Here is a 72,089-nt window from a genome sequence, read left to right on the forward strand (position 1 = left end):
AGAAGCTTCTTTGTCTAAAATAGTATAAAAAGAGCCATTTTGTATTTTTCTGGGTCTCAGATTTTTGGAACTTTGAATTCCAATGAGTTCTTTTTTCCTTTGTCGACAAATTGGAAATAAATTTATGGATTTTCAATTTACAGTGCTTCCTCGGGTTACGAAATTAATTCATTCCGCGGCCGCTTTCGTAACCCGAAAAGCCTTCGTAAGCCGAAATGCCATAGGCGCTAATGGGGAAAAGCCGCGATTCCGTGTGAAATAGCGCCGAAAAGCACCAAAAAATTTTTCGTAACCCGAAAAAACCTTCGTAACCCGGAACAATTATTTCCTATGGGATTTTTTCGTATCCCGGAAATTTCGTAACCTGGGTATTTCGTATCCCGAGGTACCACTGTACTAGGTCCTCTTGTCAATTCTTTGCTCTGCCAGGCCTAGAACTTTAAGTTTCCTGAAATTTCTATTACATTGGGGCCTCTCCTTTCTCTTCCCACTGACCCTCACCCCACTCACACCATCTCTTCAGCATTTTAAAGAGATACAGGCAAATGCCACAGACTGTTTCTGCCAAAATATAGATGTTTCAGGAGCAGTGGTGTCACCCCACTGTAGGTTGTTACCTGGTGCGGTCTACACATCCCTAGTAACTGCTTAGTGCCATTCCCTTAGGACCTCAATAAGAGATGGTATATTTGTTAATCCATAAATTTTGTTGAAGACTGAGACGGGAGAAGGGAGGGGAAGCTGATGCAAATTACCCATTTCCACTATATTTCTACGAACCAGAAGCATATAATAGGTTTAAATAATTTACTTTATTTGATTATGTGATTGCTACAGCAGAAACATTCTGACAAGCAACAAATTATTATTTTCCCTTCATGGGAGAAAAAAAAATGCCATACAAATAAATCATAGCTCAATTACTGTGGTTAATACAGAATCTATTTATTTTTCCTGTACAAATCCAGTATTTACAGGTTATACATGCTATTAAAATAATATGTCTGTTATTGGTCAAGCTTAATATTTAATATGTGAGGTGTCTAGATGCATATGAGGGAGTCTGGGACATTACTTTTCTGGATTACAACTCCCAGAATCTGATGGAAAGCATGGCCACTGAAATTCTGGGAGTTGCCACCCATGTTCAAATCTCCATGAGGCAGTTTTGGTCCTTGAGAGCACCCTTCCCCATGGGATCTTTATGGGAGAAAATGCAGCATCTCTCTCTCCAGGGCCTCTCATGTGGAGAGCAGCAATTTTTGTGAAGGCTTCAGCTGCAACAAGTAGAAACCATGCAGTTTAGAAAATGTATTTGTGATGGATTCAGTACTTATATTACTCCTGTAATAGAAGACTCTTCACTTAGACCCACCTTGTGCACAATCTGGCCTTCACCTCTTCTTAGAATGCCAGTCATGGACATTGACAAATGCTTCTCCCATCCATGCTTCTGTGCTCCATGAGGAATGGCTGTAGGTGGCTGCAGTAGCTCAATTGTGAGTTGGGAAAGGGGGCATTGATCATTATGTTGGGTGGAAGAGAATATCAATTTCTATAATGACCCTCCCAAAAAGACATAAACAGGCATATGTTGGATTTACACATGTGTCTGCCATTAACAGGATGCCAGCCTATGTGGACTAGCTTCATAACATCTCCACCTAAAAACCTATCCAGAAGTCCCAGATGTTGTATCTCAATAGTGAGGCCAAGCCCAACCATTTGGTAGAGTGAAGGAACTATCTCAACCATCAGATGCTGTGTGATAGACTCCTGGCTATTTTCATGAACTCTCTGGCTATTATTTTGTGATAGAGGACACAGCCATGGTGTGCATGTCACATCGTCTATCCTGGTATTTTGAACGGGGCTTAGTGCATCATGTAGGGTGGAAATAGATGGTGGATTCCATCCTCAAAGGTAAGTTAAGTTTCATTTCTCAGTCCAATTGCCTTCTGAGAAGGGGAGTCATCTTGTCTTTTGTTTCAGATAGTAAAATGTCTCGAATGAGGCCCACAAAATAGCTCTCAGTTCAGTAATCAGACGAAATAAATTATTTCAGTGTTTCAAACGCAGATAACAATGTGTACAACCTAATAGTGCAAGCCAGGCATGTTTTATCTTTACAGCTTGCTTTCTGAACTCATCAGGGCTCAGGGACATTTCTCAATGGGAAAAATAGGTGGTTCTCTTTCCTCAAGACCCTTCCCAGTGAATGCTATGGTGCTAAAGGGAGAAATAATCTCAACGAGCCTGCAATGTTAGGCTGGAAGGAGGCCTATAATCCAGGGAGTTTTAGCTCAGGCAGCAATCTCATAATTATGAATGAAAAAAAATCCATCTGATTTTAGGTCGCTAAAATGAGTACCCAGACTGTTGGGGGCAAATTAGCTTAGTTGCTAATTAGCTTACTTGCTGTTCACCGCTATGATCTTTGGAATAGCGGTATATAAATAAAACAAATTATTATTATTATTAATTTATGTTTGAGGATGTTTATGGAAATTGTCCATATCTTGGGAGATTTGCAGAAGCAGAGTACCCCCCCCCCAGTCATCTTTTTAAATGAGGACCAATATCCTATATCAGGAGACATATCACACACACATAACGATGATACATCTTCTGTCCAAACCCCCTTCCCTCCACTGCTCACATTTTCTCTCTTGTATGCTACACAACATGACTGTTGCCTGGCTTGTATTGAGTAGAGAGAGTGTCAGAAAAGTGTCCAGCAACTTTCTTATAGCTTGATAAAGAGCAATGACATTATCCTCAGAGACCTCTCAGAGGACTTCCAGGTGGTCCAGGAAAATGTTTGTCACTGTTTAATATAAGGGACACCATTTTACTACTATTTAATATATTTAATATATGGGACATTTAATATAAGGAACACCATTTTATTATGTTACTACATATAATGGGACTTGAGCATCCATGGATTTTGATATCTGCAGGGGATCCTGGAACCAAATGCCAGCAGATACCACAGGCCCACTGTACTTGTTTTTGTCTATTAAGTGTGAACTTGCAAGGTGGGAGAAAGACTTCATGATTTTGTGATAAGGAAAGGTAGAAAAAATAAATCCTGAAATTGAATTGGACTTTTTCATATCATGCTTACAGTCACATTGGTCTTTGTGGCTTTAAAAAACAAAGCAAAATGACCAGGATAATATCTTTATTAGGACCAAACAAAAAGTTACAAAATAGTCTTGTTCACTCTGGATCTTATGTTCAACCAAAATGGGGGTTGGGTGGGGTGTGTATTAGGGTCTATAAATGGAAGCCCCCAAAATACTAGGATATGACTTCAAAAATACACAAAATGTAATTTCAGAATTAAAATAGAAACATTTATGATTTCATGACTTGTACAATTTTATGTAGGGAGTAGGATCCTATCTGAACGGGTGTTTATCTTGACACACACACATGACCATGATACAGCCATTCCTCTTCCTTAGAACAAATGAATGAACTAATGGTTCCTTCTCCTTAGTAGATAACTAATATACAATTTATATTATACATATACAATTTTCTACATTTTAAACAATGTATGTACACACACATACACACACAAATGCACCCTCTCTCACAAATATACAGGAGTAGTCTTGAAAACAAACTTTAAGTGTAAGAATATTACTATGAATTACATATAAGTAAAAGGAAGATGAGTTAAATATTCTACAGAGAGGAAAAATGGTTTTTCTGTGGAAGTAATGTAAAAGGGCTAGAAAGTGGGGGGGAAACTGAAGCAAATCTGTTCTATTGCAGTCTTGAAAGATCAGGAGAACACTGGATGGTAGAGAGATGATGATCCTTGGGAGGACCTCAGATAAGAGTTATTTCTTATTTAGTTCTAGTTACTGGAATAATATATACTCAAGTGTCTTCCTTTCTTAATATATGTGCAAATGTATTGCTCCATCTGCTATAATATAGCAGAGCTTGATGGTTCTGCCTACAGTGGGCCAGTGTTGTTGCCGACTATTGCCCAATCTGGAAACTTATTTAGCTGGAAGAGTTTAATTCCCCAAGTATTTATTGCCAGTGTCACAACTACTAGACCAATCAGATTGACTCCAAAGCCAGCTTTAATCTATAAGTAAAAAAAAAGAAAAGAAAACAGACCTCAGTATATAACATCAGTTGGGGCAGTTCATCAGCCAGTTGTTAAGAATATCAGGCTATAGGTAGACATGGGTTCAATAAAGTTATAAGGTTATCAGTTTTATTTTCTTAAAGTTAAATCAGAAGTCACAATTTTGTGAAATTTGGGAACGGAAGAAGGTCATAGTTTAAACCTTACTTCCAAACAACTACAATGTCAAATTATTACTGTATTAAGTTGGAGATTGCCACATCTAACTGATTCAATCATAATTCTTGTCACATTGCTCTTAGTACTTACCATATCTTTTATCCGACAGTGGCCATAATTGAAGACAATGGCATTTGGGGGATTGCCCACTGGTAACATCACTGCAAAAGAGATGCACATAGTGACAGGGATCAGGGTGTACAGAGGGTTGATTTGCAGGGTTTCTGACTAGAGAGAGAGGGGGGAGAGAGAAAGAAATTTGTGTTAATAGCTGAAGAAGGAAATTCCCTAACAGAACTGTGATTTCTTCAATTACAAAGCATGGGTGAGGAAACCTCCAGCATCCCTCCATCCTTTATTATATCTTGCCTTTCTCCCAGGACTCAAGGTGACTTGCAAAAAGACAGAACACAATGAAACACATATAGTTGAAAACATGCAAACTCAAGATTAAAACAGTATTAAAAACAATTGAATGAAAACCAATTAAAATCTTACTTTAAAACAGATTAAAAACAGTATAGCACCATAAAAATCAGTTTTGTCCAAATCAGTTTTCAGAAGCTTGCTGGAAAAGAAAGGTCTTAATCTGTCACTGAAAGGAAATCAAAGAAAGAGCTACCTTAACTTCCATAGAGAGGGAGTTCCGAAGTGTGGGAGCACCCACAAAGAAGGCCTTCTCCTATGTTCCCACCAGCCATGCCTGTGTAGGTGGCGAGATATAGAGAAGCACCTCTCTTTAGAGCTTGGGTTGGCTCATATGGGAAGATATAGATCTTCAAATAGTCTGGGCCTGGACTGTATAGTGCTTTATAGATCAAAACCAACAGCGTTGCAGCCAGGGAAACTGCTGCAATAAGGGGGTCAGCCAAATGCAACCTATGGGGATTCCCCCATTGGCTAAAATGGGATTGAGTGGGGACCCAGCACCTCTCCCTTGTATGAGGAAATTCTCCTGCACAGCACTACTCTTCTTAGATCCTCGAAAGGGAATGGCAGGATATAAATAAATACATCATCATCATCATCATCTAGGAAGGTGAATGTTGTGCAGGTTATCTCAGACTACGGATCAGAGACAAGAATGGAATATTCTCCCTATGACACTCAGGCTGGCCTTCTGTTAGTGATATGTGCCAGCCTAACACTGATATATGTATTTTATTGGTCATAGCACAAGGAGAGATTCAGTATCTCTGTTGTGCAATGATGACCACAAAATTCACCTGACTTTTGCAGGACCCCCTGATGTGGCCATTTATTGGTGGTAGAAAGTAGGGGCAGCAGGAAAAGAGCATCTGGCTATGTTCCTGATGCTGACACCATCCTCTGGGACCTCCAGAAGGCTGCTTTGATGTTGTGAATTCAGCTGCAGGAACATACCTGGACACATCTCCTTCATCTCAGCAAGGTGACCCAGAAGGATACCATGCTTGAGGGTATGGAAAGCCACTGAGAGGTCCAGCAGAACCAACAAACACATTCCTCCTGCCTAGTTCCCATGTAGATCATCCAACAAGGTGAGTTTAGTTATCTCTGACCCTTAGGTAGGCCTGAAACTGGACTAGATAATCACTGTTATCTATAAACGGCTGAAGCTGGGAGGCCACCACATAATTCAGTACTTTGCTCAAAAATGGAATGTAGGAAACTGGCTGATAGTTGTCTATCACAGGTAGGTTCTGCATCGCAAAATAACTATACCCCACTAAGTAGTGATCTGTCCATGGCAATGGGGCTATAGACAGTTCCTCCACTGCACCACCCCATCCAGTACAGAAAACACTGCTCAGAGTGTACCCAGCAGCATGACTGGGCCAAGATCACACCTGAGGCAGATCTATGGTTGTCATGGCAAGCAAGAAGTTCTGAGCCACTCCCAAGAGGACAGTTTCAGCATGGATGTTGAAACTGATCAATACAACAACTCCAAAACCAACCCCAAGACCAACCCAGATTGCTCAGGAAGGGAGATGGTTGAGCAGCTGCATAGGTGGTACACCTACCAAACTCTCATCTGTCCTGGTCAACCACCTTCAGGTACACAAACATGAACCCAGAAGATTTTAGAATGGAATCCCAAATTACCACTGCAATTCTACCTCTCTCCCCCACCCCAAGTCTCGCCTGCTTCTGTGCAGAGAATCTCAGCATTAAAGCTGAGGGAGATTGACCCCCCCACCTCATCTGGCCAGGTTTCTCTAATACACACAAGTCTCTGTTCATCCAGGATCACATCCTGAATGGCAGTTGTTTTACCATCCTCTAAGCTGGCATTCCCTGGCAGAATTTTCAACTCAGGAGGGTTAGCCAAGGCTATTCAAGTGATTTCAGCTGGAGACAGTTAGCGAGCAACAAATACCCTGTTTCTTTCCCCACAGCATGTTACTTTCTGGCCTAGTGCAGACATAGGAAGAACAAGGAGGAGGCCATTCTGGCTATCCTGAGAAGGGAGTTCCAGGGACAGCCACCAATAAATCTCTCTTTTATGTCTTCACCAACTGTGCTTGCGATGGTGGTGGGACTGAGACAAGGGTCTCTCTTGGTGGTCTCAGAGCCCAGGCTGGCTCACACAGAGAGATATGGTCTGTCACATAGCCTAGACCTTAGCCATATAGGGCTTTAAAAGTCAACAAGTAATATTAATTCCACAGTGTTGTTTTTAGGTGGGCACTTGGAAGAAATTTTGCCTTTCTCCCTATTTTTGGAAAGTATGTTTTTGTAAAAGAATAATAACAAACAATGAAACAGTAATATGTTAGTAATGCAATGCCAACATGTTAGTCTTAAAGTAACAAGCAACAGAATATGTGTTTTCAAAAAGTAACAACTAATGTTGAAGGGTTCCTTTTTCCCAAGTAATTTTCTAAGCTCTATTCTACCTTTGGTTGTGAATCACTTGGGTTTCAGAGAAGAGTTTTTTCCAGCCCACATGCATAAGCCTCTTGGCTGAACCTAGGACCTTTTTTTATACATAAAGCATGCCCTTTACAACTGAGCCCTTTCCCCCAAACCAAGAATCTCAAGTCTATTCAGGAGGGCTACAACAGCTGTGGTACTAGCAAAATGTCCAATACAATATTTATGGAATACTGTTGGAATACTAGGACAATATTGGCAGTGGCAATAGGCAAGTGTAGAGCTATAAGGGAAGTAAGACACTGAAGAAAAATGCTCAGAGCTGGCAGATTTTGGCTCCTTTCACACAACACAATTGTAGTTGTTTGATATTATTTTAATTCCCATGGTTGTACCCTATAGAATTCTGAGATCCGTAATTTGGCGAGACACTAGAAATCTCTGGCACAGAATTCTAAATATAGTACCTCACAAAACTATCAATTCCACGATTCCATAGGATGAAACTACGGCACTTAAAGTGGTGTCCAAGTGCTATAATTATGTAATGTGAAAGGAGTCTCAGTCTGCCTTTCCTCACTGCCACTGTGTGACCCTGGAAAAGTACAACCACTAGCACAGTATACTAATATGATTCTGGCCATTGCACATGAAGGTCTTCAAGTGTGCAAGAGACTGATGGCTGCCCTAGCACCAGGGCTGGGAGTACTGAGTCCTCTCCTATGCTGTGCGAACCATATATTTTGGACACCTACTCAAGAAATCACTCTTAGTTATACTTAGAATTATATAATCCCCAAACTGTACTCACCATACTGCATAAAATAGGCAAGAAGATTGTTATGGTGGCTGGATTGCTAACAAACTCTGTTACTACAGAAACCAAGAGGCAGGCCAGCAGGCTGACAGCCCAAGAAGGAAGGCTACTCAGAGATAACATTTGCCGCCCAATCCATGTGGAAAGACCTGATGTCTGAAGGAAAAAAGACATTGGTGAGAGAGAAAAAAAGTTGGGATTTTCTTGCCCCTAGAACATCTTTTCCAGGCATGAATCCTCCCATTTGGTAAGATACAATGGAATGCAGCCAGAAATTCTGAGTTGGGCTGCACTATAATGATGGTGACCAGCACTGAAAGGTAATATTTTGTCAACACATTATCAATTAGGCTCCCAGAAAGTTATATGTTTACACAGAGAAGAAGCACAGCCCTGTAGGATCAATGGCTGATCTAGCCCTGCTCTGGGAGGCAAGTTGAGATGGACCCAAGGGTTGACCTAGCCTCTATGTACCTTCATGGGTGTAAACTCAGCCACATAATTGACTTGATCACAGAATTAATGTTTCGGCAAGCTGGTTGCACTGCTATATGCAAAATGATTACAGCAGTGCTGAAATCTACCAGCTCTGCTGTGATCATTTCATGTCTGGCTACAGAGTCATAGCCAGACACTTCTCCAGTCCTGCCCATTCTCCATGAGACATGGAATAGCCATGCAGAGGGGCTTCAGGGACTGGATTGCAAAGGCTTTGAACACTATGTGGGAAACACCAATCTCTTCAGTGCTTTGAAAATGACATATGTAGGCAGAAGGGAAACTTGTACATGCATATGTCACTGACAGTATGCTAGTGAATACCTCCAGTTCTAAAGTTCACCCCAACACTAAGTGTAACCAGGATACTCTTTACAGTGAAAGCCATGAAAGGATAAGCTGCAGAGCATAATTTCAGCTCATCACTAGGGCATAGGGAGAATATAAAGGCAGAGGGAAGCAATTCAATTGAGAATATATAGAAAAGGTGAGGCAATATCACCCATGCTTAATTAGCATTGTGGTATAGTGGGGTTGGAGAGAGGAGCAGCCTGGGGTCCCTTTCAAATGGACTGTCATGTTAACCTTTCAATATAAAAAGGAGAGGAACACAAAGGAATCAAACAGCACATATCTGGTTTATTCTCACATAAACTTTTGTGATATCAATCCATATGGAGGAGTGGAGTAATGTCCATAGACACTCATGCTAAAAGAAATCAGTTAATCTCAAAGGTTCCTTCATCATTCCCTCCCTTTCCATTTTCCATTTTTGTTTTTGGCAATTTTTAGCATCACCCACTTCTTGCCAATAGCTCCAGACAGCTTACCCCTGAGGGAATGTGGTGCTTGTGAAGAAAAATCTCTCCTATTTTATAGAAAGAGACATTTTTGCCTGGAAGACAGACATTTCAGTGTGTGGTCTCCATTTAATCACAGAAGATTGTCTCAGATTTGGGGATAATTCTCTTACCTTGCATCCAGCTGCTAAAGCATAACCTCCCCCCCACCAGGACTACAATCTCCCATGGCATTGTTTTCTCAAAGTCTTTCCAGGTGATGATTGGCTCCCCTGGGTTAATGTCGGTAGAATTTGTAACATCTCCTGTAACAAAGTAAAATACATCTAGAACAGGTCTGCCCCTATTACTGGACCTCAAAGAGCTCTGCTCCAACCCTTAAAATATATAATTTAAAAAAAATTTAAAACCTTAAGTCCTTACTCAAAGTGTCCTTCCCCCAATAAACTTCTAGATTGCTTCATGGGTTTTAAAAAGGCCTGTAAGGCTTCATCCACAGTGCAGAAATAATCCAGTCTGACACTACTTTAACTGCCATGGCTCAATGCTATGAAATTCTGGGAAGTGTAGCTTGTTGTGGCACCAGAACTCTCTGATAGAGAAAGCTAAATGTCTCACAAAACTAAAATCCCCAGAACTCCATAGCACTGAGCCATAGCAGTTTAGTTGGTGTCAAACTGAATTATTTCTGCAGAGTGGATGCAGCATAAAACAGCTGGTTGTGAAAACATGGTGACATTGTCCCCACCTACTTTATAATAGGTGGCATGAAATTCTAAGTTTAAAAATATCCAAAAAATGTGGGGGAAGCCTGTGGGCTTGTGAGGCTGGAGACCAATAGCTGTTAATAAGGTTATGTCAATTGCAACTATATATATAAATCCTTTATACCTTTGTTTTTCTTTCCAAAGCATGGCTTCCTTGATGGAATCATGAAGAGGAGAAAACCAAGGAAAACAGAGACTGTGGCATCAGTCCGGTATCCTTTCCTAGAAAAGAGACATTGGCATCTTTTACTGTAGGCAGGAAAAATAAGCAACACAGGGATGCTGGACTTATATTGTTTCCTCTCAGTAAGGTAACCTCATATTTTAGTGTTTCATCTTACTTCCTCCCAATGCTATGGCATATGTTACAGGAATGATGATGATGATGATGATGATGATGATGATGATGATGATGATGATGACAATTATATCCGCAACACACTTATACGTAATGCTTTTGTGTGTTCAAAGCACTTCACATCCATAATCTAGTTATAATCCATAGAGCAACCAAGTAAACTAAGTTGGAGACTTCCACTTCATCACAGCTCATTGGATGGTAGACACAGGCTTATAAAATCATAGAGTTAGAAGAGACCTCAAGGACCATCAAGTGAAACCTCCTGCCATAATTTGCAAATCTGATTCTTGAAGCATGTATCATTGAGGAAATCCTGTGGTCATGCTATGAATGGTGATGGGTGGAAGTCTTCAAAGAGGCTGGAGGGCCATCTTGCTCCAGCCTGTGGCAGCTGGTGTCTTTCATGTCAGTGGGCCATGGGTCTTAGCCCAAACTGGGTCTTAGCCCAAACTCAATAGGTGTAAACTGGCATGCTGAATCTATTTGGGGGATAGGGATCATCACCTTGGCTACCTCCTATAAAGTTTGAACTACAAGCAGAAATTTAGGAATGTAATTTTTTGTATACTTCATTCCTACATGGAAGAACATATAATTTCCCCATAGAAAACAATAAGTAATCTTGTTTCTGTTCAATATACCCAGCATTCATATGGATAAAATACTGTTTTCTACACTAAAAACCATAAAATTAAATTTTATTAGTTTAAAAAGAAAAATACAGTGTATTAATTGACATATATACATCTTTCTATATTACAGTTATATGTTCATTTTGTATAAATCAACTATTCCAAATAAATATATTTAGCATTTATGTTGACAATATTAACCTTCCAATAGGGAAAAAAAACTATAAAGGGTGATCATCATTTTCTTTCTTCTGTTTCTATATTATTCTACACAACTTCTTTTTAACTTAGTCATATTAATTATTTTGATTGCCTCAAAAAATACAAAGCTTGAACTCAATACAAACGCTCATGAAAATAAAACTGTGAGTACAAATGTCTCTTAGCCAGTCATTTTCAAGTAATTATTCTAATTCATGTAGTTCCACTTTTTATCACAGTAAGAGTGGAGGCTTATCCATCGTTCTTCAGATTTTGTATCTGGTTCTCCCACCAAAGATTCTGAGATTTTATCTATTTCAGCAATCTCTTAACATTCCCAGTAGCCAATTATCTATTGAGGGCATCCTCAAACTGTTGTGATTCTTCATTTTGGGGGTTTCCCAACACTCATAAACCCCCCTTTTTTGATATGTTTATCAAATATTTTCAAATATTCTTTCCACCTAGAACAGATTCATCCACTGACACAGAAGCCATCATCCACCACTGCTTCTAGCACTGGCTTTCTGCATAAAACAATTGATTTCACTAGAAACCCTACAAGGCTCCCTTTCATGCTTTGATCCTATGAATCTTATGTTTTGTTGTACAACTTACTTTTCAAAGAAAGATGACCAGCCTGGTACAAATCCGGGCTCTCTTGTAAACCAGAGCAAAGTCATCAAGATGAAAAAGAATGCTGTCACCATCTCAGGATAACTGGAAGAGGCATTTAGAAAAGAAAGCATTTAATACTCCCTAGAACCAAAACTTTTGCTGCTTTATTCTATTCAGACTGTAACATTCAGCTCCTCTGTGATCTTTCTGGCCTTGCTGCTTGTTGGTTCCTTTGTCCACAGTCATACACAGGAAGGATAATCTGGAAGCTTCTTTTACCTTATATTTCCTAGTTTCTCGTATTCTTCTTGGATTCTCTTCTCGGACATCTCTTCGCGTTTGGTCTTCTTCTTCTTACTTATTGAACAAGTCTCTTTAAAACTGAGAATAATATGAGAGGTGGAAATAGAAAGCATTAGATTATGGAACTAAAGCTTTATTTGCACCAGATAATCTCTATTTTCAGTATGTACTTTGTAGTTCACATACTGGAGGCAGCTGAACCACGTAATTAATGAGAAAACACATTGGCAAATGTTTGTATGTCTCAATGTACATCAAACAAAAAGAAATATATCCTTTTGCATATGCTCCAATGAAATCAGTGACTTTACTTCAAAGTACAGGGTACAATCTCTTGGATGTACCCTGTTGAAATGAATGGGATTTATTTGCAGAATAGTATGGGCTCCTTTTAGGCACTGAAGTTTTTCTTTACACCCAAACAAAAAGATAAGAGTCCTGATAGAACAGACTAAGGGCCTATCTAGTCTATCGTCCTGTTTCTCCAAGTGGTCCTAAAGATGTTTTGTGGAGAGTCTGCAGGTTAGTCATGAATGAAGTAGTTTCCTCCTACTTCTCTTTCTTAGCAGCTTTGGACCAAAACACACTGCAGAAATAATCCAGTTTGAGACCACATTAACTGCTCTGGCTCAGTGCTAGGGAATCCTGGGAATTATAGTTTGTTGTAGCACCAGTGCTCTCTGACAGAGAAGGCTAAATGTTTCACAAAAATACAGTTCCCAGAATTCTCTAGCATTTTGCCAGGACAATTACAGTGGTCTCAAGCTGGACTATTTCTTCAGTGTGTTTTGGACCTAAGATCCTTTCACACCACACAGTTCTACCACGGTGATGCCACATTAACTTGTATGGCTCCATCCTATGAAATTCTGGGATTTGCAGTTTAGGGCAAAGTATTTAGAATTCTCATCCAGAGAGCTCTAGTGTCTCACTAAAATAAAAAAAACTCCAGGGTTTCATAGGTTGCACTGATGGCAGTTAAAGTGGAATCAGAGTGCAAAATTGTGTAGTGCAAAAGGACCCTAGTATTTAGAAGGATGTTAGCTCTTATCTTGGAGATAGCACATAGCCATTATGATTAGTAACCATATATAGTCTTAGCCTCTATAAATTTCTCCAGTCTCTGCTCTATTTCATACACTTTAAATAAATGATATTGATACAGATTGATTTTCATATAATCAGTTCATTGCTTTGGCTTCTAGAAACCTTGGATTAATGCCTACTAAAGTTTGCAATTTAACACTGACATACATTTTCCTGTGATCAATTGCATCTCATTGTTGCAACTGATTTTACTGTTTATTGTTTCTCTAGTTGTTGTGAGATATCTTAGGAGACTTAATGTTGATGGGGAAGGATGATTTTTAAGTAAATAAATTTTTAAAAAACCCACTCTCCCAATATTTTTAGATAAACTAATAAGCCTCTTTATAATTCAGGGATAAGTGCAGCTGGTGGATTGCATATAGCGCCCGCAGCCTTGGCCCATTTGTTCTCAAAAGTAATTTGGAATATTTTTGTGTGAAAAATTGTCCCCCAGTGTTCAAGATTTGCTATGTTCCCCTGGCACATTTTAGGTCTGAGTGGGACCTTTTTTCAAACAGAAAGACACCCAGAAATTGACCTTCTGGTCACTTTCTGTTGAAACAAAGGCCTACCCTAGCCCTAAAATGGCTTAGGATATCCATAATGTGTCAAAATTGCTTCTTTAAATAGCATCTGAGTGGGGGAAAGGGGAAATTTTGTTTTGGGGAGTTGGAGGACAGCAGAGAGGGCATTTACTCTAATATTTTCTTATTTATCTGTTCACAGAAAGGTCTTTTCCAATTCTGCTATTTAAGATGCTGTAGAATCCAAGAATTGAAAATGGAGGACCAATGCACCCCACAAGAACCCCTCAAGGGGCAGTGCAGTCCCTGAACTCCAGCAACTGCCTATCTCTACTCTTATTGTAGTTGAGGACTTTGGCCATGATAAATTATTTGGAAGGAAGTCACCATCCTAAAAGTTATTAGACATGCAATCATTGTGTAGCTCAGCCAAATGTAATCTAAGATTGTCTTGTCTAGCCTAAATAATTTACAGACATGTCTACATTAAAGTTCCACCCCACTGTAACTGAGGGTTAAAAGTCAAAGCCAAACAACTTTGCTTTCCGTGTCGGTGAGTAAATTTTATGCTTCTCTGTAAGAAAGGCAATCACAAGTACATTACATGGTTGACCAGATTTAAATCTCATTTCCTTCTCTATGCAAATCAGGAGCATGACCTGGGATCAAGATTATCATCTTCATAATATCACAGGACTGGACTTCCTAATTTAATTGAAGTAGTTCCAAATATTCTTGCATTACAATTTTCCTTTTCTGTAGTATTGCTTTTATGCTGAGAGCTTGGAGAAAGTATTTTTTTTGGACAACAATTTCCAGAATCTTCAGACAGCATGGGCACTGGCCATTCTAATGGGGAAATTCTGGGAGATTTAGACCCCCAAAATAACTTTTCCATGATGTGATCATATGTGATGACTTAGTGGTGCAATGCGTCAAATTCTTGCTCATTCTTTAAACTCAGTTGATGCCCTTGGGCCAGTCACAGTCCTTCAGCTTGACATTCATCACAGGGTTTCTGTGACAATACAGCAAGAAAAGAACTAAACAAGAACCATGCATGTCACTCTGAGAACCCTGGAGGAAGTTGTAGGCATGAGGGTAAAAATAAAATTAATAATAAGTTGAGTTATAAAAACTGCTTCAGCATTACAGAGGCTATGTTGGCATTTGCTGGTATGTAATAATAACTCAATAATATATCTTTGACCCTTGACTGATGGCTTTGCATGCCATGTGTCCCTGGCTCAGCCCTTCAGCAAACAAAGAGACAAGCTCCATGAGCTCTAAGATGGTCAACTGTTTATTTAGTGTTTTAAAAGCCCAAAGCATTTTGGCCACCCTAGGCCTTACTCAAGGGCTAAAAACAAATATAAAGACATTTAAGATACAGTATTTTTAAAATACTCTATATTCAAAATGTTATACATGAATGAAATGTTAAAATGAATTAATGTTAAAATGAAATACAGTATTTTAAAAATGTTTAAGAACCCTCATCAAACTGTGATTCAAAAATATTCATATAGTTCTAAACAAGTTATACATAAACAAGTTATACAAAATAAATCACTGGCGTTGTGAACATTCTCCAACATACATAGAGATAAAGGGAACAGACACTGCAGTAGACCATCCTAGAGCACATGGAGCTTGTCTCCTCTTTGTTTGCTGCTTGGCTACATACTTTCAGTTCCTTACCTATCTTGGCTCAGTCCTTGACATTTGCAATATCTTGGATATCAGGAGGAAGAAATTGCTTTCTTGGCCTGTGAGTGTCTTCTGGCCAAATAAGGAGTAGATGGCTATTGTTTTAACTCTGTATTTGTTTGAGCTTCCAGAATAGGTGGTAAAAAGACTTCTGCTGGAGAATCTGAAGAATCATGGGGTTAATGGTCCTATGATCTAAGTCAGATATATCATGTCCTTTTTATTTGCTGCTAAGTGGAAAAACCACACAAAAATATGGCATTCTACAATAATGTAGGATGTGAACTCCCCCTCCCCGTGTTCAGGTTTTTCATTCCTAAAGAGGCTTAGAGATGGTTAAACAGATCTATGTATCTCCTTGAGTTTAGGGGCCTGGAGAATAAAGTCCTTGATAGCTCAAGATCAGTTGAATACAACAATGGCCCTCCACATATTTTTAGATGGTGATTCCATAACCAATGTGAGGTTGAAGGCTTTCATGACCAGCATCCATAGGTTTTTTTGTGGGTTTTTTTGGGCTATGTGGCCATGTTCTATAAGAATTTGTTCCTGATGTTTCGCCAGCATCTGTGGCTGGCCTCTAGAAGATGCCAGCCACAGATGCTGGTGAAACATCAGGAAGATACTCTTCTAAAACATGGCCACATAGCCCAAAAAACCCACAAAAAAAACAAAAACAACAACAAAAAAACTATGGATGCTGGTCATGAAAGCCTTCGACTTCACACTAGAAGAGTTTGTTCCTGATGTTTCGCTAGCAGCCGTGGCTAGCATCTGAAGAAAACCCCCACAAAAAACAATAAACTCTTCTAGCACGTGGCCACATAGCCTGAAAAACTCACCAAAAAAACCTATAAAAAGATTCCAAGATTCCATTACCCTTTACCATTGGGTATGTTGGTCAGAGCTGGTGGGAGTTGTAAGGCCACAGTTTCCAGCTCCCACTCTATATTTGTGTAGCCTCCTTTGCAGAGTACTCCACAAGGTTGGTGAACTGCAATTGTTGCTGGAGTATCTCTTTTCTCTGGTGCTTATTTATGTTTCTCACATTGTATTCCTGCTTGGCTTGATCACAAATCCCTTTACTCTTGAAAATGGCAGCTGGGGCCTAGGGATAACATCTTGGAACACAGTATTGTGCACAAAACTAGTTGAGGTTGTGTGGTTTGTGGAACCAAGCAGTGATCAGTTCCTAATGTAGGAGTGACCAAGTGCAGAGGAGCAGTGGCCAATTTTCACCTCCCAGTCCCATTCCCACATGCACACTGCACCCAATTAGATATAGCCCAAGTTACCTCTGTTTTTTGTTATATCCCAGCCAAAATAGTGAACAAATACATTTTCAAGACTTATTTTAAATTTAAAAAAAATGAGTTGGAGTAGACTTTTCAAAATTGGTGAGACTTCAAGGGCCACAAAAATGTGGCTCAGGAGCTACATCCAGCTCCTCTCTAACTGAACAGTATCTGGGCAGAATAGTAGGCTTTTGACATGATGACCAATCTGTCTCATCAAGAATTCCTGCAATCTCCATTCAAGGCGCAGTTCTTTCTAGTCTCTAGATGTTTAATGTGCTATGCCAGATTATTTTCCCGCTAACTCATTTTCTACAGTTTCCTGCCCTCCCACAACTTTCTGCCTTGTGCATTCCTTGTATTCATCTCCTTCACTTTTCCTACCTACTTTAGGAATTATAGCCCCATCTCTAGCTCTGTGATGGGCTTACCTAAGGGGCTGTGTCCAGAGACTCCTATCAACTTCTAGGTAGGTCCGTGGTTGCTCATTGCCTACATACAATGTCATTCATGGACAAAGGTGTTCACTGCTACTTTAGATCAATACTACAAATGCTGGGGCATACGAGAGAGAGAAGCCTACTGGTCCCCAGTACTCTCCCAAAATACATATGAGGCTTCTACTTGAATTCTGTTCCATAGGCTTTCTTCTTCCCATTTTCTGTTTTTACATGCCCTTCCCCATCAGCCGTGTTTGACAAAATATCTGCGGTATATATATATATATATATATATACACAGTGGTACCCGGGATACGAATGCGCCGCCTTACGAAATGGGTTAGGAAAAAAATCAATTGAAAAAAACTGTTCCGGGTTACGAAGGTTATTTCGGGTTACGAAAGAAATTTTGGTGCTTTTCGGCGCTTTTTCGCACCAAATCGCGGCTTTTCCCCATTAGCGCCTATGGGTTTTCGGCTTGCGAAAGCCTTTCGGGTTATGAAAGCGGCGGCGGAACGAATTAAATTCGTAACCCGGGGTACCCCTGTATAGTTCTTGGACTATTGCAGCACCAAGGTTCCAGTGTAATATATCCGTGAATGAACTGCAGTAAATAGGAGTCAGAGATTAATGAGCCTCAGAATCTGTTAAAGTTTCATAAAAGCTTTAATTCTGTTATGCATTTTTTTAAAGAGAACTTTGTTAGTGGAAACTCTTGGAACTACAACCTGGAATGTGAATGCTCTTTGTGAAAGAACTGTGGATCATGTCGGGACTTGCTGTGGGATTATACATGATTTCTGATTTATTAGAGCCCATTTTTATTGGGAAATAGAAAAGCTCAGGCAACGGAATGGAGCAATTGCATGTTCTAAGCCAGACATTGACAGGGTCAATGTCAATGAGAGGTCATTGCCATCATCTAGCTATTTCTGTACTAGCACAACAACCATTTCTTCTTTTAAAATAGTTCAAAAGGTGACTTACAAAACAGAAGAGCATCATTAATGAGCCAGTAGTGTGGACTGTCTTCACCAATGCAGCAGATGGCTGGTAGGTTAGGGGCAGTGTGAGTTATGATCATGGCAATAGTGTCAAAACCATGATTAGTGATCAAGAATATTTAACAGTTACCTAACTGTAGCTGTTTTATATTCACACTATTGCCACAATCATAACTCACCCCCCCAATCTACTTTACTGGACATCTGCTGCATGGGAGGAAGGAAATCCTTTCTTCTGATGATGAGAGCATGGTTGATTGATGTTTTTATCAGGTTTGTAGGGATGGGCCCAGAGAAGTTATTTGGTTAAGTACTTAGTTAAGTATAAACTGGATACAGGATTCTGGCCAATATTTCAATGCAGAAATATTTCCTATGGGGAAAAGGCAGTTTCCAAGGCAGAAAATGCTGTAATTGGGGACTTGTTCTGCACAAACTTTGTACGATGGTTGATCTGCCTATAAAACAGCATTTTCTGCACAGGATACAGCTTTTCTGCATATAAAATAATATTTCTGCATATTTTCTAAGCAGAAAACACTGTTTTCTCTCTAAAATCACCATGTGTGAATTTTTTGCATAGACTAAGCGGCTGTAAAGATGGGTTGAAATTCCGGCGTGGAGGTAGCATGGGGGTGTGGAGTTTGGCTGATGCATGCCCCAATGCCACCCCCACACTGGCATCACACTGCCTGCCCAACCACCCAGCGGGCGGCATCACAGCACTTCTTTGGCACGGTGTTTATACAACGCATGTTGAATGGAGTGCCGAAAAGTGCTGTGGTGGCAGCAGGGGCACCTTTTTGCTGGCTCTAAGAGAAGCGGCATTTTGCCATTTCTTTTAAAGCTGGCAAAACACTGGATCAGAACCACAGCATGTGGTTGCTGCAGCCCCAATCTGGTGTTCAAAGGGCCGGCAGCAAGCTGCTCCTATGGGGCCATCTGTTTTGCCCCTAAGTCCTGAATTGTGAATGGGCTGTGAAAACTGTATGATTGCTAAAGACTTTCTTGAACTGGGAAGAAAATGGATAAAATTGTTCATTTCTTCATTCGTGAAATTTTTTAGCAAAGAATTGTATCCTTAATAAAAAAATAGACCATTAACTTAATATAAGGAAGGGAATACTTAATAGGCAAATTTGCCCATACACTGTCTGCATACAGAAACTTAGTGCAGCTAAGAAAACCAATTCTTTCCCAATCTTTTATCTCAAGAAAAAACACTGATGTCTTCAAGTTCAACTAGTACAAGGTTATATTTCTGTTCTGAAAAATTTTCTGAAAGAAAAAGGGCAGAAAAAGAGGAAACAAACTCATTTCATTCTGCACTCTCCTGTAAAACAGTGATTCAAAGATCACTACTTTTTAGATGATGTTAGATACGTTAAGACATGGGGAACCCTGGCTCTAATTGAGCCTTGGTGCTTGTATGTTAACAGGATCAAAGTACTGTATTTGAATGATAAGTGTCAGAATGTTGGATTGTTAAATAGAAATGAACATATCTGTCTGTTCTTAATCCCCATCAATTTCACATGTTTATTCATAAATCCATTCTGCTCCGCTTTTACCTTTATGTGCAATTGTTTAAAAATCTGCATGAAAGTACGCATATAAACATTGTTTAAACACATATACAATATTTGCATGTACTTTCTCACAAAATACTCATTTCTAAATGTATTTATCCTAAAATATGTATTTTGATGCATTTGGGTACATTTTCTTTTGGACAATAACAGTTCTGTAAAAGTTGGAAAAATATGAAATCATCTACACATTCCTCCAGGAGGTGCAAATCATTTCTTAATACAAATTTCTCAAGAATGCCTAGTGTTAAAGGAACGATTCTAATCTTTGGGAAGATATGGTGTGGTCTTCTATTCCAAATAGGGGACTTTTGCACATATCCTGCATATTTCACTTACTTGCAACCCAGGAAAAGCCAGTGCATCCAGAACCAAGTTAGCACCAACATGATAAGGGAGATGGGTAAGCTGAATAAAAACCAGGTTCCAAAATTTACCACGTCAGCATTGGGGTAATGGCTGTAAAGAAATTTAAAAATATGCCTATTATAACCATTTCTTTGATGCTTTCTCAAGCATCACTGATGAGTCTTTTTGCTCTTACAGCCCACTTCAAGATACATTCATACTTATTGTGCGTGCCAAAAATATTCCAAAGATTATATGAAAGAAATATAGATAGAAGTATACAGAGGAAGGATGCAAAACTGCAAGTAGCAGCTTCTTACTGAGGTACATATTGCATAGTGTAATAGTGGTATCTATCTATCTGTCTTGGGGGTGAGTGAGTCGGTAGCATAAGTTTATTCTTGTTTTTAGTTTTGTTTGTTTTGTGATTGTTATTATTGTTTGTATTCTAGATATATTGATAAAATGTGTTTGTGTTTGTGAATATGTTTAATAGAATGATTTTTTAAAAAATATTCTCCCTGTCACCTCTTCTACATGGCTGCTCTTTAACAAGAACAGCATAAACAGAAATGTAAATTTTGATCATGTGCTTCATTGCCATAAGTTGGAAATGATTTGAAGGCAACAACAACAACAGCAACATGGAGGGTGCAGAAGTGATGAAGAATTGCACTGTGTCTTGACAGCCATTTGTGTCCAACAGGTTCTGATTTATCTACTCCAGACTGTGATGGATGGTTGCTTCCATATCAGTGTGGTGGTGAACCTGTCCTGGATTTTAGTCCAAATTTTAAAGAAGCTATTCAAGGTGCTGAACCATATCCTAAAATAGATTCAGAACCCTGAATGGCTCCTTAAAACCTGGTGTAAATTCATTACCTCACCGATTCAATGATGAAACTAGAAAGTATAAAGTGTAAGGTAGCCCTCCACAGAATTTGACCCCTGGCTTATATGAACACAAGTTGCAGATAAGACCTCTGTTCTATTTGGCAGAATGCGAGAGCTTTTGGACAAAGATTCTGACCATTGTCTTTAAATGTTGTTCTCCCTTTCATTTCCTCTCTTTCTTCATGAATCCTTAAAAGTACATTTGCATGCGAACATTCATAAAATCATCATTTTTCTTTTGAAGTAGCCTGGGCACGCCTTTGGCTTCGTTAATTTCCCCTCTATTGTTAACATAATTTGCTACATTAAAAAACATAATGAAAGATTATTACTTTGCAGGGGGAACAAATCACCCGAACAGATGGAGCTATCCTGGACACAAAAGGATCCTCCCTCCTTCCCACCCACCAACCCATTCCAGAGCCTGTAGTGATAAAGAATTAAGGAAGAGTGTGCACAGAAATGGAAAAGAAAGCTGTTCTGCCTACGTATTGTTCTGATATGTAACAGAAATCAGCCAATTTAAATCCCCATTTAGTAAAGGAACACTCTGAGTAGCTTTAAGAAGGTCATGATTTCTCAGCTTCAGCAAACCATCAACAACATGGAGGCAGTATTGCTTTCTCTTAAGGGTTGTAGTGAGGGGTTTGTACTATAATATATCAGAAATATATGGATCATTTAGGCTAAAGTCAACAGAATTATGTCTCCTTTCCATCTAACTCCAAGGAAGGTGCTTTGGTACTAAACCACTGTCTGCTATCAGAAAGGTGCTCCTGGCCAAATCGAGGAAAAGGGATATATTCATTGCTGGATAGCATTACACTCCACCCAAAATCTCAGACCTACAATTCGGTGTACTTCTGGACTTATGTGGATGCTCAGTTTTCAGCAGTGGCCAGGAGTGCATTTTTATAACTAAAATTAATGTACCTGATGCATCCATTCCTGGAAATGTCAGATCTGACTTGACACATGCCTCGGTTACATCCTGTTTGGATGACTGTAACATACTCTGTGTGGGCCTGTCTCTGGAAGCCATACAGAAAGGTCAGCAGGTTTAAAATGCTGCAGCCAGGCTGCTGACCAAGACTGGTTACAGGCTGGTAACTCCCCCACTGAAACTGCTTCAGTGCTTACTGGTCCATTCCCAGGCAGAATTTAAAAAGCTGGTTATGAACTTTAAAACCCTATGCCATCTGGGTTCAGATTTTCTGAAAGACTGTATCTTTTCCTACAGGTCTACCCACAGTTTAAGATCCTTGGGGGAGAGCTTTGTATTGGTCCCACCACCATCACAGGCACATTTGGTGAGGATATGGGAAAGATGGAGGGTGGGCTCCTTCTGGATGTTGTAGTCAGAGATGGGAGAGAGCCTTTTCATGGCAGCTTCATCCTCCTAGCTACATCAGGTGCTCCAGGCTTTATGGGAGCCACCTGTGTGTTAGATTACCTGTGTCAAAGACAGGGGTGTAGCTCCATCTAGCATTGCAGAAAGCAAGCCACCAAAAATCCTTTATACCTAGAACTCTAATATTTGTTGTATTTACATTCAGAGAGGTAATTTTACCTGTGCCTTTTCTTTGGATGACTAAACTGTATTTCTAATTGTTCAATTGAAGTTTTAAGTTACTGCAATGCTAGAAATTTGGGGACTGAAATTTTTACTTGGATGGACAATACCTTCATTTTCCCCCTCTTCCCCTTAATAACTGCACCCTCATTCGGCATCAAGAGCCGCTAAAGAACTGGGTTTAACACTAAGACCAGATTCCTCACACTTGCAGCAGACACCTCTGCCAAGGTCAACTCAACTTCAGGCACATAGGAAGCTATCTTATTCCAAGTGATGACACTGGTCCATGTAGTCCAGTATGGTCAACTTGCAGGGTTTCATCCAGCAGTTCATCCTGTCCTATCTGGAGTCGTTGAGGAATCATCCTGGGATGTTCTGCCTTCCAAGCAAGGTACCACTCCACTGAGCTATAGCCATTTCTCAAGTTCGGCTTCACTTTACTTACATTGCCCCTTCCAGTTTCTTTAGGCTGCTATAACAAGATTATAAGTGTGTTTGACAGGGGCTCTTGGAGTGAGCTAAACAGCACTATGTACATTATTACTTACTTGTTGAAATACTCCAGGAAGATGAGGTTAGTGGAAGTACCTATGATGGTTGTGAGCCCCCCAATGGTTGCTGCGTAGGAAATACTCAGTGAGAGGCACTTGCAGACCATATGATCATGCTTGGATGGGTACTGGTGTTTACTTCTTAGGTCCAAATTCTGAGGCTGAGGTGGCAGGACAAGGATCTGTGCCTGTAAATAAACCCAGATCATCTAGGTTAGCAGAAGACTTTTAGAATCTACAGAATCTACAGAATGCCAGACCTACAGGCCAATAGGTAGTGATACACAATTCCAAAATAATAAATGGCACCTTTGTGGTGCTTTAACAATGCTGCTATAGACACTGTACCTCAATTAATTATTTCAGTGTCAGCCATAACAAAAAGGTATACTGCTTCTCATGAGGAAATTAGAAATTAATCTAAAACACCACTTCAAGAATTGATTGTTACCAACAATGATTGATGGTGGCTTTATAAATTAAATTAACATGTTACATGGAATTGAAAGAAGATAATCTTTCAGCTATGTTTGTGGAGGAAAGGATTTATTTATATTGCACAGAATCAGTATATTTTCAAGATAATATTTACCCTTATACATGATATCTACTTTTTAAAACCATAATTCTTTTTGGTTTTTGTAGTATATTGCACCATTGTATTTGTTCTGAAAGGGAAGCTATAACTCACATACTTGGGAATATGCCCCATTGAAATAAGTGGGAATGACGCCTGAGAAGATGCATGTAAGATGGCTCTTTTAACACACCCACCTACTCACCCCGCTTCCACACCCTAATCTAGTTTGATATGCTAAATCTTTAGATTCAGCTATTCTTTCTCTTCTATGTCCCTATTCTACAAAAGCCATAATTCCTCCTGTCTCAGATGAGGAGTCTCTGGCCAAAATCCTACTTAAGGCAAGTGGAGTGGAAAGCTGGTGTACTTATTTGAAGACTGGAGGATGGATGCAGAGAATGAGGATGGTCATCTTGGTAGTCTCAGCTCATGGGGTGGAAACTGCCCCCAGCTAGGAAAGATCCTTATATAACAAGGTACCACTTACCTCCTTGCATGAGTGTTCAAATGGTGCAATCCTTTGTGCAACTGAAGGCTGAATAAGTGTAGGACCACTACTGTGTTTCCTTCCCCCCATCTTTTTGGCCTTCATTTCTCCACAGCACCCCAACTTCCAGCATAATGGAGAAGAGGGTGCTCTCTGCATTGGCCGGGATACTGTGGGGACAGCCTGGTTCCAGAGCTGCACTGACCTCCTTGTGTTAGCTCAGTCCTCCATTTCAAAGTAGGACAGTTATTCCCATACATGTACTGCTGTGCTGCCTCATTCCACCACTACATGTCACTCAGTTCTGCATGGTACCAGGGCTGGTGCTAAGTGGCACAGTGGGACATGTATGGAATGGAGGGCTCTAGATCTTCTGGGAAGATCTGGAGAAGAAGGTGAATTAACTTAATTTGTTTTCAGATGAATATATTCTGGGTTTGGCACCAAATGACTAAGACATCATCTGAACTGTTCACATCAGACTTGGGGATTGAACACTGTAAAGTCCAGATTCCTCATCAAGAAGAAGCAGGTAAGGCCACTTCATTTGTCCAGTGCAGACAGAGCCTATATGATCTATATCTTTCCACCCGTTTTGGAACAAAGGTGCTCATATCCTTAAACTGTGCAAAATTTTAACTTCTTGCCAAACAGACATTTCCATCTCCTTAAAAAATTCTCCCCAATCTCCCAGTTTTACGTTCTCTTAGAAACTGGAATGTTTGCGAGAGGAGAACAGACAACAGCAGACAATTATATGTTCAATCAGATCATAAACATTACTCTCTCTTATTTTTTTGTTGGCTAGGGATTCTGGGCTATGCAGGCTCCACAAAGTGACATTTCCAAGCTCTGGATTCTGAAGTAACCCCACAAGTATTAAAAAGAATTTTGTTCTCTCATTAGTCATGGGAAGTCAAACCAGAAAGACACTACAATAAGAAGTTTGCTGTAACTAGAAAGTAAATGCACTATAGAAAGTCTCAGACAACAATACATAATTTATTCACATAATTATGGGTTTCCATTAAGGGGTTGTTAGACGCTGAAGAGAACTTTGAAAAAAACCTGGGGAATCTTCTAACTGAAACCACTTACCAGGTTGCTTTAAAACTAGGTGATGGTGACTTAAAACAGCCATGCTTGATAAAATTTATAAAAGTTTAGTCTGCCCAGAAATAGAACCTTTTCATGTGCCAAGATGTCTGCATTCTGAAGGCAGCTTATTTTCCCTGGGAACAAATAGGAGCCCTCTCCAATTCCCTGAAAACTGTTTAGTCAATGACAGAAATGAAGGATCAACAGTAATCAGGCTTCTGATCTGCACGCAAGGTCTGAGCAAAGATTCGGTTCAGACAGGTTTGGCCAAGAACTTGAATAATCCTCGGGACACGTGACTAGAAGGCCAGGGCAAATTTGGCTGACATTTCACCAGCAATTAAGTATGTCTGGAATGGTCTTGGGTAAATTGTTCTGCATCAGCCAAGTCCCCTGCAAGAGACACCACCAATGCCTGCCATGGAGCTATGATTTAACATAATTGCTTTTCAGTGCTTCCAACAAAACCAGGTGATTGCATCTGGGTGGCATGTATCACAATTAAAGTATCATTCTAGGGTTTTGTGAGAGATTAAAAAATGATTTCAAGTCCAGTCAACCAGTGGTGACCACTAATTAGGACCACTGGTGGTGGTACTCCTGTCATCACTAGATAAGCTTCACTGGGGAGCATCAGTGAGGCAAAGGGAGACATGGAGCGCTTTGCTAAACCCAATGGAAAATATCAGTTTATATCAGCTATATTGTGAGAGAGGAAAACAGGTAACTCACATGGGCAGTCCTCTTCTCAAGTGTCCTGAAGTTTGGATGAACAGTGAATCACAAGGTAATAAATAAAGAATGGTGAACCTAGAGTTATCAGTTGCCTGTGTATGGAATGGTTTGAGTGTTGGACTATGACTCTGGAGACCAGGATTTGATTCAGCCATGAAATCCACTGGTTGATCTTGGGCAGTTCACATGCTCTCAGCCTCTGGGAAAGGCAATGGCAAATCTACTTGAACAGCTCTTGCCAAGAAATCCCCATGATAGTCTCACCTTAGGGTCATCTTAAGTCAGACATGACTTGAAGGAACACAGCAATAACAATGTGTCCCACACAGAAGCAGGTTTTCTCACCTGGGTCCGATGCTGCCCATTGGTTTTGGAAGTCACTGTTCCAATTGTGTTGGCTATCATATGTACACCATTCATATTCTATGGGAAGAGAAATGTCCATTCATTAGAAAGCATCACTTTCAGGGATATTCCAGGAGACCCATGGAGTACCAACCTTGAAATTCCTCAGGTTTTATGCATGGTCAAGCTTGCAGTAACTCTGTTACAGTTGCTGCCTGTTCTATCAAAAAAGTAAGTTAAGATAACAACAAACAATGAAATGTAATGTGACAATTTTCACATTTTGCTTGTCTCCCTGATTATAACTGAAGTACTCTGGGTGATGACATATAGTAAAGTAAGTGATTTCTGCAATAAAATGTTGCAACACAGAATAATTCTTCCTGTCCACTACTCCATATATCAGCTATATCCTCCTCCATAATGAACCATTCCATTTGTCCTCCCATCTTGTTTTCCATTGTTTTTCTTCTGTAGTGTTTAGAGGCCAAAAGTTCTCCCAAGTAAGAATGTAAGCTTCTCAGATACTAAAAAGATGCAGGCTGCATTAATCTATAGTTCCTTCCCTATTCAAGGCCACAGGTCAACTGTTCCAGCATTCCAGACACACAGTAGAAAAGCTGGATTTGACTATCTTTCCTTAGTCCAGGATACTGTAATGAACTTGGGCTGAATCAAGGGATGGATTTGTTGCAAATATTACATCTAGAACATTCAACAGTATAAACTACTGAACATGCACAGGGGAGTTCTGGAAGACTTTCTTTGTAAAGGCTCTCCCTGCACAAAGATTTTTTCTTGTGGGACTTCTGCAGAAATGAGGAACACAACTCTATTTTTTGTACAAACCATTAAAAAAAAGACAAAGAAGTTCCCAAATGCAAAAAAATCTCACAGTAGTTGACCATTTTCTTCATAGGGTATTGTTACGTGTCAAGCCACTTTTTACTGTCAGGGCTGAGAAAATGTATGAGAAATTCTTTACCATAATAATAATAATAATAATAATAATTACTCATACCCTGCTCTTCAGCCAAAAGGCTATCAGAGCAGTTTACAAATTGTTAATTGGACATTTCCCTGCCCTCAGGCTTACAATGCTGCTATAATTGATGCATGTTCTCACCACTTACTAAACTGAATGAGTTGCAGGCTCTTATCTCATATGCCATGTGGAAGAGCAGATTATAAAATGAAGCCTACAGAGTGTTTCACATGTAATTTCAACCCACCATTTGAAATAACATGCATGATCTTTGAGCTCCCATTAACTGCTTCTTCACTCCTTTCATTCCTTCCATGCTCCGTTGCTTAAAATTTGGCACTCAGAACTGAATAAGTATGAAAAAAGTCCTCTCCACTGTATGGACTTTATGCTTTTGTTAATGCAGCCTACATCTGCATTACAGTGGACTATTTCACTCCTTTGGAAATCTGGATACATCAGAACATTTTTGAAATAAATAAAAAAATGGAGAACAGCCATTCCCAACTGGTTATAGTCCAAATATATTGGACTCCATCCCCAACCATGGTGACTATGATGATGTCTGGTTCTACATAGTAGGAGGTCATCAGGTGGGAGCAAGCTTTGTTAGAAGGAGGGAGAAAGTCAAGTAATTACTATTACATTATCCTGTTCTGTTTTCTGTAACAAAGATGATTGCTTTATAAAGAACAATCTCCTCCTATGAAAATACCTTGGAATGCATCAGAGAGCTGAAGTCAGCAGTTGTAGCACTACAAGAAAAATGAAAAAAAGAGGAATCTTGTTATTATTAACCTTATGTACTATTTCTCTAGTCAATTTGGCTTCAATTTATGGTGACCTACAAATGAAAAGCCTTTAAGAGATCCTGTCATTAACATCCCTGCTCAAGTCTTGCAAACTTAGGCCTTTGGCTTCATTTATTGAGTCAGTTCATCTGTAATTCAGTCTTCCTTTCCTCCCTAGTGTCTTCAAGTTTCCCAAGCATTTTTTTAATTTGGACATTATTAATATCCTTCTTTCCTTTTCAAAAATGAGACTTAGGATGGCTTACAAATGAAAACAAGTACAATATAATATACATATACAAAAATTAACATCAGAAAGTAAAATATTTAACTACAGTGTTAAAAATGTAAAAGATACCATCAAAATTAATAATTAAATTTAGATTCAGTACAATTAAAACCTGTAACCTTTACAGCACTCTATTGAAAGACTTTTTTGATCTCTCCATAAAATCATTCAGAGTGATTCATGCAGACCTACTACTCAATACATTTACAGGCGATCATGGTGTTTAACACATGTTGGACAGTACTATCCTCACCATAAGACCCTATGAGAAAAATTAGGCTGACTAGGATTGGCCTCAAGTAATTTGTTGAGTTTCATTATTGTCCAAGCAGAAATCATGGTCTAGAACTGGGTAGGCTCCAGGCATGTGGAGGCTCTTTGTGTTTCAGTAGAATTTAGGACCCGCCAACCAAGGCCACAGGCAGAAGTGAATGTAGTGTTAAAGGATTCTGAACCCATCGATCAATCAATCAATCAATCAGACAATCAATCAACCAACCAACCAATCAGTCAATGAAATGAAATGAATGACATTCACAGTCCTTTCACATAAATATCCACTCTCTACTACCCCAAGCTTTCTTCATTTCAGTAATGTCTCTCTCTGTGTGTATGTGGGTATTGTTGTAGTTATTTTTGCTGTAGTAGAAGGGAAGGAGTCATTTCCATCAGGACTGTAGCTGGGAAGGGAAGGATTAAATTCATTGAAAATCATGGTGATGCGGGGGGCATATTATAGCATATTATATTGGAGCCCCTTGGATCGAACTCACAACCTTGTGGCTTGCAGTACAGGCATTTAACCACTGCGCCACGAGGGCTCCATCAACATCGACATCATCATATTTGCTGACCCTCAAATAAAAGCAGTATTCAAGTGCAGGCCTATGATTCATGGAATGGGATACCTTACCCTGATCAGACTGTGGGCTGTTGATCGTGTCTGGTTTAGCCATCAAATTAAGCAAAAAGTCCTATTTGATTCCCACCCTTCTTAATGCCCATTCTGTTTAAGTAATTTAATGTCTACTCTGAATCATGCAAAATGCCAGGTTTTTCCTCTTTCTCTGTGCCAACAAGGAAGAGAAAAAGACTGAACTTCTAACCAATCCTGCTTCATTTTACTTTTCTCAACATCCCCTCTTTTGAACCTATGTAAAGCAGCCTTTGTGATCTATCATTTGCTCTTCCTGCTTTTACATTTTATCTCATTGTGATCTGAAAGGGTTCAAATGCCCATTAGAGCTGGACAGGCTTCATTCTTACTCCTCGTTGATGAAAATGAGCTCCAGTGATGCTTGCCCACATTTGTCACTGAGACCTGTAGCAAAAGAAAGGGAGGTTGATGAATATGTGTTCATTTCATCATCCATGTAAGCAGTAAGGCAAGATCATATTTTTGATTGGTTCTAACAAAGTTTTGATCTAATGTGATTTTTTTCTGAATCTCCCTGATATAAAGCTTCCTTATGTGAGGCTTTTAAAATTAATTTTAAAGCCCCCTATGCTTAGCAAAATATCCTAGAGGCTTTAAATTTAATTTTTTATTTATGTGCATTGTCTGTCTGTCTGTCTGTCTGTCTGTCTGTCTGTCTGTCTGTCCACTCACCCACCCATGCACAAATCTTGGAAGCAAGTGAAGTGAAATCAAATCTAAAGTATTCCTGGTCTTGCTGAATTTTGGGTGTGAAACCAGTGGCTGAAATCTTGCATCATCAGATGTAGCTATGATTGTGAAACTATTTCTGCTGATGCCATCCCTCCAAAACCTACCTCTTAAGCCAGGCAATGTACCATTAGTACAATGGTTCTGGGAACTGATTGCTGCAGTAATCTCCTAGTCATGGGGCATGCTGACACAGGCAACTGCAGAGCCCCTTTGGAGACCTGCTACAACTACTTCTCCCAATGAACCTCACAATTGGAAGAGTGCTGAAACCACCCTTTCCCAGAGCCCTGATCTGCAGCAGCCCAGAAACCTTTCAACTGGGGCACTGCCTGATTAAGAGATAGGAATTTGAGGTCACATTCTGTCTATAATGACTGTAAATGTGTATCCCAAAAGTTATGAGATTGTTAAATCCATTTTACAATATCTTAAATATTGAACAGGATGCCAGTCTACATTTTATGGACCAGTAGTGTGAATGAAGAAATCCATTTTCCATTGCAATCACCACCACCACCACTTTCCAATAAGTCCTATCACTCTCAACCAGGCAGGATGATAGTTGGGAATGAATGAGAACAGAGAGGAAAGGAACCAACTAGAAAAACTAGACTAGATGAACCTTTGGTCAGATCCAGTAATGCTCATATGATAACGTTTTTTAAAAAAATTCAGAAGAATAGTGGCTATTATCACTTTGTACATACTTATTGTCTCTTTCTCTTCCAGGATGGTGTTGCCTGTGGTACCATTCACCTCCTGATCCTCCTCAGCATCCACAAGTTCCTGCAACACTGCTTCTACAATGGGCATCACCATGGCTGTAGTAGATGTGTTGGAAAGCCACATGGACAAGATAGTGGTACAGCACATAAAGCAAAGGAGGAGCCTGAAATACAGGAAAGAAAATACCTTCTGGGAAGCACTGTTAAAAGTGTTTTTTATTTCTTTTTAAATTCTACAGATTACCAGATAGCAGCCCCCTGCTTGAACCCACTCATTGTGGTGGCCAATGGATTTTGTGTCATGAGTGTAGGGAATCCACCCTGGGGTTTATTAGAGGAGCCATTCAAGATACTGAGCCTATTTTAGGTGGATGGAATTCAGCACATTGGATAGCTCCTTTATAATATGGAATGCATTTCCAGAGTGGAGTTGGTCCTTGCCTCTCCTGAGACAGAAGCCAGTGGCTGTTATTGCCTCCTCCTCCAGCACACACACTACCATCCTTATTGTTATCAAAATGCTCTCAGGCAGGTTCACTCTATCTATGTGCAGTAACTATCTGCTGTGAAGATACATGGTAGATAAACACGCTATTGACAATAACATGAATTTTCTGGAATGTCTGGGAAGTATCATGGATTTTCCAATTTACCCTTTAAAATCAAAGACATATCAAATTTAGGCAGCCAAATTGTAGTTATTTTAGTTTTTATTATTATTGTGACTGTATTTTTCCTAAAATGGAAAAAAGGGGGATGGGGACATCTGGTTTTTTCTACTTCAGGAATCAAAAACAAACCTTGAATGGCATAGCCAGCATTACCATGATACATAATGAAGCAGCTGCTTCAACAGTGGCAAGTACTGCTAACTGTGATTCAACAGCTGACAACGCATCGGCCACCTCAGGCATCAGAATAACTTGACCCAGGGAACATCTGCAGTATGGGCATCACAGACATTTCTCCTGTGCTCTCCTGGCTATTTTAGTCTGTTGGAGGATAGAGCAGTGTGTGCCACCAAAAATGGCTCAACTCTATATCATTTTTGTCTTCAATCTCAAGATAGCCTGCTCCCATCAGGTGCATTGTAAAGTGGAGAATATTGCCTCATCATAATTGAAATAACATGAAGAATAAAGGGGCAGAACTGTTTACTAACAGAAAATGTGCCAGAAAATTGTGTGCTGGTAAAATTAAGCAACCAGTGCAAATAGGTTCTCTGTGTGGAAATGGAAGAAGCCAGCTAAGGATGGAACAATGTTTAATACTACTACTACTACTACTACTACTAATAATAATAATAATAATAATAATTGCACAAGCATTTGCACTCTCTCAGAAGATGCACAATTATGGTTTCCAGGGTAGACAATTATTTCACTTTTTTCACTTGGTGGGTGGTGATCTATTTGACTGTTGCAGAGTGAGAAAACTTAAAGTCTTTGCCCCTCACTGTACACAACTGTGGGATCCACAAAACTATACTGGTGTATATTTAGACTGAGCCAATAGTGTGTAGGCTCTTGGCCAGAGTTTCACAACATTCACATGAATCTAGGACCAGAAGTAAACCAAGTTGGGTTTGGGAGAAACTCATACTAAGAGATTTTGACATGATTATCTTTTGCTTTTAGTCAGCAAAATATCTTGGGTCAGCCCCACTGACTGGTCTAAACTGGAAAGGGAAAATCCCAAATTGCTGCTCTGCCCCAGCTTCAGAACCTCTTGGATTGCCCCAGGCATGGAAAAGGTAGGATTCTAACTAGTGTGAGAGCAAAACAAAGACTAAAGCAGCAGCATGAAAAATAGGAGAGAATAAGTAGGAAGGGAAAGAAAGAGGAGACTATTTTCAGATTAATGAATTATATCTCATACTTCCCTTAAGGTACACAGAAGCTCATTTTATTGACTTGTAACATTTGTTTCTAGCAGGCTGCTGGGCTCATATTATTACATATGACATTTAATGGCTGCTTGTGTTTTGTTTTGTTTTTAATTAGCCGCTTTCTCACTCACATGCCAGGTTTTGCTCCTGCCATCATCACCATGCGCAAGGCGATCCGTTTGTGGAGGTTCCACTTTTCGACCGAGGCTGCCACGCAAATTACTCCAATGAGGAGCAGAGTGGTGTTCTTGATGTATTCTCCAGCCACCTAGGGGCGGAAAAGATATTCAAAAATATTGACAAAATGGCAACAAAACCCAGGTTTTTCCAAATGTTGAGAAATCCTCATAAGGAGGGTCCTGGACTGATGAGAATCTGCAGGTCAGAACTTATCCTGCACAAAATTCACATGTAGTCATTTTGTGCAGGAAAGAGCATTTTCTGCAGAGGAAGCAATATGTGTGCATAGAAATATTATTTTCTGTGCAAAAAAATGGTGTGTCCTGTGCATAAAATGGTGTTTTCTGCATGAAACAACCATGTGCAAATTTGAATAGTGAATAGGCTTCAAAACTATATGGTTTTCAGAGACTTTCTTGTAGTGGAAAAAAGGTAAAAATCACATGTTGCTTCCTTCAAGAAGAAACCTCAGCTGCAACTGCATTGCAGAAATAATGCAGTTTGACACCTCTTTAGCTGTCATGGCTCAATGCTATGGAATTCTGGGATCTGTAGTTTTGTGAGATATTTAACCTTCTCAGTCAGAGAACTGTAGTGGTACAACAAACTACAAACTAAATGAGCTTAAAGATCTTCTGACAGAAAGGATTCTGGGAAACTGAGACCACAGTTGCCTTTGTGGTCCTCCCACTAGTGAAAAAGCACTATTCCAAGCTGAGTGGAGCAGATGTCAAATCTACAAATAGACCAAATATCTCTCTCTCTTATACCTTTCTCTCTAGATGATTTCAATTTCTTTTTTATTTAATTTCTGCTTTTCTTAATTCACTTTGTTCCACAAGCCACAGCATTTAACATAATAATAATTAGACTATCCAGAATTCTGTGAAATGAAACACAGCATAAAAGGGTTCACTGTTTTTATTAATATCTATTTGAGAACTTCCCATCACTACTCTGGGGAAAAACAACAACCCAGTGACCATATATATATATATATATATATATATATATATATATTCCATTGCCTTACTAATATCTTTAATACTAGGGATAGCTTATTACCAGTGGTTGCTAATCATACTTAGGCCAGTTTTGGATCAATGATTATTTAAGCATGGATTGATAATTTTTCTCAGGTTGTCATCCGATAACTGGGTCATTTCATAGAACAAATTCTGGCAGGTAATATATAAACATGACAGACATTTTTTTTTCAGGATTTGAAGGTAGGTAGAGCTTCCAGGCTGAACATGAGAAGTGAAGAATTAGCAGCTCTTTCTGTTTGATTTCTATACTGAATGCTACCATTAATGTTATTTACCTAACAGTGTTTCCATAGCTTAATAGTAGGGAATATTTGCATGCCAGATTGAACTCCTGGTACTTCTAATTAGGGCTGACAAAGACTTCAGTATGATTCTCCAAAGATCTGCTGCCAGTTACTGTTGCTCTAGGATATGTAATCTGGCACCTCCCAGATGTCTTTGACTGCCACTCCCATTACCCCTAGCCAAGGGATATTTTAGCTGGAGCTGATACAAAATAAAATCCAAAACCACCCGTGCCATTCTGGAACCACAGACTTTGAGTTTGCAACCTTAAGTTTCCTTTCAGTTGGTTGCTGTAATATGTGAAGCCCACAGAGAGACTCCATTGATATTCTGTAGCTGTGTTACATGCAGGTTCCAGGTTCAATCCCTTTCTTAATATCTATTGGGCAGAGGCAACTTTTACCATATTAGGTTGGTTTGACAACTTTGTCCTTCTTTTGGAGATATTACCTATCCATTGTGATACCAGTGTTGTAAACTCCAGACTGGACTACAATACTAGGCTTTGCATGGGATTGTTCTTCAAGACTGTTCAAAATACATATTTGATTTAAGTAGGAGCAGCCTGCATATTAATGGGAGTTAAGAGGAATGAATAACACCAATTGTGAAAGAACTCCACTGGGTTTCAATATATTCCTGGACATAATTCAAAAGGTCAGTTTTGATCTTTCAATCCCTAAGTAGCCTGGACCCAAATTGCCTACGGAAGTGTGTTGTTATTCAATAATAAGATATTCAAAAGAGGCCTTGCTCAAAATCCCATATTTGGCTGGGGTTAAATTGATGGGTTATGGAGCAGGATAGCACCTATTTTATAGAACAACCTCTCCAAGGGACCTCATAAAATCAACACCATTGCATAAAAAATTAAAATAAAACCATTAAAATGGATTGCATTTTTAATTTAGTCTTACAAGCCTTTGGAGACCAGTGAGGACATTTTAAACCCATAGATTTGGTTACTATTTTATTTCACATTTATTTATTTTAACCATTTTAATATTGCATTATATTTTTCATTCTAGATGCATTCATTTTACTGTATTTATTATATTGTAAGCTGCTACAAAATTTCCTTGGAAATTTATATCATTCTAATATAAAGAATGAACATCTGTTCTTACTAATTAAATCCTTGTGGATTTACCTGAATAGTATGCAATTATCTCAAAAAGGCTCCTTACAATGTTATAATTGTTGCTGCTATTATTATTATTATTATTATTATTATTATTATTATTATTAGGCTTGCTTCCATCTGCTCTTGTTTCTTTTCCCAGCTCCTACCTTACGTTTGTCTGTGCAACAATATTAATCAAAGTATCACTGAATGGAAAGAAAAGACTCCATCTAAACTAGTAGCACAAAAGCCTTTATTATCCCACTTTATCCCTTTAACAATTTTTTTAAAGGGGGAGAGCAGAAAAAAAGATTATTGTTCTTAAAAGCATAAGGCTCTGTGTAATAGGAAGCAGTTTAGCTCTGGCTTGCATGGAAAGAGAACTTTTGTCATGTTTGTTAGTATGCCAAAATGATTTAGCCTTAATCTTGCAGAACTGCCATCTGCTGATGCCATCCAGTTCTCTGGAAGAAGTTACTGCAGGCCTGTTGTACAAAGCTAGAGTAATGAGAGATCAGACTGCTGGGCTAGGATTTGAGAGATCCAGGTTCTGTTCTCCCCTGAACTGTGAAATTCACAGGATGACTTTGGTCTAGTTATTTTCTCTACAACACTGGGATTCTGTTAGGATAAAAATGGGCAGAGGAGAGCAATGTGTGTCATGTTCAGCATGTTGGTAGAAAAGCAAGAAATAAATACAACTAATCAGTTATAAATTGTAAGGCAAGCCACATTATCTGAGGGGCTGTACAAATCATCCCTTCTTCAGCTGGATTGGGGCTGTGGCAACTGCATGCCACAGCCCTGATCCAGCCTTTCCAGGGTGCAAAAAGGAGCTGCAAAAAGCGACTCCTTTTTGTGCCCTGGAAAGGGCATGATAGCTGGGGCACCACGGCTATATGGTGCTCCTTCGGTGCTCCTTCATATGGACACAGCACCAGAAGAGTGTTGTGATGTCACGTGTCATGTGGAGCAGCCCATGGCATCATGGTGCCCTGGCGGCAGAGCCGCTGTGTACATCATGGAGATGCTATGCACCGACTCTGCCCCCTAGCCAGCCCAAAGTACCGGTCTGTACAGGGCCTTAGTTTCAAAAGGCAATGGTGAACCTCCTCTAAATAAATCTTGCCAAGAAAACTTTAGGATAGGATTGCTTCAGGAATCAACCTGAAGGCACAAAACCAAAACTAAGCCTACTTACTTGGGTATAATTTATCAGTAGTGGAAATGGAAGCAGGTATGATAGGCTCACAGATCAAGTGGGTAGGGAAACTGGCTAACCTACTTCCCACATCAAGATGGACTAATCTCATGCTGCAATGCCCCTGCCATACCAATGCTGGTAAGATGTGAACTAGCTCTATATCAGTTTACTTATACCTATTTAAGAGTATGTATACTCCATTGAATTAAGTGAAACTTTTTACACACAGAAACAGGATGCCAGTTTCACTAAAGTCTCTGGAAATTACAGCCTATTTGCTCAAATAAACCAGTGATGAACTAGGAAAGCAGTGGTACTGCAATAATTCCAACACCACTGTTGGCACCATATGAACCAATTACATCTCACTGAATTCAGTGAAAGTTATGACTTAATGATGCTCAGATCACAGCACTCGTTAGAACTGGATCTCAGGTTTCATCCTCTTGCCAAGTGATACATCTCAAAGGATATTCAGGCAGACATATGACCCCCCCCATGATATCTTCCTTTCTTTTACATCCTCAATAGATATGTTCCTAGTGGGTTACCCACTATTCATTTCATCCTCCAGTCTTTTCTACCAATGCATACTCTTTCTTAAATTATGAGAAATGAAAAGGTCTTAGAACAGTGACCTTTTGGACTCCAAGAATCCTCCAGACAGCACAGCTAGATGCCATGCTAGCTGATGGAATCAGGGGGTAGTAGTCCAAAAAAATAACTTTCCTAAATCCTGGAAATATAAAGTTTCCACCTTATGGAGAGGGGAGAAAGAGTGGGAAAGACCAAAAATGTGAAATGGCTCCATGTCTTTTTGACATAAATAAATAAATAAATAAATAAATAAACTTTATTTATATACCGCCCTTCGAAACATCAGGCCGGTTAACAACAATAATAACAACATTCAATACAATTTTAAAAACAATACCATTAAAACAATAAAAGAACTTGTGCCAGGGTTCCTTTTAAGTTAAAAAAGAAAAGAAAAGAAAAGAAAGGCATTGGAGGTATGGTTTGAAAGGAAGTGCCACATTTAAAGTATTTTGAAAATACAAAATACAGTATAAGTTACATTTAAAAGAAAATACCAGTGAACACATTAACACTGTATGTTTCCACTGTCCATTGGCAGCCATCTAAATGACTGAGTGTTATGACATCCACCCCAGACACATAGGTGAATCGGCCCTTGGGACCACAGAAGTTAAAGGAACACAGATCTGACCTCGCTGGACTTCATGACTCCAAACAGTGGATAGAGGAAAGCAGGAACGAGAGCTGCTGCCCCAAGTGGCACTGCTTCTGAAACCCAGTACACAGCCGTCACAATCAGCACATATGCACATGATGCTTCCTGAATGAGAAAGGAGGAAGTAGTTCAGTGTTATGCAAACAGTCTGCCTTTGTGTCATGGTTGGCCCTCTGTTCCCAGTGCTCAGAGGAAGTACCATGGAAGTATCCCGAAAGTTACAAATGAAAGATCATGTTTCCAAGGTATAGCAACCTCCCATTGCCAACTGAAATGATTTTATATAGTGACCATGCTACCTGCTTTGACTTGTGCACTTGTGCACCAATGCATACTTTTGCAGATCAATGTTTTCAATATACAACAATCTCTCATTCCCAATTGAAATGATTTTATACAGTGACCTTGCTCCCTGCTTGTGTACTTTTGCAAATCAATATTTTCAATGTACAATAAGCTCTCATTGCCAGATGAAATGATTTTGTACAATGACCATGCTACCTGTTTTTACTTTTTCTCCTTCCCCTCTCTGACTGTTTCCCACTTTTTAATCATGTCCATTAAATTGTATGTCATTTTAAACTGTGGGCTACATTACATTCATTTGTAGAATGGCAGTATATAATACCACATGGCAAACATATAAACATGCACACACACTTTGAAGGGATGCACCCACCAACCTTTAGAAGTAATTTTTCCTGTGAAATATTTACGTTTGGACAAATAGTAGTTTATAACTGTTGTGACTCTTCATTCATGTTTGCACATAAATGATGATTTAGCACTACAGGCAGCTGTTGGAATGAGCCAAATGAATGCCTTATGCTTACACATCCCCCATGCATCTCGTCTTCTGCATAGTCAAAAGAAGGATTTTGCAGCATTAAGTTTCACTTTCACAGATCCTCTTTTTTTCTAACAAGTTACTTTGGTGATTAGTTGCTTCTTTGCAGTAACAAGTTATTGTTTTGACCATGACTTTAATTCATTATTTTTCACTGGAATGGAAATTGTCTTGTTACTGGGGATGTGTTACTGTTTCAGTTTGAGTAATAGGACAGGAAGTAGAAATATACATGGAAGGCTTCCTAGTGCTGCAACTGGGAAGTGCTTTGGGTGGATGTAAACTGTAGAGATAATGTAGTTTGAGTAGTGTACCACCATCTTATGGAATCCTGGGATTTCAAGTTTTACGAGGTGTTTAGCTTTCTTTGCCAGAGTGCTGGTGCCTTATAAAACTACAAATCCCAGGACTCTGTAGGATGGAGCCATGGAAGTTAGTGTGTCAAATTGGATTATTTTTACAGTGTAGATGGACCCTTTGTAATGCCTTCTCACAATTTCCAATTGCAATATCAGAATTGGTCTCTTGATGGAACCAGACAGCATTTTCCAATGGCTGAGTAGTAGTAAAAGTAGCTGGTTTGTGCGAGCAATGAGTAATTCAGTGGGTTTTCTCCCTGTATACCTGTCAGATGTATGATCCACTGGGGATTCAGTTATGAGTCAAATAATTAGTTCCAAGAGATCATCATAAATTCCATTTAGTTCAAAGGTTGGGAAATCATTAGGTAGGAGTCTGAGAATTGTAATCTATAAAAATATTTTTTCCAAGCTTTAAGTTAAACAAGCTGGCATCATATACCATGCTTAGATATTGTGTGTCTAGACAATGAACAGAGCAACCTCCTACACACTTACCTGTCCCCTTTTCTATTTTATTTTTGGTAATGCATTGAAGCCACAGAGATAGATATCTGATATGGTCCCCTTTTCCATAAGGTATCCCTAGTCCAGCTGTTTTGTGTTATTCATATTGTCACTGAATGCATCAAATGCCATGCTGAAAGGTAAGGTGTTTTTCAAGCTACCGAAGAATACAGTTTTTCCTGAGTCAGGTCCAGCCCTACTATATATCAGGGTGAAGTGGCCACCTCAGGCAGTAGATCTGAGGTATCAGAAAATGGCAGCAAATATTCTTAGTTAACTGTTTTTTCTTATTCTGTATTTATTGCTAGGGATGAGAGGTTCTTGTGGGTTTTTTTTTCTTCATGGGCCAAAATACTGGATTTTGATACTATGAACATTGACTTTGTGGGTTTCCTGCTCTGCCTCATGCAGCAAACTGTTTTAGACCAGTTCTGCCTTGTAACATTTGTAGATTACTTTCTAGTAGGGTGCTGGGCATCTATTGCTACATACTACATTTAATTACTGTTTGTGTCTTGGATTATTATTATTTTTATTATTAACATCTTCACTCACATGCCTGGCTTTGCTCTTGTCATCATCACCATTTACAAGGTGAAGGTGTAAACCAGAAACAGGATACAAAGATGAGATCTTAAAACAAAAATGTTTGATGGACACAGTCACTCATGAAAGAATAACATGAAGATAGACACTGATTCTCAGGGAATCTTTCCTCCTCCCCCCCCCCCACCATGCAAGCATTTTTAGGATATCAGACTCTTCCAAGAAGAGGTTGTATGGTGACGTTAGGGTAGGGTAATTGGATTTGCCAGAAACTGTAGGCCTCTATGGTCAAGATAAGAAGCCCTGGTGGTGCAGTGGTTAAATGCCTGTACTGCAGCCATTCACTCAAAACCACAAGGTTGCGAGTTCAAGACCAGCAAAAGGGCCCAAGCTCGACTCAAGCTTGCATCCTTCCGAGGTCACTAAAATGAGTACCCAGACTGTTGGGGGCAAATTAGCTTACTTGCTAATTAGCTTACTTGCTGTTCACCGCTATGATCTTTGGAATAGCGGTATATAAATAAAACAAATTATTATTATTATATCATCCCAAGCCGTGTTAGATCTAATGATAACATATAGGCTGTACAGACCAGCATTAAAGTCAGCATGGGGGAGGAGTGGGGCCACGGTGTCCGCATGGTGCATGCCCCGACTCTGCCCCCATGCCAGCATGATGCTCTGCACCCCACCACATGGTGGGTAGTGTCATGATGCTCCTTTGGCACTGCGTCCAGATGATGTAGCACCAAAGGAGGGCAAAAAAAGCCACTGCGCTAGCAGGTATGGTGCCCTTTCCATAGAAAGGCCGGATCAGGGCCATGGTGTGTGGTTGCCGCGGCCCCAATCGGGCAAAGAAAGAGGCAGCTGCAGGCCACCACTTAGGTACGGTCTGTTCAGACCCATATTCAACAAACCTGAAAAGAATATTTATCTGCGAGATAAATCCAGACCCAGGCATGGCATATGCTGGAGCCCTGATGGTGCAGTGGTTAAATGTCAGTGCTGCAGCTACAAGGTTGTGAGTTCAATCCCAGGGCTCCAAGGCTGACTCAGCCTTCCATCCTTTCATAGGTTGGTAGAAAAAATACCCAGCTTGCTGTGGGCAATTGGCTTACAGATTGTAAACCACTTAAGGAGTTCATTGATAAGTAATATAAAAATATAAATGCTATTGCTATTGGTGCCCTCATGACCCTCACTGCAGTTTGGGGGGAACTTCTGGTCTGAGAGGTACTTCTCTTTTTGTAAAATAGGTGGACAACCTGGAGGATGTTTTGTCCTCTTATTTCAGACATGCCAGATACAGAGCTTGGAAAACTTTCTTTTTATGGACTACAGTCTCCAGAATCCCCTACTTTGTACAATCAGCAATCATGCTCTCTGAGAGATTCTGGGAGTCATATCCCTTCAAAGGAATTTTTCTCAGCTCTACCTCAGTGTCTTTCTAAACACATCTGAAGCCTTTCTCATTCATTGCTAGGAAAATAATCCTGATTTCTTCAACCTAAGTGGCAAATTTATTTCTAGCAAATTGTTTAGAGCTGAAGCATTATGCAGAAGGGGATTCTAGTGTTAATTCAATCAACTTACTGGGGAGAAGTTGGCTTCTATGACTCGTCAAATGTTGGCATCAATGGTTCAGATGAAATAGCAGTTTCAAGTTGCTCTACAGCTTTAAACAGGCGCACAGCAGCTCTTACAGTAATATAATCCCCCACTTGAAACTTTGTTTTGATACTTAACCATTATGTAACTTTGATTCATGTTGTAAGCTTTCCAGCAGAGGGTCCATTATATTGCTTCACTTGGGGATCTGACTGTATTAAGGAACAGAGAACTTTTCTCAAGTTCCCAGAGAGGAAGAAAGCGAAGAAAGCAGTCAGAACTTGTGGCTTTGCCCAAATCTCTGCGAAGATTTGCGATTTGCACACAGACAATCATGAATACAAAAGGTGTCCCACCGTCACCAAATAAAGGGAAAAGTAAATGATCTGAGAGCCGGACAAGATGCAATGGGCTTTGACGGAAATGATAAAACTACTTTTTAATGTGTCAAGCTATTAGTCCATTGGCTCGGTATTACCTGATCTGATTGGCAGCTGCAGGAGCTCTTCAAGCTCTTTCTCGTTCGGCTTTTATGAATACTGAAAATGTATTGCAATTTATTCAACTAGCTGTTTGCATGGATTTCACTGCTGTTTTTATCTACTGTTTCTTTAAAACTATTTTGGTTCTTATATATTTGTATGTATATCCTTATGCTCTTAGCCACTTTGAACACCATTTGGTGGAAAGGTATAGCAAAAAAATAAACAGGAGATGGGGAGGTAGAATAGGCACATAGGAAATAAATAAGACATAATAGGAGATGCCTGGAATTGAACCTGAGGACTTCTACTTAGACAGTCTGCTCTATTAAAGTCAGTGGAGTTTATCACATGAGGGACAGGGTGTCACTGTCCCATCCCTGTCTCGTCCTCGTCGTTTCCTTCTTGCCTGATCATGGGAAGGACTTTCACACATGACTTATCATTGTCCTGGCAGGGAAGCACAAGTGAAAGTGATCTCACAAATCACTTTTACATGTAAGCATGCTGAAAAACGCTTTCAGCCATCAGCTGAAAGTGCTTTCTCCTGTCATTTGCAGTCTTTTGTATTAACGGAAGAACCTACTAATACCATGATGGTTAAAGCACTTTCAGCTGACAGCTGACAGCACTTTTCAGCCCACTTTCATGTGAAAGTGATTTGTGCAGTCACTTTCACTATGGGTACAGATGGGTCATGGATGGGATAAGGATGAGAGAGCAATCCCTTCCCTATCCTGTCCCCTGACTGATAAACTCCACTGACATGGGAGCTACTAGCTGACACTGTTTAAGGGAATAAACATTGGGGGCATACTTATAAAATTTTCAGATGACACCAAATTAGGAGGAGTAGCTAAGACCCCAGAGGACAAGATCAAGATTCAAAATGTCTTTGATAGATTGGAAAGCTGGGCCAAGGCTAACAAAATGAATTTCAACATGGAGAAATGTAAAGTACTGCACTTAGGGCGGAAAAATGAAATGCACAGATATAGGATGGGGGACACCTGGCTGAATGAAACTACGTATGAAGGGGAACTGGGAGTCCAAGTAGACCACAAATTGAACATGAGTCAACAGTGTGATGTGGCAGCTAACAAGGCCAATGCGATTTTAGGCTGCACCAATAGAAATATAGTGTCTAGATCAAGAGAAGTAATAGTGCCACTCTATTCTGCTCTGGTCAGGCCCCACCTGGAATATTGTGTCCGGTTCTGGGCACAACAATTTAAAAAGGATGTTGAAAAACTGGAGCGTGTCCAAAGGAGGGTGACTAAAATTGTGAAGGGTCTGGAAACCATCTCCTATGAGGAATGCCTTAGGTTGCTGGGGATGTTTAGCCTGGAGAAAAAGAAGGTTAAGAGGTGCTATGATAGCCCTGTTTAACTACTTGAAGGGATGTCATATTGAGGAGGGAGCAAGCTTGTTTTCTGCTGCCCCAGGGACTAGGACCCAGAGCAATGGATGCAAGCTACAGGAAAAGAGATTCCACCTCAACATTAGGAGGAACTTCCTGACAGTAAGGGCTGTTTGACAGTGGAACACACTCCCTTGGAGTGTAGTGGAGTCTCCTTCCTGGAGGCTGGATGGACATCTGTCAGGGATGCTTTGATTTAGATTTCCTGCATGGCAGGGGGTTGAACTGGATGGCCCTTGTCGGCATGTGGGGAGTGTGTTGTTAATTCCTATCCACAGAATTCACATTGCCTGTGTAGTGACAGGTCAAATTCTTCAACATTTTTTCCCTCTTTTTTAAAGTTCTGATGATGATTATTCACAGAACACACAGCAGGAAATAGAAATTAATTCATTACAGACATGTATTTCTTTGATTTTTCTATACGTCACTGTGAAGAGTTGGCAACTGAGTTGTGTGACTCAGTAGTTATGCTGTACATGATTGAGCAAAATGCATGGTTAGATCTGTGCATGTAGCTGAGTGTCTTGCTTATTTTCCAAACAGCACTCTCCAACTGTGCTTCATGATCACGAGCAATTCTGGAACCTGAAAGAGTCATACAGAGTTGATGGGGTAGGGTGGAAGTCTGATATTTGGAGTTCGGGGGGAGTAAGGAAAAAAAGTCTGACCATACAAACCTAACTTGACATTAAGGCAAAAGGAGTGAGTGGTCTGGGAGTGGGATTTTGAGAAGGTAAACAATTTTGTTCAATTTTTTTTGTTAGCTACCTTGAACAACATAAAATGATTTTAGTCTTTTTGTGTGTGCATAAAATTAATATCTAAATGCTCTTCTAAACAGGGGGATAGGAATCATGCAGCCCACAGGTCACACTGAGACCCTTTCAGAAAACAGTGGGTGGGTTCACATGCCACATGTGTCAGTGAAGCCCTTTGGACACTCACTGATCTTCCCCAAGTCTCTGGCACCTCCTAAAAAAATTTTTTTTTGGGGGGGGGGAGAGACTTGTTTATCAGGGGTTTTTTCAGTGTTTTAAAAAATCTCCTGGGCCTTAGGGGTCTGATAAGTCAGAAACAACTTGAAGGCACACAGCAACAGAGGCTATAACATGCTGTTTCAAGGAGATCCCCACTCTGAAATAGCCAGGTCACCCCCAAACATTCTAAGAGACAACCAGAAGTAACATATCATTACTTCCAGTTTCTAAAATGATGGCTGCGATAACATTTTTTGTAGCCCTCCAGAGGAGCCAAAACTTGGGTGATACTCTGAACAAATCTTCCTAAGAAAACACCATAAGCCTTGGGTTGCCATAAGTGAAAAACAAATTGAAGGCAAACAACAGCAACAACTAGCTCTCCAGGTGTCATGGCCAGCCAAGAGCTGGACTCAGAGGATGAGGAGGAGGATGTGATTACTCCAATGCAAGGAGAAATTGAGGTTCTGTCCTGGACTGTGGCCAGCACAAACAAACACACGCCGATAAGGATGGCTCAGCAAGGTAATTAGCTATGCAGCTGGAAACAGTCCACAAACCTTGCAAGGAGTGAGCAAGAGAGCAAGCCAAAAGCCAAAGCCAAAGTCAGGAATACAGAGATCACGATAGTCAGTCCAGTCCAAGGTCAGGTCAGCTAGAAGGTAGCAATAGTCCAGTCCGTTCCGAAGTCAAGAGTCAAGGCAACAAGGAGTCAAGATACACGGAGCCAGTGCAGGCAGCAATCACACCAAAGGATCATGCAATAAACTCTGGCACTGAGTTGGCATCTCTCTGCTCGTTAAGTAAGAGACGCTCTCCCCCATGCCACCTGAGGCTGATTTGCTAATTGCCTCTCAGCAATCTTCCTGGATCTACTCACACAAGCACTCTCAGCCCTGCGTTGCCTAAAGGAAGGAACCTCCAGGCATGATTCCTTCCCAGAGTCACCTCTAGGCTGTTGCACCACAAGAGGAATCCCACCAGCACTAGGACCTGGCTGAGCCTCCTCCTCTGGGGCTGGGAGATCGCAGCTGGGATCTGGCAGAGCAGGATTAGCACCTAGTGTAGCCTCAATTGCCCCTTGCACTGGAGTAATCACACCCTCCTCCTCATCCTCTGAGTCCGGCTCTTGGCTGGCCATGACATCAGGCCCCAAAGTCTAACTATTGAGTTTATCACATGGGGGAAATTGATAGTTTAAACAGTGATTACCACTTAAACCACTTAACCCGACAAAATCGCACAATCGAGATTAAAATGCGATTAAACGTGATTAACATTTTCACACACAAGAGCAATTATCCTGAGAATAACCAGGGAGTAACCAGGCAATAAACAGCAAAAAATCATTCACAGGAAAATCTATGAATAATTTGTTGCTGTTTATTGCTTGGTTATTCACGGGATAATGGCACTTTGATAGCTTTTCACCACAATGTCATGTAAAAACCATTAGTGCAAGTGTGCAATTATCTTGGGATAATCGCGCTTTGAACGCAATGTCATGTGAATGTTAATCTTGATTGTGCAGTTTTAATGGGTGAATCATTGTTTATACATCCAATTGTCCCTGCATGATAAACTAGTACGTCTTTTTTAAACTAATAAACAGAAACATTTAGATCAACAACAATAATTTACTTAAACTTATTGGAAGGTGAAAAGTAGTTAGGGAGGCATCTGGTATATTAGATTACAAGAGAACAAAAGGTCTGCTCAAAGATGATAGGTAAAAGCTGAATGAATTATTCGTATCTATCTTCACTGCAAAAGATGTAGAGGAGACATTTGTACCTAACCTGACTTTTTCAGATTGAGCATCTGAGTCAAACTGCGGTGACAAATAATGAGGTGCTAGAGCTTATCAGCAAATAAAAAATGAGTACATCACCAGTTTCAGAGGGTATGTGCCTGAAAATTCATAAAGAAACTTAAATGTGAAATTTCTGATCGTTCTAAGTAAAATAAGTAAAAAAATTTTTTTGGGGGGGACCATCCGTTCCAAGAAATAGAAAATAACCATTTTAAAAAAAAAGTATGGAAGGATTAGAAAATGTCAGTCGTTTTCATAAAAATATAGAGTTGTAGTCCAACCCCATGTTCAGTGCAGGATCTCCACTTAAAGCATCCTCAACAGGTAGCTGTCCAGACTATTTTTGAAGATGTACAGAGAAGGAGACCCCAGCACAAGGCAATTGGTTCCACTGCTGAACAGCTCTTAGTGCTCTTACTGTCAGTATGTTCCTTCCAATGTTCACTTGAAATCTACTCTCCTTTAACTCCACACCATTATACCTGCTCCTCTCCTCTGAGATAGCAGAGAACAGGCGTGCATGCTCCTCTCTGTGACAACCCTTGAAGTTTTTATACCATCCAATCACGTCTCCCTCCAGTCTTCTCTTTACCAAGCTGAACATGCCCAGCTCATTCAACCTTTCCTCATATGTTTTGTTCTCCATACATCTTATTATCCTTGTTATTCTGTGCATTGGTGTATATGACAGTTTGCCCTCCGTATCCATAGATTTACCCATCCAGAGCTTGAAAATATCAAAAACGAATATACCAAAAAGCAAAGCTTGATTTTGCCCTTTTATATAAGGGACACCATTTTACTATCCATTATATTTAATGGCATTTGAACATCCACCGACTCTAGCATCCACCAAGGGATCCCGTAACCAAACCCCAGCAGATACCAAGGGCCCACTGTATAGCCATTTGAAGCTTTGTTTGTTTTCATTTATTAATTTACTGCCAGTTTTTCTGTGGATAGCATTCTCTTCCTTAGCTACTCCTCTAGAATTCATATCCTTGTGTTTAGAGTTTGCCTTTTGGCTTATATTGCTGTTAACATCTCCAACCCACAAGGATTGTTTAAAGCTCTGTTGATCAGACCTTCCATACTGTTACGAAAGGCATACTTCCCAGTTTTCAAGAGCTGCATCCCATCTATATTCAGAGGTCATCCTGGACTTTGCTTGTCATAGTTGACAGGAAGATGGAAAAGAAACTGCATAGATGGCTATGCAAGAACAGTCCAGGACATTTTGCTGTCTGAGGTGCAGAAGATCAGATCTATGCCCCTATGCAGAAGTTGATTGGACTGCTAGTTGAGCCTTAGTTCAGTACTGATGCTTGATCTCAAGGCCTGCCCTTGAGTCTCCTATGTTCATGGGTCACTTTGAGGCATTAGTTGCCTCACCTTCAGGCAAGAAGAAAGGGCTGAGTGCAAATTTTCAGCTCAGCTAGTAGAGCAGCAACGTACCACCCTTTGCGAGACTTAACCAATTTGTTGCTTCAGCTTGCAAAAACTCTGGGGATTTCTGTATTTACTTAGTTGTCTTCCTCCAGTTACCAGTTGTCACACCAGGTCTCATCCCCTGGTCTGCTCTACATCACCTTCTGGCTAAAAGCAAGCAGGCTAGATTAATAGTGCCTTATCCAATCTCCCTAAGTAAGTGAAAAGGAATAATCCCCCTCATTTCACCTTGATCTGAGAACAGCTCTGTAGATAAGATTTATGTCTTTATTTCCAAATATAAAAGTAAGTTCATTTTCTCCCTCCATATATGTATGAATGTGAATGACAAGCTGTGAGCAACCATAGTTGATACTTAATGCATAACACACTATCATACCATCAGGAGATCATCCCTAGGTCTCAGGCATTGGTCTGGAAACCTGAGGTGATCCTGAACTGGCAATCCTATCAGTGGACCAGTTTAGGGAATAAAGGACAGGCTATTTATTTATTTATACCTGTATTTATACCCAACCTTCCACAAAACTGGAACTCAAAATGTTTTGTACAAAGGTATGTTGTGCACACAGTTTTGTCTTCCAGCAAAGGGGAACTATGGCAGATGTATGTGCATAGAAAGAATAAACAGAGGACTGCTGTAGACTCCCATCTACCACTTGAGGTAAACACCTTGACCTGACTCTTACTAAGGATGGTCTTGTGGATATGCATAAAGATTTACTGAGAAATGTTTTTGGGATGCATTAACAAGGAGCCAATAGAAGACTTCCAGCAACATTAATCTAACAACAAGAGGAATTTTAAAAGAGATGTTTAGATGTATGCACATTCCTTATGCAAACACTAAATATTTTAACAAAAACACAACTTATACATGTTTGGATTATAGAATAATAAGATAAAATAAAACCCAAAGAAGCAACGTTTCTTACAGTGGGCAAACATAAGGAGAGTACTTGTTGTTGTGTGCCTTCAAGCCATCACATGGTTTTCTGGAACTGAGAGTATGTGACTCCCCCAAGGTTATCTGGTGGATTTCCGTGGCTGAGTGGAGAATCTGATCTCAAAGTCCAATAATAAAGCCACTAGCTCTTAAAAAAGAGTTCTCCAGAGTGCCAGTCTTGGGGGTAAAGGTGAGATACAAATAAAGTTAACAACAGCAACGTTCTGCCTCTATTCTTCTAGGCCAACATGCTGAAGCTCACAGGACTGAACTGCACATAAAGCCAAATTTGTTGTTGTTATGTGCCTCCAAGGCAACTACAACTTACAATGGCCCTATCCTAGTGGTTTCTTGGTGAGATTTATTCAGAGGGACTTTGCCATAACTTTTCTCTAAGGCTGAGAGATGTGACCTGTCCAAGGTCACCTAGTGGGTTTTCATGACTGAGTGAGGTTTCAAGCCCTGTTCTTTTATTGTTGCACCCAGGCAACTGATATTCAATAGCATACTGCAGTTGAACAAAAATGCTCTATGTAGCCATGATGACTAATATCTTGACTGGCAAGCAGTTAGAGAGAAAATAATTCACAATAGAACGTTTTTTTAATTAATCCCAGCTAAAAATTAATCGGCTTCTGTTGGGCTATTTAATGATCAAGTAACAGGGCTGCTGGATGACTAGGCTATTTAATGATCAAGTGCTTAAAAGCCAGCTTGTCTTTAGCTGGCACTATGCTAATCTTTTTCCATTTCACTTGACTTGATTTTACGATAGCCAAGACTAAGGAAAAAGTTGAGAGGTTTTTTCTAGTTATGTAACGTTATTGTCTGCTCTCCCATTGTTCACACAAAATACAAAAGGATTGATTAGCTCGGCCATTCTTATTGGCATTTTAAAATTCTTCCTGGAGAAGGCCAAGGAACACCACACCTGTGGTTCTGTTCTACCAGTAGGTCATTTGTTGAGAGGACACTGGAATAAGAAGGTTGGGTTTCTCATGATCAATAAGTGAAACAGAAATTAGGCCCTGCACTTAATACAAAGCTCCTTTAGTGTTTGGGCAACCACTAGAATAATGGACAGTTATCCTTGGTTCAGGTTTGATGCTTTACCAATGGTAGCATCCAGTATCCATACACATTTGTAATTCCACCTTATTGATATATGGAAAATCAACTCATTTAAGATGTGATGCTGGAGAAGAGTGCTGAAGATACCATGGATAGCCAAGAAGACAAATAAATGGGTTCTAGAACAAATCAAGCTCAAATTCTACCTGGAAGCCAGGATGTCTAAATTGAGACTGTCATACTTTGGCTACATCATGAGAAGGAATGAATCATCAGAAAAGACAATGATGCTGGAAAAGGCAGAGGGAAGTACAAAAAGAGGAAGACCACATGCCAGATGGTTAGACTTGATCAGACAGGCTTTTAAAACATATTTTTTTAAAAGAATGGGCTGGGGATATTGTATTCTTTTTTAACTCAATTTTATTCTTTTAATTAATAATGTGTTTTAATACTGCAACAGTTTAATTTTATTGCTTACTTTTGTAATATATATATATATATATATATATATATATATATATAGAGAGAGAGAGAGAGAGAGAGAGAGAGAGCTATCAGCCACTGCTTGTGTGTGTGTGTATCCATCCATCCCACAATAGCAGTGGCTGGTAGCTCTCATGTCAATAGTTTGCTGAATCTACTGCAGGGTTGAATCGGAACTTCAGTGATGCTAACAGAAATGTTGAATGCTATCTGCAAAATAGGGTTTGGATGCAATTCACCACCCCATCCACCATCAATCATTTTCATTCCAATTATTCCTACTAAATGTAAGGCACAGAAGATTAAGGGAGAGAAGAGTCAGATACAGCTCCACCATTCCTAGCCCAGGGGCAGATGAAGGACCCTCCCTCCATTCCAATGGCCACCACCCTGCCTTTGGAGGGAGAGAAGAACTGATAGTATCTACTGGACCTGTTTCCCTTCCCCACTCTTTTTGTGATAAGTCTTTTTTAGATTGTAAGCTTGTGGGCAGGGAATTGTCTAATTAACTATTTTTAAGCCACTCTGGCAGAAGAATGGGTATAAATACTCTCAATGAATGAATGAATAAATGAAGAGAAGCTGCCTTGTACTGTTAGGTGCACATACTGCATTACTATTGTTTTTTGTTAGGATTTTTATTTTTATACATATATATTTTAAAAAGTATTGATGTTTTAATAGAGTAGCTTGTTTAATTGTGTTTTAACATTTTTGTTTACTTTGTTTAATTATAATTGAAGTACGTTGTTTTAACTCATGGATGAGGTGCCTTGGGTCCCATTTGAAGAAAGGTGGGATATTAAATAAATAAATAGCTGAAGCAGCCTTTCAACTCTTAAACACTTTTCCTTTTCAGAACTGTGTGACCCCAAAACGTGCCCCATCTCAAGCCCTCTGATACTCCCTCATCAACCCATTTATTTTTTGTCAAATCCCCCCCCCCCCCCATGTTTCTGGAGTATTGTGTCTTCAGATTCCTCTGAGTACTGTATCTTCATACTTCATAGTCCTTTGTTAAATCACTGGTTCAGGAGAAGGGATACACCCTCCAGAGTATGAAACAGCAAAAACACAAAGATACCGAAGTGATCAGTTTTGGAATATTTGGTCATTGCAGCACAGCTGGGTCCAGGAGGGACACAAATTTGAAAGTGCCCATCTTTGCTTACATGAAACAGGTTCAGTAAAGCTATTTCCAGTCAGTTCTGATTTCAGTTTTTGCAGGTTGAGTGGGGAGTAAAGAGGGAAGAAAGCCAACAGCCATCTTCTTATTGATTTGTCATAAGAAAGACATAAATCTTTGCCAAAGAGAGCAAGAGAAAGCCAGAAAAGGGTTAATTTAATTTTTATGCTTTTACAAAGGATTTGCTACAAGGAGGAGTGAAAGAAATTATCAAGCAAGTTGAGTTGAATCTTATCAATTGTAGGATGCAATTTCAGATTTAGGCTTCAATGCCTATACTGTAAGGCTATAGAAGTAGTTTTTCCTGCATGAATAGTGTACCTGAAAGAAGCACACAGGACATCCAAACAAGGAAATCTGTGCCACAATATTACTGCTGAAATGATGGGGACTAGAATCCAGTAAAAAAGACCTCTATTTATTTCCCATTAGCAATAGCACATACTTCAGGTTCTCTGTACAAAAATATTGCATTTCCTGCAGAAATAATTTGCAGAAAGCCCAACATTCCCCCTCTCATCATGTCAACATTTTTTTGGAGGGGAAGAACCTCCCAATATGCAGAAAATCCACAAAAATTCTCATAATTGCCCAGTGGTAAGAAAAATTTGGAAAAGTTAACATATTAGACCTCTAGTATCAGGAACATAGCAGGAAACCAATTTGAGCACTTTTCATTCTTTAGTAGAAGAAGGTCCTTATTAAAGCCAATGAATCTTAATCTCCCATTCAAGATCAAGCCACCCTGAAATATTTTAGATGACAGCAGGACAGCCATTCTTACGTAGTGTTGCTGGAAAATGCATTCACCCACATACTTGCTATTGCAAGGATTGCAAAAGTCAAAGGGAAAAGGAAGACTAAGGGACTGTGCACACCAGCCATAAAGGCCAGCCTCGGAGTGGAGTCCGGGCATAGCGTCCATCTGACACATGCCCCGACTCTGCCCCCAGGGTGGCACGGCACTGCGCAATGGGACACCGCATGACACTCCACACAGTGCATGCATCACGGCACTCCACTGGCGCTGTGTCCACACGATGTAGTCCCAAAGGAGTACCTGAAAGCTGCGATGCTGCAGCTATCGCACCCTTTACAGCTGGAGACGGCTGCAGGCCACTTCTTGGGCAGTCTGCACAGCCTCTAAGGCACTTCACTCTTCATGGGTTGAAGAGCACACTTCTGCAGAAGGGAGCTGCCATACTTGTAGAATTCTTGCACTATTTCAAAAGTAAACTGACTAATCCCCAGCAACTGATCAACACAAAGGCATATTGTCACAGATAACTGGAGGTGATAGCGCAACTAATGGCACCATCCTTCATGAATTTTTTCCTATCCCCTTTTCAAACCTTCTAAGTTATCAGCCACTATCAGTCTTGGAGTGGTGAATTTAACTATGTATCATGTGAAGAAGAACTTCTTTTTATCTGCCCCAATCTCCTACCATTCAGCTTCAGAGGATGGCCCCAGGTTTCAGTATTATGGAAGCAGGAGGAGCTTTTCTCTGTCTCCCTTCGCCATTTGTTGTTAACTGTCGTCAAGTTGACTTTGACTTATGGTGATCCCATCAGTGAGATACCTCCAAGACACCGTGTTGTTGAATTAAACCCAGATTTAGAACATGACTCTTAAAAATGACAAATAAACAAAACATAGACAATAAGAACCCAGTCCCCTTCAGCAGTCAGCCTTCAAAAGCCTGCAGAAATAGAAAGTCTTAACCTGCTTGCAGAAAGAAAGTTGGAAAGGTGCCAATCTAACCGCTCTCAGAAGGGAGTTTCAGAGTTTCTATGCAGGCACTTAGATGTACTTGTGAGGATATGAGTGTGTGTCTGCATATGTATATGTGTCTTCAAGTCAACTGTGAACTTATGGTAACCGCAAGAATTTTATAGGATTTTGTTAGGCAAGTAATATTCAGAGGTGATTTTGCCAGTTCCTTCCTCTGAAATGTAACCTACAGCACTTGATATTTGTTGGTGGTCCCCTGTCCAAGTAATGATCCCGCTTAACTTCCAAGTTTAGAGAGGGTCTTATTGCTTTAGGATATTTGTAACTGTATACAATCTGTAAAGGGGACTAAAATTGTATTTTAGTTTATACACACACACACACACACACACACACACAATATTAGTTTCCTCTGTCTGTCTGTCTGTCTGTCTGTCCGTCCATCCATCCATCCATCCATCCATCCAGTGCAGGAGAACCTTCCATGACTTCAGAAATTCTGAAAATGTTACACAAGTATGATATTCTTGGTTTTCTTTCTGACTTCTTTTCAAATTACGCCCAAAACAAAATTTGCTCCTGCTTTAAAAAAAAAACACACAACTATATTCTGCATGAACAGTTTCATTACGTTATCCTCCAAAAACTCTAAGATCTCTTTCTTGATCAGTGCTTGCTAACTTAGATTCCATCAATGTATGTACGATGGAGATTATTCACACCAAAATGCATTGCTTTATGCTTGTTTACTTTTAATCTCATTTACCATTTTATTATTCATTCTCCCAGTCAAGGGGGAACATTTTTGAGTTACTCACAAACAATTTTTCAAATAATTTGGTGTAATTTTTAAAATGGAGTCTGCTGTCCTGTCTATTGAGACATAATAGACTGATGTTTTCAACCCTCATTAATGAACCCTAGTGTTAGAAGGAGGATTCCCCCTTTCACCAAATATTGTTTGCAGGACAGGGATGGAAACACTAGTCAGCTGAATTCCAATGGATGGAAGAACAGACTTCTACCACTTGCAGCAGCTGCTGCCCAAAAAGTGAGGACTGGGGAACTTTTACATTCCTTACATGGGCGGGGTACATACCTCCGCTTTGCGGCGCTCTGCCGCCGCCGCCAGTAGGTCCGCGGGGGAGCCGGAGCCTTCACACGGCCCGACTCCCGCGCGGACCGAAAAAGACGCTCCAAAATGGAGCTTCTTTTTAAGTCGCGTTTGCGACGTAGCGAGGCGCCAGGGGCGCACTCACTACGTCACAACGCCCGCGACGCGTACGGACGCTCAGCGTCCGATACGTAAAGATGGCGGCGCCCGTATGAACAGGGCGCCGCCATCTTGTACGTATTCAATATGTACTAGGGTTAGGGGGGTGCGGAAGCACCGCCCCTTCCTAACCCTAGTACGTATTGATGACGTACTATTTGGCGGTCTGTAAACCGCCATAGTCTCTCAACTGTTCAATGCATAAGGATCATGAATACAAATCACTAACAAATGTGTAACTCTAGGTTACACATTTGTAATTGCAGTTGTGAATTCTGGCCACAATCTTTAAAAATCCTACACAAAACGGCTCAATCTACACCTCCCCAGCTAATGCACAGCCTGAAACTTGGGTCTCAGTTGCATTTCACCTTTCTCCAAATGCTGCAACAGTTTTCAGGTGTTATTTCAAAATATACATTTCAATACACAGTGTGTGAGCAAAATACCCATTTCAACACGTATAAAATTGCATATTAAGTTCCTATTTTAAGAGGGCTAAGGTTTGTTTTGTTTTTTTAAAAAAATAAATAAAAATGAATGAAAAAATGAGGAAAAATTGCAAGTAAAAATATGTGAAAGCAACACAGGACAATAATCATCTTTAGAAATATTATACAAAAAACCTTAATGGCATCTACAGCTTTTGGGTATTTGAAACTGTATTTTATTTTTTAACTATCATAGTTTAAAAATTAGAATTTATGGTGCCTTTATCATTTCACACTGATTTTTAACTGTTTAATACTGTAAATTCATCTTGGGAAAACCATGGTCTTGAAAGACAGCTAGGAAATATATCAAATATCATGCTTTCCTTTCATTGCCCCTGGCTGTGAGATGGTTAGATCTTTGGAAACAGGATAGGATAGGAATATTTGAATAAATGAATAAATAAAAAACAAATTGTTTCCCCGGTCCCTAATCTAATTAACTGTCTACCTGTTTGTTGTTAATTGAATACTTAGTGCATGTGTGTGCGTTCGTTATGCCTTAATTCTGTCTTCATTATCCTGCTGGCTCTGTAACTTGTAATTGCTTAGCTCTTGTCACCTCGAGAGGTGCGAAGGAAGGAAACAACCTCATTTATCTTCCTTTGCTCTGCTCTTAGTTTACACACTTAATGAGGTTGAAATTAGTTTTTGCTGACTTCTCATCTGTTTAATTTGCCTATTTGTTCCTTTGTTTTCTCCAACCCTGATAAACAGGGGGACACCATTAATTAAACAATTTCCAAACAAATTAATCAAAAAGGTGCATCTTGACTTCATTAAAATAAACAATGCAAAATAAACAAAGCTGCCTTCCTTGAGAATATTTGCAACGGGGCATGATTGTTCTTGAAGCTAATTCCTAGAGCAGATGGGCAAATCTCATCCAGACTCCTCTTCATTTCAAGCAATAATGCATCTCAGCCCACATTCTTTGGTAATGATGATGATAGAAGTGGAAAGAAATGAGAAATATAACTCCATGCCTAAAGCAAGGCTCCCAGATTGCAAATTGGATTTAACTAGAACACGGTTTTTCACAGCTCATGGTTTTGAGCATGCACAGAGTACATTTTATTCACCACTGAGTAACATCTCACAAATCTGTAATATTTAAGGTCTGGGAACATGATTTGGGAGGAACTTGGCACTCTTCTGGCTACTTTTAAAGAAATAATGCAGTCTGACATCCCTTTAATTGGCTTAGCTCAGTGCTATGGAATTCTGGGATTTATAGTTTTTTGAGATATTTAGCCTTCTCTTCAGTGCCACAACAAACTCCAAATCCCAGGATTCTATAGGATGGAGCTATGGCAGTTAAAGCAGTGTCAAATAACATTATTTCTGCAGTGGATATGCATCCTAAGCTTACAAACTGAACAAATTTCTTGTCCATCCCTATTTAGAGGAACTGTATGAAGGCAACAACCTTTTATTGCTATTTATTGCCTGCATCTATCATTCAATGGTATACCTCCATTCACCATGGAAGTACAATTTACTATAGCCAGAGCTTGTTAGAGGTATTTCTTGGACTACAATTCACAGAGTCTGCTGGCCAGCATGGCTAAAGGTTAGAAGAGTCTGGTAGCTAGTCACAGCTGACAGCCAGATCAGTGGTTCTTTCATATTCCACAGTAGTAGCACTACAATTCCACTTTAACTGGTTGGTAACATTGTATGAAATCCCAGAATGTGCAGTGTAGGGAGGTGTGGTTATAATCCCTAGGCCTAGAAATCCTCTAGTGCCTCACCAACATACAACAGTATTCATAAGATGCAGCCATTGGAATAACGTGGAATCATAGGCCTGTTACAGACAGCAAAATAAAGCTGCTTCGAGTCACGTGGAGGTATGGTGTTTCAATGATGCATGCGTCAAGAGTCCAGAAGCCCACCACAAAGCCATGCGCCAGTCTGGAGCGTGGCTTGGGCTGACTTCTGACTCTTCGGCGCATGCATCATTGAACCACCATACCTCCACTGTGACTCGAAGCAGCTTTATTTTGGCTGTCTGTAACAGGCCATAGTGCTATGACTATGGGGTGTGAAAGGGCTCTAAGCTGAGAGGATACAGTGGAATAACTCTGGGACTTTGGGCAAAGAAATTTTATGGGGGCAAGATTGCATAAGTGTTGTCGTCCACAGAGCCCAAACCTTCTCCAACTAGCAAGAATGCTTTGTGAGTTTGGTGGAAGAAAGCCTTGGAAATTTCCCTTTGTATTTTAATAGGCTTTAGAGCAAGGGAAGGAAAAATGTGGCCCTGTGACTGTGGATCTCCCCACAAGAATGTTTTTGTAGCCTGCAGCCCCAGTAGATTCTCTCTGACTGTCCTTTCCTTTGGAAAAAAAAAAAGGGGGGGGTATACTGACTCTTTGGCCTGATACAGACAGGCCAAAATAAAGCTGCTTTGAGTCACTTTGGAGGTATGGTGTTTTGATGATACACGCGTCCTAAGAGTCCAGAAGCTGCACCAAAGCCACGCACCAGTCCTAAGGACTGGAGTGCAGCTTTGGTGCAGCTTCCAGACTCTTAGGACGCATGTATCATTGAAACACCATACCTCCAAAGTGACTCAAAGCAGCTTTATTTTGTCCTGTCTGTATAGGGCCTTTGAGAAGCTGTAAAAGGTCCATTCATGCTACAATATTAGAGCACTGTCATTCCACTTTAACTGTCATGGCACCATCCCATGGAATCCTGGGATCTTCAATGTAGTTTGGGGAATTTAGAATTCTCAGCCTGAGAGCTATGCTTTGCTCATGAAACTATGAAAACTCGGGATTCCATAAGATATTATTCAGGCAATTAAAGTAGAATCACAGTGCTGTAATGATGTAGCTGGAAATGACCCAAGGAGCAGCAATGCACCTTTGAAATAGGCTGCAGGTCTTTCCTGCATGGTTTTCAAAAATAGAAGTGGATTCCTAAGTAATTCAAGGTTTTCAAAAAGCATTTTGGCCTCCAGAAGAAATTTCCAGGACAGACAACAGTTGGTCACTTCTGCTTTAGGGACAAGATGTTTAATTTTATCCCCAAATCAGGAGGTTTTGCTAGATCACCTCAATGCACACACACTTTTAGGGTTTCCTCCTTTTAAAAGTGACTTTGTGCCTATACTTTTAAAGGGCATTTGGAAGTGAGGCTGAAATAGGTTCCTGGTTATTAGGGATTGATGGTTTTCTCTGTCTCCATTCCATGTCAATTTTGCAATTTTGCATTTTTTGCCCATCCCATTTCTACATCACTCTGAATGTTGTAAATGTGTCAAAATCATGTCATTTTAAATACGCATTTTAGCCTATCATGATTTTTTTGTATACAGCTCAGCATATTTTTAATATATAAACAGTATATTGTAAAACATGGCAAAGTGCAAACACCGAAGGATAGCAACTTTCTAATACATACATTAGTATGGGAAGTATGAATTGAGTCAGTTTCTGTAAAACTGCAGACTGAACAAAATCATTGAGCATCCATGCTTGAAGTCGCTTTTTTCTTATTCAGTACAGAGGTACACCAACAGTCCAAATAAGGAACTGCAGATTACACATGTCTGACCCCCAAAATAAACATTGATGCACCCTTAATTATCCCCCCCCCCTCCGTCTACTATCTGGTTGTCCAGGATGATGCAGCCTTCTCATGCATGGTGAGGCCCCAGGCTAGCTGTACTCTTTTCCTACAATTTTTGTAGAGAAACAATATCATTTGAGAAAAGGGGTGCAGAATTACACTATCAAACTCCTCAAGTAAAAAATGAAGCTTTGCGAAACAGAAAATGCCAGGGCCACTCGTGGGCCATTTTCTCCAGGTGGCAATATAGTATAAGTTCAGAATTTCAGAAGTGAATCAGAACTCATTTCAGGATGCAAAGCCCTCACTTCTTTATTTGTACAGGTTTAGACAAGGAAAGTATATGGTTGAAATGAGGACATCATATTCAAGAACACTCTTCAAAGAAACAATGCCTTAGGCGATACATAGTGCTATGGCACAGCAAAGGGCAGCAAGGATATACAGTACAGTAGTAGTTGTATCAGCCTGGTGTTCATAAAGAATGGGGGAAGTGTCCAAACATCGGTTGATCCCTTTGGGGATGCTTTGTATAAGTTGGTTGAATAAAGAAATGGCAACTAGGAATTTCAGCCTTCTAACTGTGTAATGTTATGTAGTGGTTTGATTGTTGGACTATTGCTCTGGACACCAGGATTTGAATCCATACTTGACCATGGAAGCCCAATGAGTTACAAGTCACATTTTCTTAGACTCAGAAAAAAGCACAAGCAAATCCTCTCTGAACAAATCTTGCCAATAAAATTCAGAGATGACAAGTTTGGCTTAAGGTCACCATAAGTCAAAAACGACTTGAAAGCATACAACACCAACAGTTTGTTAGGTCATTTTCTCTACTAGTTACACATATACTTCCCTGCCAACTTCTTTGCACTGACTGTCTGTTTTTAACAATTCATCTGTCCATCCATCTATCCATTCTAAGGTAGTTCACTTAGTAATCCAGACTCCCAGCTTTTGCTATGTTTTCCTCTTTTGCAGACTAGCAGGACAAAGATGTATAGAGTCTAAAAAGAAGAGCCCATACAAACCTGACAACTTTCCTTGCTTTCCCCCCCTTGCTACTTGCTCATCTTGAATGCCTTGCCTAGTTGCCTAGCAAAGAGTCATGAGATACCTTGAAGACTAAGATATTTTATTTTTCAGCACAAACTACCATGGTTCTCCCTTCTCCTGCTCTAAAACATGTCTAGGGGGCAGCCTTATCTTCCATGGCTCATACCAATCCATTTCTATGTCCCCCAAAAGAAGAGAATGCAAAATACTTACACTAGTGGGGTACAAGAGTGGCAAAGGAAGCATCAAGAGTGGAATTAGGATAACCAAGAGCAGGTTCCTGGCCCGGAGTAGCTCCTTCACTATTGTCATCCTGCTCCACCTGCTGTTAATTCCTTGATGTCCCAATGGATATTTCCGAATGGAGTCTTCCAGTCCCTGACCAATGGTTTCCTTCTTTCCACCTAAGACTTCTTCACTGCTTTTTTTCTTTTTCTCTCCTTTAAGGAAGCCTTATTGAATGCATTGATGTGAGTACACCTTTTAGGTAGGGCTGACTAGCACATCTTCTTGACCATCACACTGTAGGCACCTGAAGAACATAATGTTCTCCTGCTTGGTTACAAGTAAGGAAATCACCAGGCTGACTCCACATTCCTATGGTCTTTCTTCTTTCTGTCATAATGTTGTTGTTTTTAAAGCTACAAACCATGCATAGGGAATCACTACTTTAAAGTAGTTGCCCACTTTTGGGTATGCCCCAGTTTGTGTTAGTAGCCCACTTAAACACAAATTAAACTACTAAACAAAATTCAGAACATTCAAAAAGTGTTTCTTCTGCTTCTCATTTCTGCATTCTTTCCTGTAATATTTCTTAACTGCTTAGAGATTATCTAACCCCCCCTTCCTCTGCTAGGAAACTTACAGAGCAGCAATTCTTACAAAGATTACTTTGCATCTCAAGATAAAAACCTGAGAAAAAGTTTCGGCCTACTGCAGTTTGCCAATGAGAGGGATAGAAGAAGGCTGAGGCTCCACCCCTTAGTCGACATTGCTACAGTATAACTGAGAAGGAAACCAATGTTCTTCCACAAGATGTGCTATTCCTCCCTCCCCACACCACGTCCCCATCCCTGCCCACAGCTGCTGAACAATGTGACTGTTTCAAGGCCAAGGACCTGCTGTGAAAATATGAATCCCTGTTGACAATACAACATGATTCACTTTTGATCTTACTGCCCCCACACCCCAACATTTCATTTCTGGAGAACATGCACATTTGGCGCACTTTAGTCCAATGAAACCAATGGTGAAGCTCTGTCACATCTAATGTCACCCACCAGTGATGTATGGTGGACCACATCAGGGTCACCAAATCTTCCTGCCTTTGTTGGTAGCCTGGCGTTGCAAGAATAAAAAAGTGTCAAGTAGTTGGCAGGCCCAAAACACAGTGGCTGCAATATAGAATCATAGAATCATAGAGTTGGAAGAGACCGCAAGGGCCATCCAGTCCAACCCCTTGCCATGCAGGAAATCCAAATCAAAGCATCCCCGACAGATGGCCATCCAGCCTCCATTTGAAGACCTCCAAGGAGGGAGACTCCACTACACTCCTAGGAAGTGTGTTCCACTGTCAAACAGCCCTTACTGTCAGGAATTTCCTCCTAATGTTGAGGTGGAATCTCTTTTCCTGCAGTTTGCATCCGGGTCCTAGTCTCTGGAGCACCATCTCATGGAATTATACTAATATCACTGTACTATGGCTTGGGATTTAATGCCTTCTTCTGGATAGGCCCAAGACAATGTGTGTGAGCCTTTTGTGACTCATCCCAAACCAAAGGTAGACTCTCCTAAACAGGGATAACCAGTGGATACATCTTCTGCTTTAAAAAAAATAAGATGTAGGAAAAGAAATAAAAAACATTGAGAAACCACAACAAAATGGTAGTCCTTTGTAATCAGTGAGCTGTCTTGTATGATATGGGGGAAATGTTTGAGTTAGCTGTTTATATTTTAGAATTCTGCTGTATTATGTGCGGGAGTGACTATGCTGGAAAGAAGAGGAGATTATGGTGCATTACTTCTACACTGTAGAAATAATGCAGTTTGAAATCACTTTAAGTGCTGTGGCCCCATCCTATGGAATCCTGGGATTTGTAGCTAGACAATAATAATAATAATAATAATAATAATAATAATAATAATAATAATAATATTTTATTTCTATACCGCTATTCCAGCGATCACCTTTAGCCTTATCTGCCAAAGAATGCTGGTGCTTCATGAAACTACAAATGCCAGGATTTGTTAGGATGGAGGCATGGCATTTAAAGTGGTGTGAAACTACATTAATTCTACAGTGCAGATGCACTTGTTGCTGCCTGAGCCAAATGGCACTGCATTCAACAAACAGTTAAATAGCCTGGCTCCTTACTTCAGCACTTACAGTGGGAGAATGTTCTCCCCTGCACCTGAAGAGAACACAACCAAATCATGGTGGACTTATGGGCCATGACAGTGCTTTAACTTCCATGGCTCTATCCTATGGAATTCTGGCGTTTGTAGTTTGCTGTGGCACCAGAGCTCTCTGACAGAGAAGGCTAAATATCTCACAAAACTACAAATCCCAGAATTCCATAGCAGTGAACCATAGCAGTTAAAACAGTTTCAAACTGCAATAATTCTGCAATGCAGATGCAGCCTTTTTTGCCTTAGACAGCAAAATGTACTTGTCCAACCATGAGGGAATGTCGCCACAGGCACACTGTTTTTGCTGCAACAGTGGCCTCCATGAGGCAAACCCAGCTTCTGAACATCAGTAGGTGATATTCTGGGAGCTTCCTAGTATAGCTTCCTTTAAGAGAAAAGATGCTATGGTAAGTCTTTAGTCTGAACCAGCAGATCTCTTCTTATATTTTAGGTGCCATGCAATATACCAACTACTCTTTCACACACTGTTAAGGCTCGTTTATACTTTGCTAACAGGCTCCTTGGACAGAGATGGAAGATAATGGGCTTATGTCACCAAATGATGCTTTTTCTATAAGCTATCAGAATCTTAGTGGCTTGGATTAGTTAATGAAGGATTTGGAAGCTCTGTGTGGATTTGTATGTGTATGTGATCTTATTTACTACAGGACTAAATATGTTTTGAGGAAAATTCAATTTTAATGTTTCTTAATGTTTCTTAACTTGGTAATGTGGATTTAGATGTTATATTATGGACTTGATTTGATATTTTTATGACTGTTTCTTATCCTTCACCATTTTACAGATGAAAACCAGACACAGGTGCTCAAGCAACATCAAACAGTGATCAAGATGGCAAAATGTACTAATGGGGAAGAGCACCCAAGTGAAGAGAATCTGCAGCAGTTTACTTTTGCCTGAGTTTACTGAGAAGGGAAAGATTCTGCCCCCTTCTCTCCCTTCCCCCTTGACAAGTTGAGTGCAAACTATTTTTTTGCATTTGGACTCGGTCTGCAGCCACTGAAATAAACTCAGGAAACAGGGGGAAAGTGAGAGGAGGAAACTGGGATATTTTAAAAGTAGCTGAAAAAGTGGGGAAATAGAGGATTAATTAGGATTGTCCCTGTTAAATCAGGACAGTTGATGGTTATGCCAAAAATAATAATTTCTGGGCTTATTTTTTTATTTTGTATTTTTTTGAGGATATGCTGTTTTTCTGGTTTTTTGTATATAAATTCATTTACAGTTCTTGTGAACCAACATAAAAATGACACAACAACTCAGGGCATATAAAAAAAGACAGGGCATCCTTCTCATGAATATCCTACTTATTCTAGATCAGAAAACATCTGTATGGCTTTCATCAGAGAAAAGCCCAAGCTGGGATCCTATTTAATGCTAATGGACTATAAAGCTCCATCAACACAGTTACATAGACATTCCAGATGGAAAGGATGCAGATGGTTTGGGGAGGAGGAGGATGCAGATTCATCAGGCTGGCTGCTCAAAAAAACATCTGGTTGGCCACTAGGAAAATGTACCATTTTGGATGACAACATCCAGAATATACCAGCTGGTTGTGGGGGATTCTGGGAATGGTGGGGGGGGGAGCTTTCCAAGCTTTGTGGGGAAAGAAGATACTGAAGTAGAAATGGATGAAAGCTCCAGGAAAAGAGATTCCAACTCAACATTAGGAGGAACTTCCTGACAGTAAGGGCTGTTCGACAGTGGAACAAACTCCTTTGGAGTGTAGTGGAGTCTCCTTCCTTGGATGTCTTTAAACAGAGGCTGGATCTGTCGGGGATGCTTTCATTTAGATTTCCTGCATGGCAGAGGGTTGGACTGGATGGCCCTTGTGGTCTCTTCCAACTCTATGATTCTATGAGCTCAAAAGGACATATTGGTTGCATCTACATTACAGAATTTGACATCACTTTAACTTTTGTTGTTGTTAACTGCCCTCGAGTTGATCTCGACTCATGGTGATCCTCTGGATGAGACATCTCCAAGACCCTTTGTCCTCCACTGCTCTACCTAATTCCTGCAACCCCATAAAACCTGTGACCTCCTTAATAGAGTCCATCCATCTTGCATGAGTCCTTCCTCTTTTCTTACTTCCCTCCACCTTTCCCAGCATTATTTTTCAGTGAGTCCTTCCTGCTCATGATGTGCCTGAAGTAAAACAGCCTCAGTTTGGTCATCTTGGCTTCCAGGGAGATTTCCAGCTTGATCTGCTGTAGGACCCATTTGTTTGTTCTTTTGGCTGTCCATGGGATCCTCAGCACTCTTCTCCAGCACCACATCTCAAATGAATTGATTTTCTTCCTATCTTTTTTCTTAACTGTCCAGCTCTCACATCCATACATGATAATAAGGAATATGATGGCTTGTATGATTCTAACTTTTGTGGTCAGTGGTATATCTTTGCATTTTAGAATCTTTTTTGAGTTATTTCATAGCTACCCTCCCCATTCTTAATCTTCTTCTGATTTCCTGACTGCAGTCCCCATTTCTATCAATGTTTGATCCCAGGTATAGGAATTCTTTTACTATTTCTATTTCTTCATTGTTTAAGTTGAACTTAGTGGTCATTATTTTTGTTTTCTTTATGTTCAACATTACGTTGCCTTTGCACTTTCTTCTTAGATTTTCCTTAGTAGGTGTTCCAGGTCTGTGAGGTTTTCTGTTAGTACTATTGTGTCATCTGCATATCTTAGATTGTTGATATTCCTTCCTCCTATTTTTCTCACTTTATCTTCCTCACTTTAACTGCTATGTCTGAATGCTATGGAATTCTTAGATTTGTAGCTTTGTGAGAAATTTAGCCTTCTCTGTCAGAGAGCTCTGGTCCCGCAACAAACTTACAAATCCCAGGATTCCATAGGATGGAACCATGACAATTAAAGTGGTGTGAAACTGCATTAATTTTGCAGTATGGCAGCAGCCATTGAGAGACCTCAGTTCGAGATCTCCTGGCCCATCTCTCCAGCAGTCTTCAACCCTTGGAAAGATTTTTTCTTAAAAAAGCCAAACAACAAAAATAAATTAGATGCTGATATAAGACCTTCTAAATACATTATGTGCTCATTTTCCCCAGCCTCCTTACGTATATCTTGTGATAAATATACCGCAGACCTGAGTATATCTTGAAACACTGCTGTTTTATTTCTTCATTAGAGATTCTTTAGTAAATAAAATAGATCTATTGGGATGCCATTCTCATATTTTGTGTTCATGACATTACCCACAGTAAAAGTGGTGGGTGGAAACCACAAGTGGGGAGGCTTTATTTTACAAGCTGGAAGTGGAGAGCTTTAAGAGTTATTTCTATGGTTCATTGCTCCATGGGGAGTCCCAGGGTGTTTTATGCTTTGTTTGTATATGTATTATTCAGCAAGCAAGCAATGCTGGTGTTAAATCAACAATACTATGTTTTGAAGATGGGAGAAGTCTCACTGTGCTGTGGAAATGTGCTTGAAAGTTTAACTGAGGCCTTGCTAGGAGACTCTCTCATTAAAGCAGCGATGGGAAAGCGTAGCCTGCAGCCCTAAGGCAATTTTAGCGGCTCCTAGAATCCCTAATATTTTTCTCAGGGCCATTTTAGGCCTAGGAGAGCCCTGTTTTTATCAGTAAAATCAATCAGAATTTGATGCCTGCTTCACTTATTGTTTGAAAAAAGCCTCTCCTGGCTCTAAAGCTCTAAAGTGGCCCAAGGACACTTAAAAATGTGGCAGAATCCCCACCACCTGTGATGTCACCAGGTGTGTGTGAGATGCACCGGGTGACACCTTAACAGGAGCCCTGATAGTGCAGTGGTTAAATGCCAGTATTGCAGCCAAGTGTGAGTTCAATCCCAGGGCTCCAGGGTTGACCCAGCCTTTCATCCTTCCAAGGTAACTAAAATGAGTACCCAGCTTCTTGGGGGCAATTAGTTTATATGTTGTAAACTGCTTAGAGACTACTTAGATAAGTATGAAGCAGTGTAGAAATGTAAATATTGATTGCTAAATGCTAACTGCTAGCAGGGGTGACACCACTGCCTCTCAAACATCTGCATTTTGAAAGAAACGGGCTGTAGCATTTGCTTATGTCTCTTTAAAATGCTGAAGACATGGTGTGAATGGGGCTCAGTGGGAAGAGAAAGGAGAGGCCTCAGGTTTTTTTTGAAGGTTTAATAATTCAGGGTTTTTATTGAAATAAAAATTTAATAATAAAAAAAATAAATTTCATTTTTGTAAAAAAGTAAAAAACATATTTTTTAAAAAATTATTTTTAAAAAAACTCTTTAAAACATCACATTTTATAAAAATTTCCCTTTAACCACATGAGTTATGCATATGTAAATACATTTATTCTGTGCATTTGATATTGTAATGTAAAGGTATAATTGTTATTTTGCCAGTTGTTTATGTCACAGCTATTGCCATTCCATTCAGTGATACATGGGAATTATGATTTATGAGTAACATTAATATCAAAACATTACTAAGGCATCGGTATGGTGTGTTATGGGAGGAGATCAGTGGAGAGGGGTGATACCATGAGTGACACTAACCAGGTATCATGCACCAGGTTACTTACACTAGCCCTGGAGATGCCACTGCCCCCCCCTCCAGGGTTGCCATACTCCTGGTTTGGCTGAGTTTTGCCCTCAGTGCCTGTTTGGACCATCATCAGTATTGTGCCTTCCTTTGGGATAACCCCACTACAAGAATGTTTGAGGCAGAGTTGACAGATGTTAGGTGGTGATCCCTCAACCACTCTCACCCAGTGATCAGCTTGCCTAGAAAAGGCAAGCAGCAGACATATCAGCCACTGGAAGCAATATCTATTACCCATTCTATGGACCAGACACTCTAGCCACTTTGGAGACTCTGCCCTGCTTTCTGGACCCTGAGCACTGGCGTCACAAAGCTTGGTGTCAACCAGTGTGGTAATTCATGGTGTCACCCCCTTCAAGTTGACCTCCTGCCATACCACACTGTACATAATCCTTAATAATGCGTTTTTGTACCAATGTCACTGATAAATTGTAATCTCCATATATCAGTGAATGTAATGGCAATAGTTGTGACATAAACAACTAGCACAATTAAAATAATCCCTTTAAAATACAATATGAGAGCCAGTATGGTGTAGTGGCTTGAATGCTGGACTACAATACTAGAGACCGGGTTAGATTCCGGGTTCGATTTCCTGCTCAGCCATGAAACCCACTAGCTGAACTTGGGCAGGTCACACACTCTTGCCCTCAGGGGAAGGCAATGGCAAACCTTTTCTGAATCTTGCCAGGAAACCTTGTGATAGGGTCACCATGAGTTGGAAATTACTTGGAGGCACACTACCACCACAATAAATTACACATACTGCCTAAATGTATTTATATGTACAGTGCGCCCTTGCTTTAAGCGGGGGATCTGTTCTGGACTCCTCTGTGTAAAGCAAATTCCACCTATGCTTGAGCCCCATTCATTTAAATGAATGGGGCTCGTACATGCGGTGGTGCAGTGGCGTGGCAGTGTGGTGGTATGCGCACGCCACGGGCGCACACCCCATTAGCCCCTATGGGATGCGCCACCCCTTCTTCCTGCACGGCTTTCAGTGTATGCTGAAAGCCGCATAAAGCGCGCCTGCGTATGACGTGGGCACACTGTACATAGTTTCATGTCGTTAAAGTGAAAATTTAGTAAGATGTAATGTTTTACAGAATTTTTTTAAAAATTAAAAAGAATAACTGACTTTAAGGAGACTGAATATATGGGTGAGTGCTGTAGTCTCTGTATAGCCTTTTCAAGAAGATAAATACATGTAAGCACAAATGCTAACATAAACTGGTTAATATTAAAAGTGGCATAAAACTCTCCTCTTGCTTCCCCTTTCTTTCTATACCAAAACAGACTAATATTACTCTCTCTTCTACTTGAAAGGAGAAAGAATAATGTGTGGCTGCTGTGTTTTCTATGTCGATGTGATTTTAAATACTTTTTTAATTCAGTTGTATTTTATAATGATAATTTGTTTAACTGTACTTTAATATTTTGGCTTTCTGTATATTCATCTGTCTAGCCAATGTGGTGTAGTGGTTTGATTAGGACTTTGGGAGACCTGGGTTCGAATCTTTGCTCAGCCATAGAAACTTACTGGGTGGTCTTTCAGTCTCCAAGGAAGGTGATAACAAGCCCCCTCTGGACAAAGAAAATCCCCATGATAGGGTCACATTAAAGTTGAAATAAATCATAAATAGCTTGGAGGCACACAACAATATCAACAACAAATTTTCAGCTGTGACTTCTAAAGCTAATCTTCAAGCTGCCTTGAGTTTCAGTTTTGAGACAAGGGAAAAATACAAATAAAATTAAAAATATATAATGAAATGCTGTATTTAAATAAAATATAATGATATACAGAAGGCAGCCAGAACTAAGCAATGGTCAGATGATGGCCATCTAGGACTCAAATCGTCATACAACTTTTACTCAGTTATGGATGGCTTCAGCTAGTATTTGTATTCATTATTCTTCAAAGTAACATTCAAAGATGGATTCCAAAACATCTGGAGAGCATCAAGGGTGCATTCATAATACAGCTATAACATTCTGAAACAACTTGGATTGCCATGTCTCCATCCTATGGAATCGTGCAATTTGTAGTTTGCTGTGAGGTTCTTATAATTCTGTGCTAGAATGCCCAATGTACTGTAGTTTAAGGAGTGGTGACACACTCTTGAGCATATATTTTTTAAAAGAATGATTCAAATATCAATAAATAACAACAACAGAAGAAACAACTAAGTACTATGTACAATGTTGCACTGCAAATCCCAGGATTCTGTAGGATGGAGCCATGGCACAATACGGGGTATCAAGCTACTATAACTCAGCAAGGTGAATACACCACTGGTTGCCAACCCTGAGTTTGTGAAAAAGTCTCTTCACATCTGCACTGCAGAAATAATCAAGTTTCACACCTCTTTAACTACCATGGCTCCATGTTATGTAATTCTTGGAATTGTAGTATGTTTTGGCACTAGAGTTCTCCGAGTGAGAAGGCTAAATATTTCACAAAACTATTATTTCCAGAGTTCCATAGCATGGAGCAGTGGCAGTTAAAGTGGTGTCAAACTGGATTATTTCTGCAGTGCGGATGCAGCCTGAGTGAACAATCCTCCACTATGTATCACTGCACAGTGGAGTTGGAGGTCCTGCCCAAAGTGATTAACCCCAACTTGATTCTGGACTCACAAAAATGTTGTCAGGTTCCTCTGGCCTGCCAGCCAAAGAAAACCATCAGCCTCTCTGTTTGGCTGCCCCAATAAGACCTGAACTGACCTGTCTACTCACTCCACAGGACTCTGGCCCAAGCTATGGGGAACTATTCAGTCACAAGACAGAAAAGGCTAGGAACAATGTAATAATGGCACAGCAAGTAGTGACTTAGCACTGGCATTGCTGAACAGATGTTTTAAGCCCCCACAGAGCCAATTCTAGGCTCTGAGCCATACTGGGATATTGACTCTGCTTGGGCCTTTTCAGTCTTACTGTGAGTGTGCTGTTTTGGGACATAGAAATAAACACTAGCATTCCTAGAATTTCCAAATCATTTGTAGAATATAAATGCCCTGTATGCAGGAAAAAAGATCTTGCAAAACACAAAGCTGTTGGTCTGTGGCTGTGCTAAATCTGGGAGTGGTAGTCCAAAAAAGTAACTTTTCCAAACTCTATGCACAATCTACAGTCCTAAAGGTACCTTCTTTAATTTCCAGGTAACAATTTCTTTTCTTTTGATAATTTATCTGATTTTTAAATAATGTATGGTTTGTATAATTCATTTTCTATCATTGGTGCTTGGTGGTTGTGACCCTCTTGGTAATGCCAGTGCTGCAACAAGTGGCACCAAAGGTGCTTAAAATCTGCTGAATTTATGAAGAGTATGTGTGTGTGTATGTTGTGTGCCTCCAAGTTGTTCACAACTTATGGAGACCTGAGGATGAACCTATCATGGGGTTTTCTTGGCAAAATCTGTTCAGAGGAGGTTTGCCATTGCCTTCCATTGAGGCTGAGAGAGTGTGACTTGTCCAAGGTCACTCAGTGGGTTTCATGACCAAGCTGAGAATTGAATCTTGGTTTCCAGAGTTGTAGTCGAACACTCAAACCACTATACCGTTCTGGCTCTATTGGATGGGAATTTTCTCCAGTGTGGATACTGAACATCCATCAGTTTTCAGGTCATGTGGGGAAAAAACAGTTAACACAAACCATACCAGGGAAGCTTCCTATTGGAGGGGGGGGGGGTTACTTGGTATGTTTTAATGTTTTTATATTTTTAATTTAGTATTTTTTAAGGATTTTACATTTTTATTTGTTATATCAATATGGTGTTTTAAACATACCATATTTTAGAATTGTACTGTTTAATGTTGTTTTAAACTTGTGTAAGTTGGCTTGGGTCAACACTGGAAGAAAGGTGACATATAAATAAATAAATAATATCAAAGACTTACATTCTATGCATATTTACTGGTGACTGCCAGAGTGGCAAGTGATTTGAGTGCAGGACTATGACTTTGGATACCAGGGTTCGAATCCACTTGGCCCTCAAACCCACTAGGTGATCCTGGGCAAGTCACATGCTCTCAGCCTCAGGGGAAGGTAATGGCAAACTGCCTCTGAATAATTTTGCTAAGAAAACCCTTCACCTTAGGGTCTCCATAATCTGGAAAGGTTCACCTTTGGGTCTTCACAAGTTGGAAAGACTTCAAGGCACACACCAACAACATCCGCCTAGAATACACTTGGACTTGATTCCATGAAAACTTTCTTAAGAGTACCCATCAAGGCTGTGTTCATACAAACAAGTTTTTCCAAAGGATATTTAGCTCCTTGCTGAACTTGTACCAAAACAACCATGCCACTTTACACACATTCTCACAAATTTGCAAGGATTAAGGAAGCATCCATTGTTGTAAGCGACAGTCATTTATTCCTTGGGATAAACAGCTTTACAGTACATTCTCTTCTTCATTTTATTCCCATAGAAAGCCATCTAGCATTTTATCCTTCCTCCTCTTAGAATAAATGTTCAAGCACACTGGAAACAAACATATTGAACTAGAGAGGGAGATCAATTAATAGTGGCTTAATCACAAAATGTTCCTGAAGCACCCAGATTACCATCAAACAGCTACAGTGGTCTTCAAGATAACTGCTTTTTTCAAGCTGGCTTTCCACCTTGGTATTTGGCTACCCAGCATTTCAGGGCAAGAAGGAAGAGAGGTAGGGCAGAGACAACCCTTCATTCTCTCCTTTTATCACATACCCACCCCTGCTACTCCTGTCACTGTTGCTTGAGAGAGAAGGGAAGGGAAAGGAAAGGGATGGCCTGACCACTAGGAAAATTGGTAGTAGAACAGTAGGGTGAAAGAGGACCAAGTTGTGGATGCTACATAGACTGCTATTAATCCCAATTGTTGACTTGTTGTCCTACGATGTGGTCTAGGATGCTGTCCTATCAGCAGTGTTAAAGTAGGATGGAACAATGGGTGCATCTACGTTGTAGAAATAATACAGCCTGACACCACTTTAAGTGTTGTAGCTCAATTCTATGGAATCCTGAGATTTTTAGTTTTACAAGGTCTTTAGCCCAAGAGTGCTAATTTAGCCTTCTCTGCCAAAGAGTGCTGGTGCCTCATAGAACGACAAATCCCAGGATTCTATAGGATGGAACCTGTATGGCAGTTAAAGTGGTGTCAAGTTACATTATTGCTACAGTACAGATGCACTATATATTACTCTGGTTGCCTTCTGTATGTGGAGGTGTGTGTTTATAAGTGTGTGTGTGTGAATGAGAGAGAGAGAGAGAGAGAGAGAGAGAGAGAGAGAGAGAGAGATTTTCCTTTGCCTCAGGCATCAAGATTCCTTAGCTGATCTTAGGAAGTGGAAGTGTGTTTT

At 40.1% G+C, this 72,089-nt stretch overlaps 2 protein-coding genes across 3 annotated transcripts in view; both read right to left on the reverse strand.

Annotated features, from left to right (window-relative positions):
* Positions 1-3,179: 3,179 nt before the first annotated feature.
* SLC13A4 (solute carrier family 13 member 4) lies at positions 3,180-60,650 on the reverse strand. Its single transcript, XM_042470670.1, is given in 17 exon segments — positions 3,180-4,114; positions 4,427-4,564; positions 8,007-8,168; positions 9,484-9,516; positions 9,518-9,615; positions 10,202-10,299; positions 11,890-11,991; positions 12,169-12,270; positions 20,183-20,302; positions 23,210-23,400; positions 26,458-26,535; positions 28,158-28,197; positions 29,789-29,843; positions 30,899-31,080; positions 32,936-33,072; positions 37,877-38,005; positions 59,947-60,650. Coding segments are annotated over 17 exon segments (1,902 nt in total). The 5' UTR covers positions 60,046-60,650; the 3' UTR covers positions 3,180-3,976.
* A 10,448-nt stretch (positions 60,651-71,098) lies between these two features.
* Positions 71,099-72,089, reverse strand: part of FAM180A (family with sequence similarity 180 member A) — a 36,240-nt gene continuing 35,249 nt past the window's right edge. For both annotated transcript variants that reach the window (XM_042466549.1, XM_042466550.1), the window contains one exon: positions 71,099-72,089. This exon is cut by the window's right edge and continues 931 nt beyond it. The gene's annotated coding sequence lies outside the window, so the exon portion shown is untranslated.

This window comes from Sceloporus undulatus, chromosome 5 (assembly GCF_019175285.1).
Source record: "Sceloporus undulatus isolate JIND9_A2432 ecotype Alabama chromosome 5, SceUnd_v1.1, whole genome shotgun sequence".
In the NCBI taxonomy this organism is placed as follows: Eukaryota; Metazoa; Chordata; class Lepidosauria; order Squamata; family Phrynosomatidae; genus Sceloporus; species Sceloporus undulatus.